This window comes from Coregonus clupeaformis, unplaced genomic scaffold (assembly GCF_020615455.1).
Source record: "Coregonus clupeaformis isolate EN_2021a unplaced genomic scaffold, ASM2061545v1 scaf2536, whole genome shotgun sequence".
NCBI lineage: Eukaryota > Metazoa > Chordata > Actinopteri > Salmoniformes > Salmonidae > Coregonus > Coregonus clupeaformis.
Window position 1 is genome coordinate 1 of NW_025535990.1, and position 72,089 is coordinate 72,089.

Consider the following 72,089-nt stretch of genomic DNA (forward strand, 5'->3'; position numbering starts at 1 on the left):
ATAGGAACACTACATACCACAGGTAAACTGTTACCTTATAGGAACACTACATACCACAGGTAAACTGTTACCTTATAGGAACACTACATACCACAGGTAAACTGTTACCTTATAGGAACACTACATACCACAGGTAAACGGTTACCTTATAGGAACACTACATACCACAGGTAAACTGTTACCTTATAGGAACACTACATACCACAGGTAAACTGTTACCTTATAGGAACACTACATACCACAGGTAAACTGTTACCTTATAGGAACACTACATACCACAGGTAAACTGTTACCTTATAGGAACACTACATACCACAGGTAAACTGTTACCTTATAGGAACACTACATACCACAGGTAAACTGTTACCTTATAGGAACACTACATACCACAGGTAAACTGTTACCTTATAGGAACACTACATACCACAGGTAAACTGTTACCTTATAGGAACACTACATACCACAGGTAAACTGTTACCTTATAGGAACACTACATACCACAGGTAAACTGTTACCTTATAGGAACACTACATACCACAGGTAAACTGTTACCTTATAGGAACACTACATACCACAGGTAAACTGTTACCTTATAGGAACACTACATACCACAGGTAAACTGTTACCTTATAGGAACACTACATACCACAGGTAAACTGTTACCTTATAGGAACACTACATACCACAGGTAAACTGTTACCTTATAGGAACACTACATACCACAGGTAAACTGTTACCTTATAGGAACACTACATACCACAGGTAAACGGTTACCTTATAGGAACACTACATACCACAGGTAAACTGTTACCTTATAGGAACACTACATACCACAGGTAAACTGTTACCTTATAGGAACACTACATACCACAGGTAAACAGATCCACAGATGACGCAATCTCTATCGCACTCCACACTGCCCTCTCCCACCTGGACAAGAGGAACACCTATGTAAGAATGCTATTCATTGACTACAGCTCAGCGTTCAACACCATAGTGCCCTCCAAGCTCATCACTAAACTAAGGATCCTGGGACTAAACACCTCCCTCTGCAACTGGATCCTAGACTTCCTGACGGTCCGCCCCCAGGTGGTGCGGGTAGGCAACAACACATCCGCCACACTGACCCTCAACACGGGGGCCCCTCAGAGGTGCGTGCTCAGTCCCCTCATGTACTTCCTGTTCACCCACGACTGCGTGGCCGCGCACGACTCCAAGACCATCATTAAGTTTGCTGACGACACAACGGTGGTTGGCCTGATCACCGATGACGTCAACAAGACAAAGGAGCTGATAATGGACTACAGGAAACGGAACGCCGAGCACGCCCCCATCCACATCGACGGGGTTGTAGTGGAGCTGGTCGAAAGCTTCAAGTTCCTCAGTGTCCACATCACTAAGTAATTATCATGGTCCACACACACCAACACAGTCATGAAGAGGGCACGACAACTCCTCTTCCCCCTCAGGAGGCTGAAAATATTTAGCATGGGCCCTCAGATCCTCAAAGAGCTGTACAGCATTGAGAGCATTGTGACTTGCAGCATCATCACTTGGTATGGAAACTGCTTGGCATCTGACCCCAAGGAACTACAGAGGGTAGTGCATACGGCCCAGTACATCACTGGGGTAGAGCTCCCTGCCATCCAGGACCTCTATACCAGGCGTTTTTTAGAGGAAGGCCCTAAAAATTATCAAAGACTCCAGCCACCCTAGTCATAGACTGTTCTCTCTGCTACCTCACGGCAAGCAGTACCGATGCACCAAGTCTGGAACAAACAGGACCCTGAACAGCTTCTACCCCCAAGCCATAAGACTGCTAGTTAGTTAAATAGTTAACCAAATAGCTAAAGGGACTATCTGCATTGACCCTTTTTGCACTAACTCTTTTGACTCATCACACACTGCTGTTACTGTCTATTATCTATCTCGTTGCCTAGTGTCACTTTATCCCTACTTACAGTTAAAGTCGGAAGTTTACATACACCTTAGCCAAATTCATTTAAACTCAATTTTTCACAATTCCGGACATTTAATCCTAGTAAAAATTCCCTGTCTTAGGTCAGTTAGGATCACCACTTTATTTTAAGAATGTGAAATGTCAGAATAATAGTAGCGAGAATTATTTATTTCAGCTTTTATTTCTTTCATCACATTCCCAGTGGGTCAGAAGTTTACATACACTCAATTAGTATTTGGTAGCATTGCCTTTAAATTGTTTAACTTGGGTCAAACGTTTTGGGTAGCCTTCCACAAGCTTCCCACAATAAATTGGGTGAATTTTGGCCCATTCCTCCTGACAGAGCTGGTGTAACTGAGTCAGGTTTGTAGGCCTCCTTGCTCGCACACGCTTTTTCAGTTCTGCCCACAAATTTCTATAGGATTGAGGTCAGGGCTTTGTGATGGCCACTCCAATACCTTTACTTTGTTGTCCTTAAGCCATTCCTTAAGCCACAACTTTGGAAGTATGCTTGGGGTAATTGTACATTTGGAAGAACCATTTGCGACCAAGCTTTAACTTCCTGACTGATGTCTTGAGATGTTGCTTCCACATAATTTTCTTCCTCATGATGCCATCTATTTTGGGAAGTGCACCAGTCCCTCCTGCAGCAAAGCACCCCCACAGCATGATGCTGCCACCCACGTGCTTCATGGTTGGGATGGTGTTGTTCGACTTGCAAGCAACCCCCTTTTTCCTCCGAACATAACGATGGTCATTAAGGCCAAACAGTTCTATTTTTGTTTCATCAGGCCAGAGGACATTTCTCCAAAAAGTACGATCTTTGTCCCGATGTGCAATTGCAAACTGTAGTCTGGCTTTTTTATGGCAGTTTTGGAGCAGTGGCTTCTTCCTTGCTGAGCAGCCTTTCGGGTTATGTCGATATAGGACTCGTTTTACTGTGGATATAGATACTTTTGTACCTGTTTCCTCCAGCATCTTCACAAGGTCCTTTGCTGTTGTTCTGGGATTGATTTGCACTTTTCGCACCAAAGTACGTTCATCTCTAGGAGACAGCTGACAGCTGCGTGGTCCCATGGTGTTTATACTTGCGTACTATTGTTTGTACAGATGAACGTGGTACCTTCAGGCATTTGGAAATTGCTCCCAAGGATGAACCAGACTTGTGGAGGTCTACAATGTTTTTTCTGAGGTCTTGGCTGATTTCTTTTGATTTTCCCATGATGTCAAGCAAAGAGGCACTGAGTTTGAAGGTAGGCCTTGAAATACATCCACAGGTACACCTCCAATTGACTCAAATGATGTCAATTAGCCTATCAGAAGCTTCTAAAGCCATGACATCATTTTCTGGAATTTTCCAAGCTGTTTAAAGGCACAGTCAACTTAGTGTATGTAAACTTCTGACCCACTGGAATTGTGATACAGTGAATTATAAGTGAAATAATCTGTCTGTAAACAATTGTTGGAAAAATTACTTGTGTCATGCACAAAGTAGATGTCCTAACCGACTTGACAAAACTATAGTTTGTTAACAAGAAATTTGTGGAGTAGTTGAAAAACAAGTTTTAATGACTCCAACCTAAGTGTATGTAATCTTCTGACTTCAACTGTATATGTGCATATCTACCTCAATTACCTCGTACCCCTGCACATCGACTTGGTACTGGTACCCCGTGTATATAGCCAAGTTACCGTTACTCATTGTGTATTTATTCCTTGTGTTATTATTTCTAAATGTTTCTCTCTGCGTTGTTGGGAAGGGCCCGTATGTAAGTATTTCACTGTTAGGCTACACCTGTTGTTTCCGAAGCATGTGACACAAATAAAATTTGATTTGATTTGACACGTGCACAAATGCACCTCAGTTCCAAATCGACTCCTAACCTTTAGGCGCTATCTCAGTGTATCGGCATGTGACTATAATTACCATGACAACATGATGATATGTTAACATAGAGTACTGGAGCACAACCCACAATTTGTGTTTGTCTCTAAAACATTTTCTTGTCTATTTTCATTTTACATTTGTATAGAAAACCTTTAGTGTTTTTTGTCTTTCTCACCTTTGTATTGTGTTATTTGTTAAGCACTTTGAAATGTATCCTCTGCATCGTCTGTAAGAAATGTGCTATATAAATAAAGTTTGATTTGATATCAACACAACACATACCGTGACATAACATTGTGTTCCTTTAGGACCTGGCGTTGTACAACGAGTTTACCATCAGTGACACCCTGACGTTCTTCGGACGGATCCACGGCCTGTCATCTAAGGACACTCAGGCACGCATTAACTTCCTGGTGGACTTCCTGGACCTACCTCAGAAGAGCAAACTGGTCCGAAATCTCAGGTAACACAACCGTACACAGGGGTGTCTAGCATATGGCCCGCAAATTAATTTTATTGTTAATTTAATTTTTTTTTATTAGGGGGAAAACAATCTCAATAGACATTTTAAATAACAAAAACTAACTATGTAGAAATGATAATGGACCTACATTTACAGTCTCTTCACTCTGTCCAGCTTGATAACAGTCATCTATAGTCTCTTCACTCTGTCCAGCGTGATAACAGTCATTTATAGTCTCTTCACTCTATCCAGCGTGATAACAGTCATTTATAGTCTCTTCACTCTGTCCAGCTTGATAACAGTCATCTATAGTCTCTTCACTCTATCCAGCGTGATAACAGTCATTTATAGTCTCTTCACTCTGTCCAGCTTGATAACAGTCATTTATAGTCTCTTCACTCTGTCCAGCGTGATAACAGTCATTTATAGTCTCTTCACTCTGTCCAGCGTGATAACAGTCATCTATAGTCTCTTCACTCTGTCCAGCTTGATAACAGTCATCTATAGTCTCTTCACTCTGTCCAGCTTGATAACAGTCATCTATAGTCTCTTCACTCTGTCCAGCTTGATAACAGTCATCTATAGTCTCTTCACTCTGTCCAGCTTGATAACAGTCATCTATAGTCTCTTCACTCTGTCCAGCGTGATAACAGTCATCTATAGTCTCTTCACTCTGTCCAGCGTGATAACAGTAATCTATAGTCTCTTCACTCTGTCCAGCTTGATAACAGTCATTTATAGTCTCTTCACTCTGTCCAGCGTGATAACAGTCATTTATAGTCTCTTCACTCTGTCCAGCTTGATAACAGTCATTTATAGTCTCTTCACTCTGTCCAGCTTGATAACAGTCATCTATAGTCTCTTCACTCTGTCCAGCTTGATAACAGTAATCTATAGTCTCTTCACTCTGTCCAGCTTGATAACAGTCATCTATAGTCTCTTCACTCTGTCCAGCTTGATAACAGTCATCTATAGTCTCTTCACTCTGTCCAGCTTGATAACAGTCATTTATAGTCTCTTCACTCTGTCCAGCTTGATAACAGTCATCTATAGTCTCTTCACTCTGTCCAGCTTGATAACAGTCATCTATAGTCTCTTCACTCTGTCCAGCTTGATAACAGTAATCTATAGTCTCTTCACTCTGTCCAGCTTGATAACAGTCATCTATAGTCTCTTCACTCTGTCCAGCTTGATAACAGTCATCTATAGTCTCTTCACTCTGTCCAGCTTGATAACAGTCATCTATAGTCTCTTCACTCTGTCCAGCGTGATAACAGTCATCTATAGTCTCTTCACTCTGTCCAGCGTGATAACAGTCATTTATAGTCTCTTCACTCTGTCCAGCTTGATAACAGTCATCTATAGTCTCTTCACTCTATCCAGCGTGATAACAGTCATTTATAGTCTCTTCACTCTGTCCAGCTTGATAACAGTCATTTATAGTCTCTTCACTCTGTCCAGCGTGATAACAGTCATTTATAGTCTCTTCACTAAGTCCAGCTTGATAACAGACATCTATAGTCTCTTTACTCTGTCCAGCTTGATAACAGTCATCTATAGTCTCTTTACTCTGTCCAGCTTGATAACAGTCATCTATAGTCTCTTTACTCTGTCCAGCTTGATAACAGTCATTTATAGTCTCTTTACTCTGTCCAGCTTGATAACAGTCATCTATAGTCTCTTTACTCTGTCCAGCTTGATAACAGTCATCTATAGTCTCTTTACTCTGTCCAGCTTGATAACAGTCATTTATAGTCTCTTCACTCTGTCCAGCTTGATAACAGTCATCTATAGTCTCTTCACTCTGTCCAGCTTGCTAACAGTTATCGAAACGGAAGCTACACAGTCAGGGTGCATAACAAATTCAAAAAGTGATGGATAAAGGACTATATATTTTTTTATGTTGACGTTAAGGAAATATAATACATTTTAAATGCATCCCTCAGGGCCTCTGTGAAGAGCGAATGCGACCTGCAAGATGTTATGGTCCACATTAATTTGCCGTGGATAGTTTCCCCTTGCCCATGACGAGGAGAGGTTAAATACAGAAGCCGTGACCCATGTACTCATTATGGAGATGGAATGGAGTCATCAGTGCTGTCCCCAGAACACACACACACCTTTGTGGGTTAATGGGTTAGTGGGTCTCAATCGCCTCCCTCTCTTCTAACTGGCATTGGTCCATTATTACATCATGTCCACAAAACCATGTGACCTGTGCCTAGAGACTATGGCTGAGTCCCCAATTGCACCCTATTCCCTATACACTATTGCACTAGTATATCCCATTTGGATCTGGGGACAACGTAGGCTACAACCAGGGCTAAGATAGATAGAAAGAGAAGGAAACTGTTTCCCTGTTACATCCCTGTTAGTGAGCATTTCTCCTTTTTCTGTTTGTGTCACGGGCTTCTGTCAAAATGCTGTGGAGTCAGCCCGCCCTGTCTGAAACGGTGGCTAATTACCATACATTTTGGTGGGGGTGCATATAACCATAGTATTACAGTGTTATTGATTTTATGTATTTAATAATCATCATAAAAATGTATTCAACTTCTATTTGACCATTTAATTAACACAATTCAACCGCACAAGGTGATACATTATATTAATGCATTTGATGTGATTCACAATGTTGCATCTTATATGGCTGTCAAATAAAGCAGAACCAACTGCTTTCAGTCCCAGTATCCTTCCCATATTGGCCCGAATGACTGTACAGAAGCAAGGCCTCCAGAGAAATGTGTCTTAACTAACTCACCAAAAATGTCATAGTGTAATTGGCCCTTGAACCTGTGTGAAAACACTGGTGTGGCCTCCGGCTCTCGGCATCCCCCCTTGTACCTCACAAGGACCCAGTGCTGCCCTGTAGTAGAATAAACACTAAGGCTGAGTCTCAAATGGCACCCTGTTCCCTATAATATAGTGCACTACTTTTGACCAGAGCCCTCTGGGCCAAGTTCAAAACTAGTGTGCTATCTAGGAAATTTGAGACGCATACTAAACATTCAAGTTACCTCAGTCGAAGCTCACCAGACTTCCAAGCAACAGAAACGATTTACCTTTCAGTTTCAGAAAGTGGAAAATAGGCTAGGTATGATGAGCTCTCTACCTGCCCTGTTTCTGTCTCTCTCTCGCTCTCTGTCTGTGCCCTGTTTCTGTTCAACTCTCTCTCTCTGTCTCTCTCTCTCTCTCTATCTGCCCTGTTTGTCTGTCCACCTCTCTCTCTCTCTCTCTCTCCCTCTCTCTACATGCCCTGTTTGTTTGTCCACCTCTCTCCCTCTCTCCCTCATATTATGTCTATATACAGTGTTGTAACGATGTGCAAATAGTTAAAGTACAAAAGGGGAAATAAATAAATATGGATTGTATTTACAATGGTGTTTGTTCTTCACTGGTTGCCCTTTTCTTGTGGCAACAGGTCACAAATCTTGCTGCTGTGATGGCACACTGTGGTTTTTCACCCAGTAGATATGGGAGTTTATCAAAATTGGGTTTGTTTTTTAATTCTTTGTGGATATGTGTAATCTGCGGGAAATATGTCTCTAATATGGTCATACATTTGGCAGGAAGTTAGGAAGTGCAGCTCAGTTTCCACCTCATTTTGTGGGCAGTGTGCACATAGCCTGTCTTCTCTTGAGAGCAGGTCTGCCTACAGCGGCCTTTCTCAATAGCAAGGCTATGCTCACTGAGTCTGTACATAGTCAGGTATTATGCCTCTGTGTACTCTCTGTTTAGGACCAGATAGCATTCTAGTTTGCTCAGTTTATTTTGTTAATTCTTTGTGTGTCAAGTAATCATCTTTTTGTTTTCTCATGATTTGGTTGGGTCTAATTTTGTTGCTATCCTGGGGCTCGGTGGAGTCTGTTTGTGTTTGTGAACAGAGCCCAAGGACCAGCTTGCTTAGGGGACTCTTCTCCAGGTACATCTCTCTGTAGGGGATGGCTTTGTTATGGAAGGTTTGGGAATCGCTTCCTTTTAGGTGGTTGTAGAATTTAACGGCTCTTTTCTGGATTTTGAGAATTAGCGGGTATCGGCCTAATTCTGCTCTGCATTCATTATTTGGTGTTTTACGTTGTACACAAATAATATTTTTGCAGAATTCTGCATGCAGAGTTTCAATTTGGTGTTTGTCCCATTTTGTGAATTCTTGGTTGGTGAGTTGTCTACTTGAACAGATTTACTGTCAGGGCCCATGTCTGACAGAACTGGGCAGAAGATCTAGGTGCTGCTGTAGGCCCTCCTTGGTTGGGGACAGAAGCACCAGATCATCAGCAAACAGTAGACATTTGACTTCTGATTCTAGTAGGGTGAGGCCGGGTGCTGCAGACTGTTCTAGTGCCCTCGCCAATTTGTTTATATATTTGTTGAAGAGGGTGGGGCTTAAGCTGCATCCCTGTCTCACCCCACGGCCCTGTGGAACGAAATGAGTGTGTTTTTTGCCAATATTTTACGCACACTTGTTGTTTGTGTACATGGATTTTATAATGTCGTATGTTTTTCCCCCAACACCACTTTCCATCAATTTGTATAGCAGACCCTCATGCCAAATTGAGTCAAAAGCTTTTTTGAAATCAACAAAGTATGAGAAGACTTTGCCTTTGTTTTGTTTTGTTTGTTTGTCAATTAGGGTGTGCAGGGTGAATACGCGGTATTGTCACGATCGTTCATGAACGAGAAGGACCAAGGCGCAGCGTGATATGCATTCATATTTATTTCACGAATAAACGCACAACCAAAACAACAAACGAAACGTGACGTCCAAGGTAGACAAATAACATACCTCAAACTGAACAAGATCCCACAACTGACTGGTGCCAAAAGGCTGCCTAAGTATGGTCCCCAATCAGAGACAACGAGCTACAGCTGCCTCTGATTGGGAACCAACCTGGCCAGTTTTCCTGCCTGTGTTGTGGGATTTTGTTGTGTTCCTGTTTAGGCTTGTGTGTTAGCCCTTTGGACCGTCACGGTTAAGTTTGTTATTTTGGTGACTGTGTCGTGTGTTTATTATTTAAATAAACATGTACGCCTTTCATGCTGCACCTTGGTCCGACCCGTTTCTTAAATTTATCATTGTTGTTAATTTTGTTTGGTTTTCTGTTTGACATTTTTAGATTTAATAGGGAAGCTGAGAGGTTAAATATACTGTTTAGGTTTTCTACTGCCAAGTTTACACCTTCACTATTACAGTGAAACGTTTTGTCCAGGAAGTTGTCTACAAGGGATTGAATTTGTTGTTGCCTAATTGTTTTTTGGTAGGTTTCCACACTACTTTCCTTCCATCTATAGCATATCTTAATATTATTCAGTTCCTTTGGCTTTGATGCCTCATGATTGAGTATTCAAGTAGACTGTGATTTTGCTGTGATCTGATAGGGGTGTCAGTGGGCTGACTGTGAACGCTCTGAGAGACTCTGGGTTGAGGTCAGTGATAAAGTAGTCTACAGTACCTCTGCCAAGAGATGAGCTATAGGTGTACCTACCATAGGAGTCCCCTTAAAGCCTACCATTGACTATGTAAATACCCAGCTTGCGACAGAGCTGCAGGAGTTGTGACCCGTTTTTGTTGGTTATGTTTTCATAGTTGTGCCTAGTGGGGCGTATAGGGGAGTGAATGCTGTCACCTCCATGTATGTGTTTGTCCCCCTTTGTGCTGAGGGTGTCAGGTTCTTGTCCAGTTCTGGCATTTAGGTCACAACAGACTAGTACATGTCCCTGGGTCTGGAAATGATTGATTTCCCCCTCCAGGGTGGAGAAGCTGTCTTCATTAAAGTATGGGGATTCTAGTGGGAGGATATAGATAGCACACAGGAGGACATTTTTCTCTGTTGATATCATATCCTTTTGAATTTCTAGCCAAATGTATAATGTTCCTGTTTTGATTAATTTAATAGAGTGAGTTAGGTCTGCTCTATACCAAATTAGCATACCCCCTGAGTCGCTTACCTGTTTCACACCTGGTAGTTTGGTGGATGGAACTACCAGCTCTCTGTAATCTAGAGGGCAACCAGTGGGTCCATCTCCTCTATATCATGTTTCTTGTAGGATGACAGTGTCTGTATTTCTGGTGGACCTGGTCCTAAAGGCTGTTCAAGTCCAGGGTGGAGTGGTGGGCCAGGTAAACATTTGGTTTTGAGGCACAGTCACAGGAAATACTTGCATTTACCCGCTGTATGGAAGCAGGGTGGAAGTCTTGTCGTGGTAGCAGGGTGGAGATAACCACTTGTGTGTTGGGGAAAGTAGAAGAAGCTTTTTCAATCACTCCCTTGAGTGCTGTGGCCACCCTTTCCTGCTGTGCTCTCAGGTCATTTGTGCCTGTGTGTATTATTATGTGGCTGGGTGATCCTAGTCGGTCCTTAGACAGAAGGTCTAGGGCGCGCTGGGTGTTTGGACACCAGAGTTTAGACACTGTATTTGGGGGGGTGCTCAGAGGGGGTGGTATCCCCTGGGCTTGGGGTTCTTCATTTGTTTGTCCAGCTGTGATGTCGAGGCTATGGTCAGGGTCTAGGGTGGACTGTTCTGCTGCGGTGTCGAGACTTTGGCCAGGATCTGAGGTGGGCTGTTCTGCTGGCTTCTCTGCGGGGGGTGGCCAGCTCTCTAATGGGTTGTTCTCTGTCACCCGTCATCGTTCTCACCTTCTCCTCCAGCACTCTGATCCTCTCCTCTAGTGCTCTGTTCTTCTCCTGCTCTTTCTCCTGTTGATGTTGTCTCACCACAGTCCAGAGTGCAGACATGTCTCTCTACACCTCCACCTCTCTGGGTCTGGTTGAGGGGGTGTTGTTGAGCTGGACAATTTTTTTGTGCTGACTGGAGTGTGTTCACCTGCTGTTCCAGCTCCACCTGCCTTACCTCCAGCTGGGTGAATCTATCCTTCATTTCGATGAGGGAGTAGTCCTCTGTGCTGGGAGGTTGACTTTCCGCTTGGGGTTGCTCGTCTGTGGGGTTGTATAATGAAGAGGTCTGGTCTGACACGCTTGTGGTGGGGTTATCTTTCTCAAGAGAGAGCTTATCCCATTCTCTCATCGGAACAGGCAGGTTAGTCTTGAAGGGTTTCTCTGCCTTGCCAGCCCAGCTAACACACACACTGCATTACACTGAGAGGCAAACCAGTGAGGGTGATGCAAGTCAAACAATGGCAGCTCGATGGAGCAGATAAATAACAGAGTATATCAGGTGTTTTATGTAACGTGTGTGTGTGTGTGTGTGTGTGTGTGTGTTTACAGCGGAGGGCAGAAACGGAGGGTTTCTCTAGGAGCAGCCTTACTTCAAAACCCCCAGTTATTGATTCTGGATGAACCCACAGTCGGGGTGGACCCTGTGCTGAGAGCCAAGTATGTATTGACCACACACACACACACACACACACACACACACACACACACACACACACACACACACACACACACACACACACACACACACACACACACACATACACACACACACACACACACACACACCCTTCTACAACAATTCACCTGCTTCACATTTCCCCCATTTACATCCAATATAATGAATCTCATAGACAATCTTAAGATAACATAGCAGTTTATGAACAACACTCTCGCTCAAACACTCTTAACCTGTCAAATACAACTCTCTGCCCCCCATTACAGAAACCATATTGTCTCTCATTCAGAATGAGTGTATACGTCCTGTTGGAAGTATCTGGGTGTGTAATCTAATTGTGTAATAGTACCAGTGCTCTGTTACAAAGCCCAGCCAAATCAGAGTCTAGCCAGGGTAATCCCAGGCAGGTCATAAGATTAAAGGTGTGTCCCAAATAGCACCCTTCATAGTGCACTACCAGGGCCCATATCAGCACATTGTTAGGTTATTCTTTGTGTGACAGGTGGTTCGCCCAAACCGCACTCGTGTGATGAGTAACCTTGATTAGGACCTTGAGACTTGTGTTAGCTCCCCGAGCTAATGCCTAGGCTTTAGCTCAGTGGGATACACACAGTGTTGTTGTGCACTAGATGATCACATTTGCACACTTTCTCTTTGTATCTCGACTACTCCAGGTATGGTAGCGCCATGTCCCAAATCGCACATTACCTATATAGTGCAATACGTTTTATTTTAATGATTTTATTGGGTTTTATCACACAAGAATGTCATAGGTTCTTATCACAGGGTTGCATCAGTACTGTACTTTGGAATATAATCAATAAGAAACATGAAAAATCCAATCATACGTTCAGTAATCACACCACAGTACAATACTATAATGCATTTAAAATATCCATACTGTAAACAACATTATCCTATAATATCAAACCCATTCTGTATCCCATCTGGTGATAAATGGCTGGTCTGGACACATCAGCCTTATAGTGCAATACTTAAGTAGTGCACTTTATAGGGAATAGGGTGCCATTTGGGACGCCCAATAGGATGTTGCCCTTAAACTGAGTTGTGTCATGTCCCTGTAGGATCTGGCAGCATCTAGTAGATATTGTGAAAACTGGAAAAGTGTCGGTCGTCATCACCACTCACTACATAGAGGAGGCCAGGCAAGCCAATGTGGTAAGACACACACACACACACACACACACACACACACACACTGTCCTTTTGTTAAATGCTCCTCTGTGAACGATGTGCCTTGTTTATCTGTTGACAAGAGGAAAAGGGGAAACACAGCCCAACTGACCGTCACTCCATAAATACTTTATGAGCAGGCATTAATGAGGTCCCCTCCACTGAGAAACAATGGGTCCTTTGATAGTTCCTCTAGTTCTTCTGTGTGTCACCTTTTTAGAAAGGGGGGGGAAGAGGTGGACTATGGGTCTGCGTGTGTGTATCACAGCGTCAATGGTCTGGTTGGCTTGTCTTCAATCAGAACACACTTCCAGTTATATGGCCCCATGTACTCCATCAGACTGGCAGTATTCACTCCCTATCCTGGCTGGTTCAAAGTCTAACGCCTAGGGAGCTACTGCTCTGTAAATCTACAGATTAGGTTACTGTAAAACCTTTTTTCCCCGTTTTCCTCTGAGATGATGTTTGCTTCTGAACAGCCTTTTTTTCCTCAGTGAGGAAATTAAATGTGAAAGAGCGGTGAAGGGAACAAACATGAAGGATGCAGCACTGAGTGGATGTGTTGGTCCTGTACCACACGGACAATTAACTACTGTCTTTACATGCCATATGTTTTCATGTCTTCTTAGAGCTTCATTTGAGCAAACATTGGTTGTTTGAGATCCATATGTGTGCTCGTAATATACTCCTAACAGATTCATGAGCCGATTCATGAGCAGGTCAAAATAAACATACAGTAAGAATATACAGTAGATTGTCTGTAAAGAAGTGTTAAGATGTGAAAATGTACAGAAAACCAAAGGACGAAGTCTTTTACAGTATATCTGGTTAAGTGCCACTATGCGCCCTGGTCAAAAGTAGTGCACTAAATAGGGAATTGGGTGCCATTTGGGATGCACAATAGATATAGATGACCTTTACCCCACATAGAACTGTATCAATAGGCAATTTTTACATTTACATCTTAATCATTTAGCAGATGCTCTTAACCAGAGCGACGGATCAGATCTCACTTCTCTGTTGTTGCCAGTTCCAACATCATGCTTGGCCACTAAGGCAGAAGTGAAAGTAGTGTGAAGTGGATAGTACTGAATTCTCCTTTTAGCTTCTCACACTCAAAAAATATCTTTATTCGAAACACACTGATAAGACTCTCTCTACGTTCCAAATGGCACCATATTATTGTTATAGTGCACTACTTTTGACCAGGACCCATAGGGCTCTCGTCAAAAGTAGTGCACTATGTAGGGAATAGGGTGCCATTTGGAAGACAGGTTCCTTGTACCACATGTGTAATGTATTCTAAATGCATTTAGAGCACCATCTATCACCACACAGTGTGTTATAGTCTACAGTACTACCTCTGTGTTATATACATCCATAAGGACTCATGACTTCATAATAAACACCTTATTGATCATCAGTTTGTCAATGGCTGTCAGCGTCTGGGTGAAGTGGTGAAACGGAATCAGGCGCAGGACACAGAACTGAGCAAAGTATGGCTTTACTAAACACAAAGTAAACAATAGCAAACCCTCCACGCAGGGAAGAGCAAAAACAACAGCTCAACAGACGACGTAACAAAGAACAATCACGCACAAACCCAGGAGGGAAAACAGAGGTAATATAGGGAAACCAATAAGACTAATGAGTAACAGGTGTGAATAATAAAGACAGGACTAGTGAGAGACAGAAACATAGATCGGTGGCAGCTAGTACTCCGGTGACGACGAACGCCGAAGCCTGCCAGAGCAAGGAGGAGGGGCAGCTTTGGCTGTGTCCGTGACAATGGCCCAATGCAGATAACAAAATGAGCAAATACTTAATTAGACCTAATATTTTCGATATAAACCGGCGAGAAGCTTACAATTTAAATAATTGTGACATAATAACAACAATGCTCACTAATTAAAAAAGAAAAGTATACTAAGACAATTACATGTAAGACAAAGAGAAAGAATAACCCACCTTGGTTAAATGACACCCTGTGGTAAAATCAGGGTCCAATAAAAAGAAAGAGAGACAGAGAGAAAGAAAGCACTAAACTGGACTACATGTTGACAGACTGCTGTTCAGAGGGCTGAGTAAAAACTGGACTACATGTTGACAGACTCCTGTTCAGAGGGCTGAGTAAAAACTGGACTACATGTTGACAGACTGCTGTTCAGAGGGCTGAGTAAAAACTGGACTACATGTTGACAGACTGCTGTTCAGAGGGCTGAGTAAAAACTGGACTACATGTTGACAGACTGCTGTTCAGAGGGCTGAGTAAAAACTGGACTACATGTTGACAGGCTGCTGTTCAGAGGGCTGAGTAAAAACTGGACTACATGTTGACAGACTGCTGTTCAGAGGGCTGAGTAAAAACTGGACTACATGTTGACAGACTGCTGTTCAGAGGGCTGAGTAAAAACTGGACTACATGTTGACAGACTGCTGTTCAGAGGGCTGAGTAAAAACTGGACTACATGTTGACAGACTGCTGTTCAGAGGTCTGAGTAAAAACTGGACTACATGTTGACAGACTGCTGTTCAGAGGGCTGAGTAAAAACTGGACTACATGTTGACAGACTGCTGTTCAGAGGGCTGAGTAAAAACTGGACTACATGTTGACAGACTGCTGTTCAGAGGGCTGAGAAACAAGGTAATCTCCCAGCTAAGAAAATCAAAAGCCAACTTCATAAATGAGGCGAAGGGTGATTGTAAACACATTTGGAAAAACAGACAGTTTAACAGGAAAGACACATTTAAGGGAGATATACAACTGAAAGGTGATGGTAGATTGATGGAGGATAGCGACTCTATAGCCACTATTTTAACAATGTCTTTATTCAGTCTGTACTAGATCTGGGGTAAAGGTTTACAGTGAGTGAGTTGTGTATCACCCAATGTGATGACTTTTTGACAATGTTTGATATGATTCCAACTACTGAGGTGGCAAAATACTTAACTAGGCCCCTGTCTCAGTAGCTACATGGCTGCAGTGGTCACAGAGAGAGAAAACATACCAGGACAAAGGTGACATGATGACTGGCCCTGTGCCAAGCCTTCACCACAGGACGTTAATGATATAATTATACCGTGAGCCAGAGATCTCTGTCACACTAAAACCCATCCTCACCTGTCACACTAAAACCTGTCCTACAGGCACATTTATAACTAAGGCTATTTCTTAATTAATCTTTCCTTGATTCCTCGCATCCTCTCTCCTTGCCTCCTTCCTCAAAACTCCAGAATGACTCTGCTGTTTCCTATCTCTCCAGGTGGGTCTGATGAGGAATGGCCGACTGTTGGCCGAGGGACTTCCAGAAGCCATGATGAAACAGCACAATGCACCGGTGAGTACCCTACAACGGAGTTGACAGCCAACAGAGTTGAGGTCGACCATTGCTGTTGGCTAATAGTGTGGTCAGCTGTTTGAAATGGTAACGATGGTGACTACTAACAATGTTGACCACTGACCGCTTTAACCTTGGACTGTGTTTGACTGTAACTGTGTAGATGACTGACCATTTTAACCCTGGTCTGTGATGTCTTTGTGTACAGTTGACTTTTCTGCCTGTTAACAGTATCCCTTTATCACCACTAGACAACAGTCCTGTTAACAGTAGCCCTTTATCACCACTAGACAACAGTCCTGTTAACAGTAGCCCTTTATCACCGCTAGACAACAGGCCTGTTAACAGTAGCCCTTTATCACCGCTAGACAACAGTCCTGTTAACAGTAGCCCTTTATCACCGCTAGACAACAGTCCTGTTAACAGTAGCCCTTTATCACCACTAGACAACAGTCCTGTTAACAGTAGCCCTTTATCACCACTAGACAACAGTCCTGTTAACAGTAGCTCTTTATCACCACTAGACAACAGTCCTGTTAACAGTAGCCGACATTGACCCTATTGCTTCGCCTACCATCCACCCACCCACTGCAGACTCTGGAGAAAGCTTTCCTACAGCTGTGTGAGATGTCCGACTGTGTTGACTGCTTTGTGTGTTGACTGCTTTCTGTGTTGACCAGTGATCATATAAACCCTTGACTGTTTTATCAGTGTGTTCAATTGACTGTGTTGTCTATTTCCCCTGCTGCCCCATCCACCCACTGCAGACCCTGGAGAAAGCCTTCCTGCAGCTGTGTGAGACCTCAGACCAGGTGAGCTCCAAACACAGCACCTCGCCTCAGGGCGGGGTCCTAGAGAGCAGCCAATCATTCGAGAGCAGCCGGGACGAGAGTCAACCAATCCTGGGAGCCGGACCGGGACCAGTAGAAGAGCTGCCCAAATATTCAGGTAAATGTAGGGTTGTATTGACACTACACTGTATATATTCAGGTAAATGTAGGGTTGTATGGACACTACACTGTATATATTCAGGTAAATGTAGGGTTGTATGGACACTACACTGTATATACTCAGGTAAATGTAGGGTTGTATGGACACTACACTGTATATACTCAGGTAAATGTAGGGTTGTATGGACACTACACTGTATATACTCAGGTAAATGTAGGGTTGTATTGACATACAGTGTATGGACACTACACTGTATATATTCAGGTAAATGTAGGGTTGTATGGACACTACACTGTATATACTGAGGTAAATGTAGGGTTGTATGGACACTACACTGTATATACTCAGGTAAATGTAGGGTTGTATGGACACTACACTGTATATACTCAGGTACATGTAGGGTTGTATGGACTCTACACTGTATATACTCAGGTAAATGTAGGGTTGTATGGACACTACACTGTATATACTCAGGTAAATGTAGGGTTGTATGGACACTACATTGTATATACTCAGGTAAATGTAGGGTTGTATGGACACTACACTGTATATACTCAGGTAAATGTAGGGTTGTATGGACACTACACTGTATATATTCAGGTAAATGTAGGGTTGTATGGACACTACACTGTATATATTCAGGTAAATGTAGGGTTGTATGAACACTACACTGTATATACTCAGGTAAATGTAGGGTTGTATGGACACAACACTGTATATACTCAGGTAAATGTAGGGTTGTATGGACACTACACTGTATATATTCAGGTAAATGTAGGGTTGTATGGACACTACACTGTATATATTCAGGTAAATGTAGGGTTGTATGGACACTACACTGTATATATTCAGGTAAATGTAGGGTTGTATGGACACTACACTGTATATACTCAGGTAAATGTAGGGTTGTATGGACACGACACTGTATATACTCAGGTAAATGTAGGGTTGTATGGACACTACACTGTATATATTCAGGTAAATGTAGGGTTGTATGAACACTACACTGTATATACTCAGGTAAATGTAGGGTTGTATGGACACAACACTGTATATACTCAGGTAAATGTAGGGTTGTATGGACACTACACTGTATATATTCAGGTAAATGTAGGGTTGTATGGACACTACACTGTATATATTCAGGTAAATGTAGGGTTGTATGGACACTACACTGTATATATTCAGGTAAATGTAGGGTTGTATGGACACTACACTGTATATACTCAGGTAAATGTAGGGTTGTATGGACACTACACTGTATATACTCAGGTAAATGTAGGGTTGTATGGACACTACACTGTATATATTCAGGTAAATGTAGGGTTGTATAGACACTACACTGTATATACTCAGGTAAATGTAGGGTTGTATGGACACTACACTGTATATATTCAGGTAAATGTAGGGTTGTATAGACACTACACTGTATATACTCAGGTAAATGTAGGGTTGTATGGACACTACACTGTATATACTCAGGTAAATGTAGGGTTGTATGGACACCACTGTATATATTCAGGTAAATGTAGGGTTGTATGGACACTACACTGTATATACTCAGGTAAATGTAGGGTTGTATGGACACTACACTGTATATATTCAGGTAAATGTAGGGTTGTATGGACACTACACTGTATATATTCAGGTAAATGTAGGGTTGTATGGACACTACACTGTATATATTCAGGTAAATGTAGGGTTGTATGGACACTACACTGTATATACTCAGGTAAATGTAGGGTTGTATGGACACTACACTGTATATATTCAGGTAAATGTAGGGTTGTATGGACACTACACTGTATATACTCAGGTAAATGTAGGGTTGTATGGACACTACACTGTATATATTCAGGTAAATGTAGGGTTGTATGGACACTACACTGTATATACTCAGGTAAATGTAGGGTTGTATGGACATGACACTGTATATACTCAGGTAAATGTAGGGTTGTATGGACACTACACTGTATATACTCAGGTAAATGTAGGGTTGTATGGACACCACTGTATATATTCAGGTAAATGTAGGGTTGTATGGACACTACACTGTATATACTCAGGTAAATGTAGGGTTGTATGGACACTACACTGTATATATTCAGGTAAATGTAGGGTTGTATGGACACTACACTGTATATATTCAGGTAAATGTAGGGTTGTATGGACACTACACTGTATATATTCAGGTAAATGTAGGGTTGTATGGACACTACACTGTATATACTCAGGTAAATGTAGGGTTGTATGGACACTACACTGTATATATTCAGGTAAATGTAGGGTTGTATGGACACTACACTGTATATAATCAGGTAAATGTAGGATTGTATGGACACTACACTGTATATATTCAGGTAAATGTAGGGTTGTATGGACACTACACTCTATATACTCAGGTAAATGTAGGGTTGTATGGACACGACACTGTATATACTCAGGTAAATGTAGGGTTGTATGGACACTACACTGTATATATTCAGGTAAATGTAGGGTTGTATGAACACTACACTGTATATACTCAGGTAAATGTAGGGTTGTATGGACACAACACTGTATATACTCAGGTAAATGTAGGGTTGTATGGACACTACACTGTATATATTCAGGTAAATGTAGGGTTGTATGGACACTACACTGTATATATTCAGGTAAATGTAGGGTTGTATGGACACTACACTGTATATATTCAGGTAAATGTAGGGTTGTATGGACACTACACTGTATATACTCAGGTAAATGTAGGGTTGTATGGACACGACACTGTATATACTCAGGTAAATGTAGGGTTGTATGGACACTACACTGTATATATTCAGGTAAATGTAGGGTTGTATGAACACTACACTGTATATACTCAGGTAAATGTAGGGTTGTATGGACACAACACTGTATATACTCAGGTAAATGTAGGGTTGTATGGACACTACACTGTATATATTCAGGTAAATGTAGGGTTGTATGGACACTACACTGTATATATTCAGGTAAATGTAGGGTTGTATGGACACTACACTGTATATATTCAGGTAAATGTAGGGTTGTATGGACACTACACTGTATATACTCAGGTAAATGTAGGGTTGTATGGACACTACACTGTATATACTCAGGTAAATGTAGGGTTGTATGGACACTACACTGTATATATTCAGGTAAATGTAGGGTTGTATAGACACTACACTGTATATACTCAGGTAAATGTAGGGTTGTATGGACACTACACTGTATATATTCAGGTAAATGTAGGGTTGTATAGACACTACACTGTATATACTCAGGTAAATGTAGGGTTGTATGGACACTACACTGTATATACTCAGGTAAATGTAGGGTTGTATGGACACCACTGTATATATTCAGGTAAATGTAGGGGTTGTATGGACACTACACTGTATATACTCAGGTAAATGTAGGGTTGTATGGACACTACACTGTATATATTCAGGTAAATGTAGGGGTTGTATGGACACTACACTGTATATATTCAGGTAAATGTAGGGTTGTATGGACACTACACTGTATATACTCAGGTAAATGTAGGGTTGTATGGACACTACACTGTATATATTCAGGTAAATGTAGGGTTGTATGGACACTACACTGTATATACTCAGGTAAATGTAGGGTTGTATGGACACTACACTGTATATATTCAGGTAAATGTAGGGTTGTATGGACACTACACTGTATATATTCAGGTAAATGTAGGGTTGTATGGACACTACACTGTATATACTCAGGTAAATGTAGGGTTGTATGGACACTACACTGTATATATTCAGGTAAATGTAGGGTTGTATGGACACTACACTGTATATACTCAGGTAAATGTAGGGTTGTATGGACACTACACTGTATATATTCAGGTAAATGTAGGGGTTGTATGGACACTACACTGTATATATTCAGGTAAATGTAGGGTTGTATGGACACTACACTGTATATATTCAGGTAAATGTAGGGTTGTATGGACACTACACTGTATATACTCAGGTAAATGTAGGGTTGTATGAACACTACACTGTATATACTCAGGTAAATGTAGGGTTGTATGGACACAACACTGTATATACTCAGGTAAATGTAGGGTTGTATGGACACTACACTGTATATATTCAGGTAAATGTAGGGTTGTATGGACACTACACTGTATATATTCAGGTAAATGTAGGGTTGTATGGACACTACACTGTATATATTCAGGTAAATGTAGGGTTGTATGGACACTACACTGTATATACTCAGGTAAATGTAGGGTTGTATGGACACTACACTGTATATACTCAGGTAAATGTAGGGTTGTATGGACACTACACTGTATATATTCAGGTAAATGTAGGGTTGTATAGACACTACACTGTATATACTCAGGTAAATGTAGGGTTGTATGGACACTACACTGTATATATTCAGGTAAATGTAGGGTTGTATAGACACTACACTGTATATACTCAGGTAAATGTAGGGTTGTATGGACACTACACTGTATATACTCAGGTAAATGTAGGGTTGTATGGACACCACTGTATATATTCAGGTAAATGTAGGGTTGTATGGACACTACACTGTATATACTCAGGTTAAATCTAGGGTTGTATGAACACTGCAAAAGTAGCTCAACGATTTGTATGTTGTGATGGCATGGAATAATTTACTGTAGACGAACATCGCTGAACATTGCTGCTAAAACTAAAACTGTGTGTGTGTGTGTGTGTGTGTGTGTGTGTGTGTGTGTGTGTGTGTGTGTGTAGTGGACTGGAAGGTACGAGTCAGGCATGTGATGCCAAAGTGGAGGAACATCGCAGCTCTGATTATCAAGACCACAGTGAGGATGAAGAGGATGCCCGGGTGAGGAGGATGATGGTGGTGGTGATGATGGAGGATGGTGATGGTGGTGGTGAGGATAGAGGGTGGTGATGGTGGTGGTGAGGATGAAGGGTGGTGGGGGTGAGGATGAAGGGTGGTGATGGTGGTGGTGAGGATGAAGGGTGGTGGTGGTGAGGATAGAGGGTCGTGATGGTGGTGGTGAGGATGAAGGGTGGTGGGGGTGAGGATGAAGGGTGGTGATGGTGGTGGTGAGGATGAAGGGTGGTGGTGGTGAGGATGAAGGGTCGTGATGGTGGTGGTGAGGATGAAGGGTGGTGGTGGTGGGGGTGAGGATGAAGGGTGGTGGTGGTGGTGGTGAGTATGATAATGATTATAATGAGGATGAAGAGGTGGGGGCAGAGGATGCTGATGAAGGGAGTAGTAGTAGAATGAAGATAGTATTTGAACCAATGTCTGGTATCTGTCCAGGTCCCTGTGTTTCCAGTTCCTGCTGCCAGTCATCCAGATCTCTCTGATGTGTCTGTGTATCGGAGGAGACCCCAAAGGAATACAGGTGGCTGTGGTCAACAATGAGACCTCCTCCAGCTCCTTCAGCCAATCCCTGCTCTCCTTCCTGGACAACTCCAGTGTGCAACAGGTACTGGACCAATCAACTGGGTGGCATTCATTAGTGCAAAGCATTTTGCAACGGAAAAGGAAAAACAGGTGTTTCTTATTGGACAAGTTCAGGTAGTCCGTTCCTGTTTCAGTCTGGAGGCAAACTAAATGTCTGTTTGTTAGTTATTAAGGGGTCAGATGGAGTTTGTTGTGGAGGGGAGGGGCACGACCTAAAAGAGGAAGTAACCAGAGTTGCACTCTACACTCCCTGTTTACCTCGAGGTGGCTGGTTTCACTTCTTCTCTGCTCTTTATTTTTCTAAGAACACGTTCATGTGCTGTGTGTCTGTTTGAAATAAGTCAAGCAAAAGCACTTTCAGAGCTAACTCCATAATTCACCTTTTGAAAGGAATTGTGTGTTTTGTTATTACAGTTCGCTGAAACAGTTTGAGTATCTACCACTGTCCTCCTGGTCAAAACCCAGTGAGCAAAATTATGTCTAAAGGACGTTGTGATGTCACGAGAGGCTACACAGCTTTCAGCGGGGTTGCTCAAGTAGTGCAAGGAGACCAGGTTCAACCAAAACAAGGATTTTATTAAAGGTCTTGGGAAACTAACGAAAGTACAACACAATTCTGTTCTCTGGTGGCTCTTTACGGGTTAACAGTTCAGGGATGTCTCTTCCACATCCAAAATCATAACTCTCCCTCGCTCAAATAACTTTTCCCCAGTCTTACTGTATTCCGTGTTGCAGCTAGTGGCCAACCCAGCAAAACGTCCTTCCAAATGTCCCACACGTATTTCCACAGGTGCATATATCCAAAGGTGAGTATTTCCCAAAGGTAAGTATCTCCAAATCCTTATATTCCTCATGGAAGTGGACGTGCAGCACTCTTGTCCTCCAGAGAGCCCAGCCTCGAGACCGTGTCTCTTCCCTTCAACAAACCTTCAGCTCATCAGCTCCTGATTGGTTTCAGCTGCGTGGGAAGATTGGCCATAGAGGGTTGGAGTTCCCGACCATACCAGCAGATGGAGCCATAGCTGTCTGGGTTTGCAGCCATCTCAGGGGGATGTAACGTCCCTCCAGGACACAGCCTCTCGTGACATCACACATCCCCCTCCTCGGGACCGACGTCCTCGTCGGGTAAAGGCAGCGAAGAAGGCATCACGCCGGGAGAGGGCGTCCGCATTGCCGTGGTGCTTGCCAGCCCTGTGGACAACAGAAAAGTTAAACGGTTGCAAGCTCAAAAACCATCTGGTTACTCTACTGTTTGATTCCTTGTTCTTGGCCATCCACTGCAGAGGGGCGTGATCAGATACCACCCTGAAACGTCGGCCCAGGAGATAGAACCGAAGGGACTCCAGGGCCCAGACTACAGCCAGACATTCTTTCTCCACCGTTGAATAGTTCTTCTCTCTTGGAAGTAACTTTCTGCTTAGGTAGAGAATGGGATGTTCTTCACCGTCATGTGCCTGGGTGAGGACAGCACCCAGACCCACCTCCGAAGCATCCGCTTGGACAATGAATTCCTTCTTGAAGTCTGGTGCCACCAGGATCGGACTGGAGCAGAGTGCTCGCTTCAGGTTGAGGAAAGCCGCCTCCGCCGCAGGGTTCCACTTCACCATTCGTGAGTGGCGTTTGGTCGTCAGCTCCGTCAACGGTGCAGCTATGGTAGCAAAATCTGCAATAAAGCGTCTATAGTAGCCAGCGAGGCCCAAAAATGACCTTACTTGCTTCTTGTTGATGGGCTGCGGCCAGTCCTGTATGGCCCGCAGTTTGGCTTCCTGTGGTTTGACCAACCCCCGCCCAATGGTGTACCCCAGGTAGTTTGTCTCACTGAAGGCCACCTTGCACTTCTTCGGGTTTGCCGTGAGCCCTGCTTCCCTGAGCGAATCCAGCACCGCTTGTACCCGGGGTAGGTGGCTGGCCCAATCCTGACTTTGTATAACAACATCATCCAAATAAGCCGCTGCGTACCTCTTGTGGGGCGCAAGGACTCGATCCATCAGGCGTTGGAACGTGGCAGGTGCCCCGTGGAGACCAAACGGAAGTCGGGTATACTGGTAGAGCCCCTCCCGGGGTGGCAAAGGCTGTCTTCTCCTTAGACGCCGGGGTCAAGGGGCACCTGCCAGTAGCCTTTTGTGAGATCAAGAGTGGTTAGGAAACGAGCATGCCCCAAGGAGTCTATTAAATCATCGACACGAGGCATTGGGTATGCATCAAATTCAGACACTTCATTCAACTTTCGATAGTCATTACAAAATCGTACTGAACCGTCTGGCTTGGGAACTAGTACGATGGGACTTGCCCAGGCACTGTGGGACTCTTCGATTACTCCCAACTCCTGCATCTTCCTTACCTCCTTCTGTATAACCACTTTACGAGCCTCTGGCACGCGGTACGGGCGCTGGTTTACCGTTCGGCCAGGCATGGTGCGGATCTCATGTTGGACCACCTCTGTGTGACCGGGAAGGGAGGAGAAGACATCCTGGTTCTGCTCCACGAGTTCCAGGGCCATCTGTCGTTGATGTGGGGACAGATTTGGACCCAGCTGAACCTCTTCTCGCGCCGGTTCCTGGGTCTCTGTGGGGGTAGAGAGCTGAACAGCGCCTCTCTGGCGTGCCACTTCTTTAAAAGGTTAACATGATAAATCTGCTCAGTTTTCCTTTTATCTGGTTGCCTCACCTTGTAGTTTACTTCTCCCATGCGTTCAATGACCTCATATGGTCCTTGCCAGGTTGCCAGGAATTTGCACTCAACGGTTGGCACCAGGACCAGCACTCTGTCCCCCGGCTTAAACTCCCTGGGTTGAGCAGATCTGTTGTAGGAGGCTTGCTGTTGCCGCTGACTGGCCTCCAGGTGTTCCCGCATCATGGGATAGATGGCCTTCATTCTCTCCCTCATAGCCCCTACATGGTCGATCAGTGTCCGCTGTTGGCATGGCTGCTCCTCCCAGGCCTCCTTGGCGATGTCGAGCAGTCCTCTGGGTCTGTAGGAAAGCAAGAGCTCAAAGGGTGAAAAACCAGTAGAAGACTGAGGTACCTCTCTCACCGCAAATAATATGTATGGTAACAGCTGATCCCAGTTGCGCCCATCTTCCCCTACCGCTTTCCGCAGCATGGATTTTAGTGTTTTGTTAAAACGTTCGACTAGGCCATCTGTCTGGGGGTGGTAGACCGAGGTTCTCAGCTGTTTGATTTTCAGTAAAGCACAGAGTTCTTTCATCACCCTGGACATGAATGGAGTCCCTTGGTCCGTCAATATCTCTTTTGGGATTCCCAGACTAGTTGAGAGACGGAACAGCTCCTTGGCGATTTGTCTGGATGTAGCCTTCCTCAGCGGAATGGCCTCCGGGTACCGGGACGCATAGTCCAGAATGACCAGAATGTATTGATGTCCCCTGGCACTTTTCGGTAAGGGCCCGACTATGTCTAATCCAATCCTCTCAAAAAGGAGTTTCGATAATGGGCAAGGGAATGAGCGGGTTTCTATATGTGGGCTTTGGCGCAACCTGCTGACACTCAGGGCAACTACGGCAGTAGTTCTCTATCTCTTTGTGTACTCCTGGCCAAAAGAAACGTTGCATGATTCTTTCCTTAGTCTTCTCTACCCCCAAGTGGGCCCCTAGCGGGTGTGTGTGGGCTAGGTTGAGTACTGTGGCCCGATAGGGCTGTGGCACGAGGAGCTGTTCATGCACTTCCTCATTTTTCTTGACTATCTGATATACTAACTCCCGGTTTACTGCGAAATGGGGGTAAGTAGGGGTTGTCTTATCACCTAACACTACACCTTCTAATACCTGCACATTTCTTAAGGCATTTGCAAGAGTAGGATCTTGTAATTGAGCCGTACCATACTGGCCTGTGAGAGGGGGAAGCTCTTGGGTGCCTGGGACGTCTTCTTCACTGGAGAACGGAGCACTTTCCTGGGCTGCGTTCTCTTCTCCCGTATCCGGACCAGTCTCGGTGTCGGTCTGGGCACCTGCCATCCCTATCAGAGCCCGGGCGGGAGTGAGTAACTCGGAGGATTGCACCGGAGCCTTCCCAGGATGAGTCTTGCCTCTCCGTTTCCGAGGTACTCGGGTTATCCTCTCCTGAGACTCTCTCCAGAGTGGGTAAAAGGCTGGGCAGTCTCGTCCAATTAGGACAGGGACGGGGAGGGAATCAACCACCCCGCCGTCGTGTGTATGGTTCCCCGTGTGCTGGTCATTGTAAGTTCAGTAATGGGGTATTCTCTGGTGTCCCCATGGACACAGGAAACTGGGAGGACTTTCCCCGGGGTCAGACACGTTGGGCCCACCAAATCCTTACGCACCAGGGTGGCCCGGCTACCAGAATCCAGTAAGGCCTCCACATCATGGTGATTCACAGTTACCGGGCAGGTGGGGGGTCGATCTGGGCCGCCATCTACGACTCCCAAGAGCGAGGCAACACGGTGTGTGGGTGCTGAGCTGGAGGACTCCGCAGTGGGCATAGGTTCATCGGCTGGTTTCCCACACTGCCAGGAGATATGTCCCATCTCCCCACACCGGTAACACTGTCGAGTTTCCCCCTCCTGGTGTACTCTTCTTGGACCCGCCTGGTTTCTGGCTCCCCCTGGAGCCGGGATAAGTCCTGACGTGGCTGGGTTCGAGACCTTGGGGTCCCTTTGGACGGGTTCTTCCCATTTGTGGTGGGGCCGCCCTCCTGGGGTCTTTTCGGGAAGCATTCAGCATCTCCGCTGTGGCCTGGTACTTTTCCACAGCTTCCACGGTCAGATCAGCCGTGGTCAAGGCCTGTTGACTGATGAACCGTTTTGCCTCATAAGGCAGGGCGCGTAGGTAACGATCCACCACAACGGCCTCCCACCACCGCCGCTGCTGTATTCCTCTGCGGATCCAGCCATTTCCTTGCGATTCGGACAAGTTCATGCATCTGCGCCCGAGGAGGTTGGTCTGGTTGGAAGGTCCAGCTGTGAAAGCGCTGGGCCATACCAAACTTTGTGAGTCCATATCTGCTGAGGATCTCAGACTTCAGGGCATCATAGTCAGTAACCTGGTCAGGGCCCAGGTCCCGGACAGCATTCAGCGATTCCCCGGTTAGAAAGGGGGCTAACAGACCAACCCACTGTTGCTTGGGCCAGGCTTCCCTAGTGGCCGTGGCCTCAAATGCATGCAGGTATGCCTCAATGTCATCGGTAGCTCCCATCTTAGATATAAAGTCACTTGCCTTTATTGGGCGGGTATTTTGGACCACCCTCTGTCTCTGCAACTGCAATTCCTCTGCCTTCAGAAGGTTGGCTTTCTTTTGCTCCTCCAAGAGAGCCACGTTTGCTTGCATCTGGGCTTGCTGGCCAGCAACAAGGGCTTTCAATATGTCCTCCATTTCAGTCGGGCGGGGAGCCTACGGCCAACTTGGAAAACTGGGTGATCAAACCTTCGGTATCCTCCTCTGACATGCACTATTAACGCTTGAGCGTGCCTGTATTCTCCACCATCTGTGATGTCACGAGAGGCTACACAGCTTTCAGCGGGGTTGCTCAAGTAGTGCAAGGAGACCAGGTTCAACCAAAACAAGGATTTTATTAAAGGTCTTGGGAAACTAACGAAAGTACAACACAATTCTGTTCTCTGGTGGCTCTTTACGGGTTAACAGTTCAGGGATGTCTCTTCCACATCCAAAATCATAACTCTCCCCTCGCTCAAATAACTTTTCCCCAGTCTTACTGTATTCCGTGTTGCAGCTAGTGGCCAACCCAGCAAAACGTCCTTCCAAATGTCCCACACGTATTTCCACAGGTGCATATATCCAAAGGTGAGTATTTCCCAAAGGTAAGTATCTCCAAATCCTTATATTCCTCATGGAAGTGGACGTGCAGCACTCTTGTCCTCCAGAGAGCCCAGCCTCGAGACCGTGTCTCTTCCCTTCAACAAACCTTCAGCTCATCAGCTCCTGATTGGTTTCAGCTGCGTGGGAAGATTGGCCATAGAGGGTTGGAGTTCCCGACCATACCAGCAGATGGAGCCATAGCTGTCTGGGTTTGCAGCCATCTCAGGGGGATGTAACGTCCCTCCAGGACACAGCCTCTCGTGACATCACAACGTATAGAGTACCACATTATGAGTCATAATACCCATAAAACCTAGCTGTCAAACAGGGAAATGGTTCCAATCGTTTTTCCACCATTCATTTTTCCCATAGGAGATTTTAGAAACACTTAGAATAAGGGCTGTGTTTCATGTAGGCTTACCCTGGCATGATGTTTTGTTAACTGTGTAAATCTCTTTAGGACAAGGTGACTCAATATTTTATATAATAATAATAATATAATATGCCATTTAGCAGACGCTTTTATCCAAAGCGACTTACAGTCATGCGTGCATACATTTTTGTGTATGTATTTTAGCCTTGCTTTTTTTCTTGCTTTGACTGTGGTATATGGCTGTTTATCTACCTTAGTTGAATGCATTGACTGAACGTCTCTGGATAAGAGCGTCTGCTAAATTACCAAAATGTAAATCTGAAAATGAACACTTGCAAAGCATGCTGGGTATAAGTCTAATGCACTCCGCCCCCCAAAAATACAAAATTTGGTTGGTCCGAACCTGACCAAATCTTAACCAATCATAGATGTCTATGTTTCCCAAGGTTGGAAAGCACAGTACAGTAGAGTACAGTGCAGTACAGTACACTTTTTTTGGGCCAAATCAAGGCTGGACAGGATGTCTGTGGACGTTGAAATTAAGGCCGGTACAGAGGTCACCAGAAAACGACGTCTGTGGTCGATGAAATCAAAGCCAGGGCGGACTGACCAAATGTCAACGTCTTTTCAACATCAATGGACATAGGCATTGGACAGTGCTCACTGGGACGTAGTGCACTAGATGGAGGAATAGGGTGTCACACTGTCCTCCTGGTCAAAAGTAGTGCACTAGATGGACCAATAGGGTGTAATTTAAGACCTAGCCATAGTCAATGAGGGTGTCCCCTGTCCCTCCCTGCCCTAGGTGAACCTGTCCCATAGTCACTGAGGGTGTCCCCTGTCCCTCCCTGCCCTAGGTGAACCTGTCCCATAGTCACTGAGGGTTTCCCCTGTCCCTCCCTGCCCTAGGTGAACCTGTCCCATAGTCACTGAGGGTGTCCCCTGTCCCTCCCTGCCCTAGGTGAACCTGTCCCATAGTCACTGAGGGTGTCCCCTGTCCCTCCCTTCCCTAGGTGAACCTGTCCCATAGTCACTGAGGGTGTCCCCTGTCCCTCCCTGCCCTAGGTGAATCTGTCCCATAGTCACTGAGGGTGTCCCCTGTCCCTCCCTGCCCTAGTTAAACCTGTCCCATAGTCACTGAGGGTGTCCCCTGTCCCTCCCTGCCCTAGGTGAACCTGTCCCATAGTCACTGAGGGTGTCCCCTGTCCCTCCCTGCCCTAGGTGAACCTGTCCCATAGTCACTGAGGGTGTCCCCTGTCCCTCCCTTCCCTAGGTGAACCTGTCCCATAGTCACTGAGGGTGTCCCCTGTCCCTCCTGCCCTAGGTGAACCTGTCCCATAGTCACTGAGGGTGTCCACTGTCCCTCCCTGCCCTAGGTGAACCTGTCCCACGCCGATGCTTTTGCAGGGGCCTATAACGGAGAGTACTGGGGCGTCATCGGGTTTGGAAAGAATTTCACCAGCTACCTGACCAAGAGGTGAGCCCTACCTCTGGACCTGTCTCTTGTCTTGTCTCATCTTCTCCCCTTGTTCTTCTGTTCTGTTATCCTCTCCTCTGTTCTCCTCTCTTCTGTTCTCCTCTCTTCTGTTAAGTTCTCCTCTCTTCTGTTCTCCTCTGTTCTGTTACGTTATGTTCTGTTCTGTTCTCCTCTCTTCTGTTCTCCTCTCTTCTGTTCTGTTCTGTTCTCCTCTCTTCTCTTCTGTTCTGTTCTGTTCTCCTCTCTTCTGTTCTCTTCTCCCCTTGTTTTTCTCCCATTGTTCTTCTCTCTTCTCTTCTCTTCTCTTCTCTTCTCTTCTCTTCTCTTCTCTTCTCTTCTCTTCTCTTCTCTTCTCTTCTGTTCTCCTCTCTTCTGTTCTCTTCTCCCCTTGTTCTTCTCTTCTCTTCTCTTCTCTTCTCTTCTCTTCTCTTCTCTTCTCTTCTCTTCTCTTCTCTTCTCTTCTCTTCTCTTCTCTTCTCTTCTCTTCTCTTCTCTTCTCTTCTCTTCTCTTCTCTTCTCTTCTCTTCTCTTCTCTTCTCTTCTCTTCTCTTCTCTTCTGTTCTCTTCTCTTCTGTTCTCCTCTCTTCTGTTCTCCTCTCCTCTGTTCTCCTCTCTTCTGTTCTCTTCTCTTCTCTTCTCTTCTCCTCTCCTCTCCTCTTCTCTTTTAAACACTGTCAATAACCAGGTTTCCATCCACAGTTTTTATGTGAGTAAAAGTCATACCGTATATTTTTTTAAATTAAAGAATGTATCATGACGGTTGTGATGGAAACAGTTAGTTCCGGTACAATTCTATAAATGCTGACAGATCATTTGTTCATTCGACATGGTGGGACCTTTTTGTGTCGGTAAAATGCGCAAATATTGATATAATAACCATCAATAAGAAGTCAACTTGGAGCCACGGGATGACATGTTGTGTGGTCCTCCCACTACGACTCAGGAAGCCATGCAGTTTATTAGGCTAGAGATGAAAATATGTTATGATGAACTTCACAGGGTGGTGAAAGTGCATGGTGATGAGCTTGATGGTCCTTTCCAATAAATATCTAGGGTCTTATTCTGGTGACATGATGATCGATGCTTAACTGCCGTTTGACAAATACAAATATTCTTGCTCTTATCCATAATAATGTCATAATGTAGACTAGCCTACCTACACATCCTACCCACTCTGTATCTGGGAGCTGTTGGCTAGAGCGCACGTGCCAACACCAGAGGAGGCACATTTGCGATTTAACGCAACAGTTTTTGTGACAAAACTATCGGTAAAGTTGAAAATTCGATGGAAACACATTGAACTTTTAGATTAATTTTCAGTACATGAAAACTACGTAATCATGGACTGACTTTTATCCACAACAAGTCAGTTTGGTGGAATCACACCACTCGTGGGAAATATTATTTTCTTTATGCGGATAAAGACGCTCCTCGGATGTGGCAGGGCTTGAAAACTATTACAGACTACAAAGGGAAGCACAGCCACGAGCTGCCCAGTGACACAAGCCTACCAGACGAGCTAAATCACTTCTATGCTGGCTTCGAGGCAAGCAACACTGAAGCATGCATGAGAGCACCAGCTGTTCCGGATGACTATGTGATCACGCTCTCCGTAGCCGATGTGAGTAAGACTTTTAAGCAGGTCAACATTCACAAGGCCGCAGGGCCAGACGGATTACCAGGACGTGTACTCCGAGCATGTGCTGACCAACTGGCAAGTGTCTTCACTGACATTTTCAACATGTCCCTGACTGAGTCTGTAATACCAACATGTTTCAAGCAGACCACCATAGTCCCTGTGCCCAAGGACACTAAGATAACCTGCCTAAATGACTACCGACCCCGTAGCACTCACGTCTGTAGCCATGAAGTGCTTTGAAAGGCTGGTCATGGCTCACATCAACACCATTATCCCAGAAACCCTAGACCCACAACATTTGCATACCGCCCCAACAGATCCACAGATGATGCAATCTCTATTGCACTCCACACTACCCTTTCCCGCCTGGACAAGAGGAACACCTACGTGAGAATGCTATTAATTGACTGCAGCTCAGCGTTCAACACCATAGTGCCCTCAAAGCTCATAACTAAGCTAAGGATCCTGGACTTCCTGACGGGCTGCCCCCAGGTGGTAAGGGTAGGTAACAACACATCTGCCACGCTGATCCTCAACACGGGGGCCCCTCAGGGGTGCGTGCTCAGTCCCCTCCTGTACTCCCTGTTCACCCATGACTGCATGGCCGCGCACGACTCCAACACCATCATTAAGTTTGCTGACAACACAACAGTGGTAGGCCTGATCACCAACAACGATGAGACAGCCTATAGAGAGGAGGTCAGAGACCTGGCCGTGTGGTGCCAGGATAACAACCTCTCCCTCAACGTGATCAAGACAAAGGAGAGGATTGTGGACTACAGGAGAAAAAAAAGAGGACTGAGCACGCCCCCATTCTCATCGACGGGGCTGTAGTGGAACAGGTTGAGAGCTTCAAGTTCCTTGGTGTCCACATCACCAACAAACTATCATGGTCCAAACACACCAAGACAGTCGTGAAGAGGGCACGACAAAGCCTATTCCCCCTCAGGAGACTGAAAAGATTTGGCATGGGTCCTCAGATCCTCAAAAAGTTATACAGCTGCACCATCGAGAGCATCCTGACTGGTTGCATCACCGCCTGGTATGGCAACTGCTTGGCCTCCGACCGCAAGGCACTACAGAGGGTAGTGCGTACGGCCCAGTACATCACTGGGGCCAAGCTTCCTGCCATCCAGGACCTCTATACCAGGCGGTGTCAGTGGAAGGCCCTCAAAATTGTCAAAGACTCCAGCCACCATAGTCATAGACTGTTCTCTCTGCTACCGCACGGCAAGCGGTACTGGAGCGCCAAGTCTAGGTCCAAAAGGCTCCTTAACAGCTTCTACCCCCAAGCCTTAAGACTCCTGAACAGCTAATCATGGCTACCCGGACTATTTGCACTGCCACCCCACCCCATCCTTTTTACGCTGCTGCTACTCTGTTAATTATTTATGCATAGTCACTTTAACTCTACCCACATGTACATATTACCTCAATTACCTCGACTAGCCGGTGCCCCCGCACATTGACTCTGCACCGGTACCCCCCATTGTTGGTTAAGGGCTTGTAAGTAAGCATTTCACTGTAATGTCTACACCTGTTGTATTCGGCGCATGTGGCAAATAAAATTTGATTTGATTTTAGGATATTCGCATGAAGATCTGTCGCCAGTTGGATGGAAACCTAGCTATTGACTTGCAATGCTGTTGGTTAAGGCCACCATTGTAAAACCAAGGTCATTGTCTAGATTCATCCCTAGAGCAATGGAGACCTATGTACCTTCAAGTGGCCAATGTGACTGACAGAAAGCGTTCCATTATCTAACAGAGAGACACATGCACACATACAAACACACACATATTCACACACACTCACATTGAATCACAAATCACAGGGATGTCATCAACATGCGACGATGACTATCTGTGGTGAGGAAGGGTACAGTAATATATCTTCAGGAGCCAATCACAGCACTACAGTCACCAGTATGTCTGTCTGTGTCAGTGTGTATCTGTGTACTAATTATATGTCACTGAATGACACACACACACACACACACACACACACACACACACACACACACACACACACACACACACACACACACACACACACACACACACACACACACACACAGGCTTAATGGTTTAGGATGCGTCCCATAGCGATGGTCAAAAGTAGTGGTCTATATAGGGAATAGGATGCCATTTGGGATTCAGACTTAGCTTTGTTCTGTCACACGCAACCCCAGACATGTATCATTTGAAACCTTCGTGACTGTCTGGAGTTCAAGTTGTTTTCTTACACTGAACCAAAATAAATGCAACATGTAAAGTGTTGGTCCCATGTTTCATTAGCAGAAATAAAAGATCCCAGAAATGTTCCATATGCACAAAAAGCTTATTTCTTTCAGATTTGTTGCACAAATTTGTTTACATCTCTGTTAGTGAGCATTTCTCCTTTGCCAAGATAATCCATCCACCTGACAGGTGTGGCATATCAAGAAGCTGATTAACCAACATGATCATTACACCTTGTGCTGGGGACAATAAAATGTGCAGTTTTGAAACACAACACAATGCCACAGATGTCTCAAGTTTTGAGGGAGCGTACAATTGGCATGCTGACTGTAGGAATGTCCACCAGAGCTGTTGCCAGATAATTAAATGTTAATTTCTCTACCTTAAGCCGCCTCCAGTGTTGTTTTAGAGAATTTGGCAGTACGTCCAACCGGCCTCACAACCGCAGACCACATGTATGGCGTCATGTGAGTGAGTGGTTTGCTGATGTCAACGTTGTGAACAGAGTGCCCCATGGTGGCAGTGGGGTTATGGTATAGGCAGGCATAACCTACAAACAACAAACACAATTGCATTTTATCGATGGCAATTTGAATGCACAGAGATACCGTAACGAGATCCTGAGGCCCATTGTCGTGCCATTCATCCACCGCCACATCACTTAATGTTTCAGTATCATAATGCACGGCCCCATGTCGCAATAATCTGTCCCAGTTCATCCATGGCCTGCATACTCACCAGACATGTCACCCGTTGAGCATGTTTGGGATGCTCTGGATCAACGTGTACGACAGTGTGTTCCAGTTCCTGCCAATATCCAACAACTTTGCACAGCCATTGAAGAGGAGTGGGACAACATTCCACAGGCCACAATCAACAGCCTGATCAACTCTATGCGAACGAGATGTGTCGCGCTGCATGAGGCAAATGGTGGTCACACTTTTTTAAAAGTTATCTGACCAACAGATGCATCTCTGTATTCCCAGTCATGTGAAATCCATAGATTAGGGCCTAATTAATTATTTTAATTGACTGATTTCCTTATATGAACTGTAACTCAGTAAAATCTTTGAAATGTAGCATGTTGCATTTATATTTTTGTTGAGTATACATTATACACCAATATGTTATTCGACTGTGTGGGCCGGTTTCTCAGACAGACACAGATTAAGCGTAGTCCTGGACCCAAAATATGTGAATGCCAGGGAAACCATCATTGTGTGCAAGGAAAATGGAACCAAATACTTAACTTTTGACTACTTTAATACACTATGAGTACATTTGTCCAAATACTTATGACTTCTTCACATCGGGGGACTAGATACATAAAGTGCTTTCATTTCTAAACGGTAAAAACAGATATGTATGAGAATACCCTAAAATAAAAGGTGACTTTCTGTACTGTCGCCTCGTATGAAACATTTGTTGGAGTATAGAGCCAAATGTACAATTGTAACTTCACTGTCCAAATACATATGGAGGGGAGGGTATGTTGAATATCAGTGGACTGTGTCTTGTGATGTATGCCTGTAATGTTACCAAGCAATAAAGTACTCATGTCTGTTCTGCAGTGTGTGTTGTATTGTACAGGATCCTTACTGTTTCATGTCTCTGTTACATTTACATCCAGAGTGACTTACAGGAGCAATTAGGGTAAAGTGCCTTGCTCAAGGGCACATCGACAGATTTTTCAGCTAGTCGGCTCAGGGATTAGAACCAGCGACCTTTTGGTTACGCTCTTAACCACTAAGCTACCTGCCGCCCCATGACAGGATCCTTACTGTATCATGTCTGTTCTGTTCTGTGGTGTGTTGTATTGTACAGGATCCTTACTGTATCATGTCTCTGTTCTGTGGTGTGTTGTATTGTACAGGATCCTTACTGTATCATGTCTCTGTGGTGTGTTGTATTGTACAGGATCCTTACTGTATCATGTCTCTGTTCTGTGGTGTGTGTTGTATTGTACAGGATCCTTACTGTATCATGTCTGTTCTGTTCTGTGGTGTTGTTGTATTGTGCAGGATGATCCAGCGCCAGGTCTCTAAGGAGGTAGTGGATGGAGGGTCGGCACACGTCTGGCTGGACCTGACCAGTAAGCTCTCACTCCACAGTCTGTTGGCATGTGACAATGTGTGAGAGAATTCACCCTCAGAGAGGCTAGAATAGAATTAGAATAGAATAGCTAATGGTAGAACAGAATACAATACAATAGAGACGTTGGCTATGAAATTGACCATTAGGTGGTAGTGTAACTGTGTGGGTCTTCTGAATGATGGAGATTGGAAAAGGGCATTTTAATGATTTTTAAAAGATGTTGATTAAACTTGAGAGGTTTTTATTACACACAAAGGTTTATTAAATTGATCAATCAAATGCGTTTTTCAGTCGATAATAGACTTGATAATGATGACATTGTTTTCACCTTTCACCTAGTGTGTTTTGTCATCAGATCAACAGATCGCCATGATGCTTCAGAAGAAACTAGCAGACGCCTTTGAGGTACACCAGAGTTCCCTGTTCTTTCTTTAGTGCAGATCTACATGCTCTTTACTTCAATGTGAAGTTTGCTTTATTGTTTATGGCGCCGTCTGGCTTTCAAAATCTTACTTATACAGATGATATCTTTATTTCATATAATTTAATCCAATACACACTGACTGTATGGCAGCAGGGTATTTCTCCCTCATCTGGACTGATCTAAAAAACACCATGGATGAAAGTAACATGGCAAAATCAATGCCTACTGGGAATTAGCTTTCAACTGTCTAGTTTTTTTTTTTACATCAGTGCAGATTAAGGAAATGTGACAAGGTGAGGAAGTCACCTGTTTAGACTATTGAGATGCACCCCAGCTGTTGAAGTAGCTTGTTTAGACTATTGAGATGCACCCCAGCTGTTGATCAAGACTACATCCAGTAGTGGACTGAAACAGACTGTCTGTTCCCTCCTCAGGATTTCGTCCAGTATAAGATGGGGAACATGTCTTACCTGGCCTCTTTTCCTGTCAAGGTATGACAAGAATAACCCCTTAAAAACCTGTCTGAATCCCAAATGGCACCCTATTCCCAAGGCCCATAGGGCTCTGGTAAAAAGTAGTGCACTATGTAGGGAATATGGTGCCATTTGGGATGCACAGCCTGTGTTGATAGTATTCTGCCATCCACATCCACTAGCCTCGATGCTAACCTAGCTTCTTTATGCTATAGCGACATGTTGTCTTGCCAAGACCATTGATTCTGATGAAGGCCAGAGAGTCACACATATTCCTTCTAAAAGACTGTGATGTAGCCTGCATTATTGAATGTATAACCATGGTCCATTCCATTGGTCCCTGATGAATACACAGATGCACGGTGCACTGGGGGTAAAATATTCAACTCACTATTTCTCTTTGGCACGTTTCTCTTTCCAGTTTGAGGAGCCCATCTATGGCAGCCTGAACTCAGACTTCACCACGTTTGTGACACCAGGAGCCGTTCTGAGGTAGAGATTCAGTCCACGTCTGAACCTAGTCAGCATTACTGAGACGAAGCTGTAGTATTACTTTTTATCCTGTCTTTCTCCTGTCTTTATTCTTTCTTTTCCCCCTTTCTCTCCTTTCCTTGTCTCTCCTATTTCTCCATCCCCTTCAATCTCTCCCCTCTCCCCTCTCTCCCTCCTTCTCTCTCCCCTCTCTCCCTCCTTCTCTCTCTCTCCCCTTTTTCCTTCTCTCTCTCTCCCCTCCCTCCTTCTCTCTCTCTCCCCCTCCTCCTCTCTCCCCTCCCCCCCTCCCTTCTTCTCTCTCCCTCTCCCTTCTTCTCTCTATCTCCCCTCCCTTCTTCTCTCTCTCTCCCCCTCCCTTCTTCTCTCTCTCTTCCCCTCCCTTCTTCTCTCTCTCTCTCTTCCCCTCCCTTCTCTCTCTCTCTCCTCCCTCCCTTCTTCTCTCTCTCTCTCCCCCTCCAATCTTCTCTCTCTCCCCCCTCCCTTCTTCTCTCTCTCTTCCCCTCCCTTCTTCTCTCTCTCCCCCTCCCTTCTTCTCTCTCTCTCTTCCCCTCCCTTCTTCTCTCTCTCCCCCTCCCTTCTTCTCTCTCTCTTCCCCTCCCTTCTTATCTCTCTCCCCCTCCCTTCTCTCTCTACACAGCATCACTTTCTACCTGGCAGTGGGCTTGACGGCTCTCTCCTTCGTGATAGAGAGGAAAGAGGGACTAATGGACAGGTGCTGGGTTGCAGGTAAGAGGTCAAAGTTCATTAAGTGGATAGCAATCTTTGTCCCAAATGGCACCCTATACCCTATTTAGTGTACTACTTTTGACAAGGGCCCAAGTGTCCCCAATGCCACCCTATTCTCTATATAGCGCACCACTATGCGCCCTGGTCAAAAGTAGTGCACTATATAGGGCAGGGGTATTCAACTCTTACCCTACGAGGTCCGGAGTACTGCTGGTTTTCTGTTCTACCTGATAATGAATTGCACCCAGCTGGTGTCCCAGGTCTAAATCAGTCCCCAGTGGAACTGGCTTCAAGGTCCAGAGTTGAGTTTGAAGGATATAGGGAATAGGGTTCCATTTGAGATGGATATAGGGAATAGGGTTCCATTTGTGAGGGATATAGGGAATAGGGTTCCATTTGTGATGGATATAGGGAATAGGGTTCCATTTGTGATGTATATAGGGAATAGGGTTCCATTTGTGATGGATATAGGGAATAGGGTTCCATTTGTGATGGATATAGGGAATAGGGTTCCATTTGTGATGTATATAGGGAATAGGGTTCCATTTGTGATGGATATAGGGAATAGGGTTCCATTTGTGATGGATATAGGGAATAGGGTTCCATTTGTGATGGATATAGGGAATAGGGTTCCATTTGTGAGGGATATAGGGAATAGGGTTCAATTTGAGATGGATATAGGGAATAGGGTTCCATTTGTGATGGATATAGGGTTCCATTTGTGATGTATATAGGGAATAGGGTTCCATTTGTGAGGGATATAGGGAATACGGTTCCATTTGTGAGGGATATAGGGAATAGGGTTCCATTTGTGAGGGATATAGGGAATAGGGTTCAATTTGTGAGGGATATAGGGAATAGGGTTCCATTTGTGAGGGATATAGGGAATAGGGTTCCATTTGTGAGGGATATAGGGAATAGGGTTCCATTTGTGAGGGATATAGGGAATAGGGTTCCATTTGTGAGGGATATAGGGAATAGGGTTCCATTTGTGAGGGATTTGGGAATAGGGTTCCATTTGTGAGGGATATAGGGAATAGGGTTCCATTTGAGATGCATTGACAGTTTCTGGTCATTATCGATGTACTGACCAGTACAGACCAGAGCAGGAGATCTGGTTAAATCCCCATGGGCCAGTTTTTCAGATTTCTTTTTTATTTTTATTCTCCCCACCTTTACTCTTCCTTTTCTCCTGTCCCACTATTCTCTCCCTACTCCCTCTTTCTCCTGTCTCTGTCTCTGTCTCTCTCTGTCTCTCTCTCTCTCTCTGTCTCTGTCTCTGTCTCTGTCTCTCTCTGTCTCTCTCTCTCTCTCTGTCTCTGTCTCTGTCTCTGTCTCTCTCTGTCTCTGTCTCTCTCTCTCTGTCTCTCTCTCTCTCTCTCTCTCTCTCTCTCTCTCTCTGTCTCTGTCTCTCTGTCTCTGTCTCTCTCTGTCTCTGTCTCTCTCTCTCTGTCTCTCTCTCTCTCTCTCTCTCTCTCTGTCTCTGTCTCTGTCTCTGTCTCTCTCTGTCTCTGTCTCTCTCTCTCTGTCTCTCTCTCTCTCTCTCTCTCTCTCTCTCTCTCTCTCTCTGTCTCTGTCTCTGTCTCTGTCTCTCTCTCTCTCCAGGTGTTAGTTCGTTGGAGACCGTGCTGGCCCATCTCATCTCCCAGCTGTTTGTCATCAGCATCCAGGTCATTCTACTACTGCTCTTAATGCTGCTTGTCTTCAAGGTAACACACACACACACACACACACACACAGACACACAGACACACACACACACACACACAGACACACACACACACACACACACACAGACACACACACAGACACACACACACACACACGTACACACACACAGACACACAGACACACACACACACAGACACACACACACACACACACACACACACACACACACACACGTACACACATACAAACACACACACACGTTGACACCATCCGTCTTCATCAGCAAGGCTTATCATGACTCCTGAATGATTGAAGGTCCCTGCCTCGTGTTCACATCCCTGTTCCACTGGTGTCGTGTACACACACTGAGCAGCAAGGTGTGACTGTGGAGATGTATATTCTGGAGTGTTAAGTAATATGGGTGATAGTCTGTATGTCAGGGTCCTCCTGTATAGCTTGAAAGGAACTTTTTTTTTTTTTTTAAATGCGAGCTGCATAATTTTTTATAGCTTTCAAATAGACATTATTTTCTCCTCTGCCCTGGAATAAAATAATAATAATTACCATAAACCTCAATATAATATGGCAGCGGAATTACATTAGAAACTTTTCTTCAACAATGTGTTAGAAAAATGAAAGTAAAAGTATGAACCCAGGTCTGGATAGGTCAACCTGAGGACAATGGATGAATATAAACTTTAGACTCAATTGATTGTCAATAGGAACGTGGATGGAACTGTTGTTGGTGGGTGGCATTTAGCCTTAACTGCTTGGGATGGTGTGTGTGTGTGTGTGTGTGTGTGTGTGTGTGTGTGTGTGTGTGTGTGTTTTTAATGACTGTGACAGTCCGAAGAGGTGACTGGAGTATAAATCTCTTCCTCTGTCTATTTTTACACGTTGTCAGTGGAGCCAGATAGACGGACACCCACCCCCAGGTCTCTGTACTATGACAATAGAAAGACTCAGGACCTTATGCAACACACACTATATCATTGTATACCATGACATGCTCTTTCACCTTTACTTCCTCTTTTTTACCATGCCTCCTTTTCTGTCTTTCTTTCTCTCACTTTTTACTGTCTTTCTCCTCCCACATATTCTCTCTCTCTCCCCTCTCCCTCCCCTTCCACCTCTCCCTCCCTCCTCTTCCGCCTCCCTCCCTCACCTCTCCCTCCCTCCCCTTCCACCTCTCCCTCCCTCCTCCTCCTCCTCCCTCCCTCCCTCCCCCACCTCCCCTCTCCCTCTCCTCCACCTCTCCCTCCCTCCACCTCTCCCTCCCTCCCCTTTCCCTCCCTCCACCACCTCTCCCTCCTCTCCTCCCTCCCTCCCTCCCGCTCCTCCACCTCTCCCTCCCTCCCCTCTCCACCTCTCCCTCCCTTCCTCCACCACCTCTCCCTCCTCTCCTCCACCTCTCCCTCCCTCCCTCTCTCCCTCCCTCCTCCCTCCTCCTCCACCTCCCTCCCTCCCTCCCTCCTCCACCTCTCCCTCCCTCCTCCACCTCCCTCCCTCCCCTCTCCCTCCCTCCTCCCTCCCCTCTCCCTCCCTCCTCCACCTCTCTCCAGATTCCTAACGAGGGGAACCTGGTGTTGGTGATTGCTCTGATCGTGCTGCAGGGTGTAACAGGCATTTCCTTTGGTCTGGTCATCTCATCCTCCATCGATGATGAACAGAACGCCAACCAGGCTGCCCTGGGTATCTTCTACCCCAATCTCATCGTCAGTGGTACGTCACACACGCTAGCACGCACACATACCAAACCTGGGTTCAAATACATGTGTATTTGTTATTTAAATACTTATTTTCTGTGTATTTAATCATGTTGCCTAAATCAATTTCTATTGACAGTATTTTAAAGTATTTTCAAACGATTTCCTATTAATAGCCTACTATTTGAAAGTTCTTTCATAAATTTTTCAAATATTATTTTCAAATGCCTCTGTTAAATGCCTCGGTTAAATGCCTCTGTTAAATGCCTCGGTTAAATGCCTCGGTTAAATGCCTCGGTTAAATGCACGGGAGTGTTTGAGTATATGTATATGTAAATACTTCTAAATGTCTTAAAGTAATTAAAATACCCTAAATAGTATTTGAACCCAGGTCTTACACACACAAGGACACACGCTAGCATGCACACACACACACACACACACACACACACACACACACACACACACACACACACACACACACACACACACACACACACACACACACACACACACACACACACACACACACACACACACACACACACACACACACACACACACACACACACACATACACATACACATACACACACACATACACATACACATACACATACACATACACATACACAAACCTCAGTGGTCTTTTTTGGGGGGTTGGTCACTATGTCAATCTACAATATTATCTCTTACATGTTCTCACAATGAAGTGTAAATACATTTTATTCAGTTCAGTTAAATTCCAGTTCAGTTCTTACAACTCTTTCTCTTTCTCTAAGACTCTCTCTCTTTCTCTAAGACTCTCTCTCTTTCTCTAAGACTCTCTCTTTCTCTAAGACTCTTTCTCTAAGACTCTCTCTCTTTCTCTAAGACTCTCTCTTTATCTAAGACTCTCTCTTTCTCTAAGACACTCTCTTTCTCTAAGACTCTCTTTCTCTAAGACGCTCTCTCTTTCTCTAAGACTTTCTCTTTCTCTAACTCTCTCTTTCTCTAAGACTCTCTATCTTTCTCTAAGACTCTCTCTCTTTTTCTTATACTCTCTTTTTCTCTCTCTCTTTCTCTAAGATGCTCTCTCTTTCTCTAAGACTCTCTCTTTCTCTAAAACGCTCTCTCTTTCTCTAAGACTCTCTCTTTCTCTAAGACTCTCTCTCTTTCTCTAAGACTCTCTCTCTTTCTCTAAGACGCTCTCTCTTTCTCTAAGACGCTCTCTCTTTCTCTAAGACTCTCTCTTTCTCTAAGACTCTCTCTTTCTCTAAGACTGTCTTTCTCTAAGACGCTCTCTCTTTCTCTAAGACTCTTTCTCTAAGACGCTCTCTCTTTCTCTAAGACTCTCTCTTTCTCTAAGACTCTCTTTTTCTCTAAGACTGTGTTTCTCTAAGACCCTCTGTTTCCTCCTCTCCCTACAGGTATAATCTGGCCTGTGGAGTGCATTCCCTATCCACTACGTTACATCAGTCTGGCCCTGCCCCAGACCTACGCTTCTGAAGCCCTACGATGCATCATGTACAGAGGTAACACACACTCACACAACACACACACACGTTATCCAATAGCAATTAGTTACACAACACTGTACATTGAAGCTTATATCCTGTCTGCACCGAGTTGTGACATCAGGCCCTACGTGTCAACCTAAACACACACACACACACACACACACACACACACACACACACACACACACACACACACACACACACACACGTGTTACTTGATACTTTAGACACCTGATTCATCCGGGATCAGCAGCAAAGTGTTCTAAATGATTCACAATGCCAGTAGTCACACACACACACACACACGTGACTTAGTCATGGGCTTCCAGTGGAGGAGCGCGATCCTGCTCTCTCTGTCTGTCTCTGTCTGTCTCTGTCTGTCTCTGTCTCCTCTTCCCATCACAGTAGGGCCTGAGCCTCCATGTCAAACTGATACACACACACACACACACACACTCTCTCTCTCTCTCTCTCTCTCTCTCTCTCTCTCTCTCCCTCTCTCGCTCTCTCGCTCTCTCGCTCTCCCTCTCTCCCTCTCCCTCTCCCTCTCTCTCTCTCTCTGTCTCTCTCTCTGTCTCTATCTCTCTCTCTCTCTCTCTCTCTCTCTCTCTCTCTCTCTCTCTCTCTCTCTCTCGCTCTCTCGCTCTCTCGCTCTCTCGCTCTCCCTCTCTCCCTCTCCCTCTCCCTCTCTCTCTCTCTCTGTCTCTCTCTCTGTCTCTATCTCTCTCTCTCTCTCTCTCTCTCTCTCTCTCTCTCTCTCTCTCTCTCTCTCTCTCTCTCTCTCTCTCTCTCTCTCTCTCTCTCTCTCTCTCTCTCTCTCGTCTCTCCCTCAGGCTGGGGTCTCTCCAGGATGATGGTGTGGCGAGGCTTCGCTGTCACCCTGGGCTGGAACACTTTCTTCCTCATCCTGGCCACCGTCATCCTCAAGCTGAGGACCTGAGACGTCTACCCAGGGAACATGCCTCGAATGGTGGGAGAGCTACCAGGCGAGGCCCAGGCCCCTTCCTAGTCTCTGGATGTCTGTGTCGGGGGACACTGTGCTTTAAGGGAGAAAGTGCTGGTATACCAGAGTTCCTCTCGCAGACAGACACCCACACACACACCCTCCTCTCCCCTCCTGCTTGCCAACTCAAAGTGGCTAACCCTGAGAACCAGAGTCTATGGGTGAAGGACTACTAGGTGGGGCGAATCATTCCAAATCTTGCAGGTAGAAATCTACTTTATAGAAAGGATAGCGTTCACTATTCCATTAGAGAGTTGTCTGCTCTTTTATGTTGTCGTATTTCGAGCTGCAATGCTTTGAATGTTTCAACCGCCTGAATATGCCCTGCAGCAATGTTTCTCAACCCAGTTGTTTAACATATCCTATTTTATTACATACAGCCCAGCTAGCACATTTGGTTCCTTGGAAGTTGTGGGAACTTATGTTTTTGGTTTCACATTGGTTGTGGGAAGGAAGCCATACTTTCCTGTCCGGTAAAACTGAAAGTTCTTCAAACGTTCTGAGAAGAGAAGTGACAATTTTGCCTGTTCTTAGAACGTTTGTTTTTAGGTTGCAGGGAAATTCTGAGAACGTCTTACTTCTCTGAACTATTTTAGAACATTCCCAATGTCAAACCAGTTGGAGAACGTTTTTTAGAACATTACCAAAATTGAAATTAAATGTAGCCGTATTTGAACTTTTATGAAACGTTGAAATAGCCCAAAAATGTTTTGGGTCAAGTTCATTAAATGTGCTGAGAATTTTCCAAAGCCAAGCAACTATCCTGCACCATTCCCAGGAAGTTGTGGTAAGGTTGTACGCAAAATAACCATAGGACAACCACGCTCTCACCAAGTTCTAAATAACATATGGTTCTCAGAACGTTATGTGGTAGCTGGGAGTATTGTCTGATTAACACTACAGGACCAAGCCAAGCTAGTCTGGTTACGCATCCACAGAGAGTGAAAGCGCTGATCTAGGACCAGTTTTGCAATTCAGATCACAATGAATAAGATTACATAGACAGGGGGGACCTGATCCCAGATCAGCACTCCTACTCTGAGGTTCTTTGTGAATATGAGCTCTGGTCTCTTATCTGTATTTTGTTTTGCTTCCTGTTTCCTGTTTTGACAGGAAGTGGTGACCTTGTCTCTATTGGTTACCAGGTGCTCTAACCTCACTGTATTGGCTTGCTGCTGAAGTAGCCTTGGCTTCCGGTTGTTGGTGGTATTCTGTATTGCTGGGGTCTGTTTTGTGCCTGTGCTTGCAGCATACCCCCTATAAAAAAGGACAGGTTGATTGATTGTCCTGATGGTGATTGCATGGGGCTTTTCCCGGCGTGGTTGACTGTTCTGTCAGTGATCGTGTTTATTTTGATCTCCATTTAGGTTTTGCAGAGGCTCTTCCTGGGGTCCACAAAACGCACAACATGACAAGTAACAAAACACTGATACACTGATAGACAAGGACAGTCACACACATTTAACATACAACCATAGACAAACAATACAACAACAAACAGTATGTCTGTGTGTGTGTGTTACCTGAGAAGGTCATCAGCTTCCCATCACCCTTCTGCTGGACAGAGTGGTGGCTGCTGGATAGAAAGCTTGGACATGTACCGTATTGAAGAGTATACAGTCAGTTTAGTTTGAATGAATACACATCAATACAGGGACATCTCTCCAGCAGTCCAATGTCCATTCATTGCGTTGTATTACTGTTGTTGTTATAACGTATTATTCCATATGTGAAATCAAAGTGTCCATCAACAACAGATATTGAGGTCTCTTAACTTCCCTGAGCGGGATCAATCAATTGCTCTGATCCAATGGGAGCTCTCTATATATTTCAGAGAGTTTCTATTGGGTTTGGGGATGATTGACAGCAGCCCATGGTATTCTGGGGGTTCTGAGATTTCTTATTATGTATTTCTAGTGTCCATCCTTCAAGTCGTGCCATTGACCACTATTACTGAATGAGAAATATGTTTACATGCATTGAACCGACAAAGTGCTGAGGACTTGAACCGACAAAGGCTGAAAACAGCTCATGGCAGAAGGAGCTAGTTCACTTCACTCTGTTTGTTTATTGTTTATAAATACTATAATAGAGATGTTACCATGTTACATTATGAAGATAAGGCATCTATACCAGCATGTGTGTTACTGTATGAATTGGAATTGATTGATGTTTTCTGCAGAATTGTGAATTTTAGACAGTAAGGCAACTTTTCAAGGTGACTGTGGAAGTAACATTTAGTGTGCTTCCCAAATGGCACCCTATTACCTACATAGTGCACTATTTCTGACCAAACCCGTATGGGCCCTGGTCAAAAGTAGTGCACTATATAGGGAATAGGGTGCCATTTAGAGTGCATTCTTAAACGTTCTTGTTTAACGTGGCATATTTTAGAAAAGTCAAGTTTGTATTATAGTGAGATAGTGTTATACAAATCAAGTTTCAATTGAGGAAAGTGTCATAAATATTTATATGTACCGTATTGGGGTCAAGAGAGCAAGGACCATCACGGCTGAACCTTTTGAGTTTATTTAATGTTAATTAATGTGGAACTCCAGATCTATTGTGTTTCCTGCATTGCTCACGGTCTGTTGCCTTCTATGTGTTTGCTTGTGCTGCTATTTCCCACATCTTAAGGGACACATCCACATCCATCTGGAATGTATGTGTCTTACAAATGACATAACAGGTGTTATGAACACTTATGACTGCAGATGTTATCTTATGACGACTGACATAACACTGTCTTGACACAAATTGGAACTGGGGTTGGGAATCCCTCAAACCCTTCATCATAAGATCGTAACACTGTCATAACAGACATAACAGGTTATATATATTATGTCAGCTTATGACAACTGACTTAACACTGTCATGACACCAAATTGTTATTTAGGCCAGCTAGTTACCACTAGCCAACTAGTTTATAGATAATATTAAGACTATTCATATCATTTGTTATGCCATTGTTATGTCAATGATATGTAGGCCTTATGCCAGGGCGTAGGGTTCAGGTAACGTGTTAGCTGCCATAATGTATAGTTTGCGTCCCAAATTGGCACCCTATTCCCTACATAGTGCACTCATTTTGACCAGACGCCAATGGGCCTTGGCCAAAAGTAGTGCACTATGAAAGCAATAGGGTGCCATTTGGGACGCAGCCATAGTGTCAGCTCTGTGACTCCACACTTCTACCTCCTCTATATTCCCCCCAAAGGGCCTGTATATATGTATCCATTCCAGACCTGGGTTCAAATACTATTTGGAATCTTTCAAATACTTTGATCCTTTGCTTTAGCCTGTTTGGAATGCGAGATGGGCGTGGTTTGCAGTTTTGCAACTATTCTATTGGTTCCATTGTGCCAGGCAAGCTCGATCAAGCGCCGCTAAAGTATTTTAAGTTACTGTATTTCAAATATACTGAACAGAAATATAAATGCAACATGTAAAGTGTTTCATGAGCTGAAATAAAAGATCCCAGAAATGTTCCATATGCACAAAAAGCTGATTTCTCTCAAATTTTGTGCACAAATTTGTTTACATCCCTGTTGGCATTTCTCCTTTTCCAAGATAATCCATCCACCTGACAGGTGTGGCATATCAAGAAGCTGATTAAACAGCATGATCATTACACAGGTGCACCTTGTGCTGGAGACAATAAAACGCCACTCTAAAATGTGCAGTTTTGCCACAGATATCTCAAGTTTTGAGGGAGCGTTCAATTGGCATGCTGACTGCAGGAACGTCCACCAGAGCTGTTGCCAGAGAATTGAATGTTCATTTCTCTACCATAAGCCGCCTCCAGTGTCATTTTAGAGAATTTTGCATTACGTCCAACCGGCCTCACAACCGCAGACCACGTGTAACCACGCCAGCCCACGACCTCCACAACTGGCTTCTTCACCTGCGGGATCGTCTGAGACCAGCCACCTGGACAGCTGATGAAACTATGGGTTTGCACAACCGAATAATTTCTGCACAAACTGTCTGAAACCGTCTCAGGGAAGCTCATCTGCATGCTCGTCGTCCTCACCAGGGTCTTGACCTGACTGCAGTTTGGCGTTGTAACCGACTTCAGTGGGCAAATGCTCACCTTTGATGGCCACTGGCACACTGGAAAAGTGTGCTCTTCACAGATGTGTCCCAGTTTCAACTGTACTGGGCAGATGGCAGACAGCGTGTATGGCGTTGTGTGGGCAAGCGGTGTGCTGATGTCAACGTTGTGAACAGAGTGCCCCATAGTGGCGGTGGGGTTATGGTATGGGAAGGCATTACCTACGGACAACAAACACAATTGCATTTTATTGATGGCAATTTGAATGCACAGAGATACCGTGATGAGATCCTGAGGCCCATTGTCGTGCCATTCATCCACAGCCATCACCTCATGTTTTAGCATGATAATGCACGGCCGCATGCCGCAAGGATCTGTACACAGTTCCTGGAAGCTAAAAATGTTCCAGTTCTTCCATGGCCTGCATACTCACCAGCCATGTCTCCACCCATTGAGCATGTTTGGGATGCTCTGGATCGACGTGTACGACAGCGTGTTCCAGTTCCCGCTCCTACTTTTTTTTAAAGGTATTTGTGACCAACAGATGCAAATCTGTATTCCCAGTCATGTGAAATCCATAGATTCTTATATGAACTGTAACTCAGTAAAATCTTTGAAACTGTTGCATGTTTATATTTTTGTTCAGTGTAGTATTTGAACCCAGGTATGATCCATACTCCTCTGTGACATCAGGTATATGCTGTGACAGCAAACATGCTCCGAAATACTCTTCATGTCTCTGAAACAATAAAACTTTCATGAGTAACGTGTCTTTGGTTGGGTCGTTTTTTCTGCTGATGGTGGTCTACTGACTCATGTTGCATGGTTTATACCTGGGGGCGTTTCTCAGTCAGGTGTGGTCACATGCATGGTTTATACCTGGGGGCGTTTCTCAGTCAGGTGTGGTCACATGCATGGTTTATACCTGGGGGCGTTTCTCAGTCAGGTGTAGTCACATGCATGGTTTATACCTGGGGGCGTTTCTCTGTCAGGTGTGGTCACATGCATGGTTTATACCTGGGGGCGTTTCTCAGTCAGGTGTAGTCACATGCATGGTTTATACCTGGGGGCGTTTCTCAGTCAGGTGTAGTCACATGCATGGTTTATACCTGGGGGCGTTTCTCAGTCAGGTGTGGTCACATGCATGGTTTATACCTGGGGGCGTTTCTCAGTCAGGTGTAGTCACATGCATGGTTTATACCTGGGGGTGTTTCTCAGTCAGGTGTAGTCACATGCATGGTTTATACCTGGGGGCGTTTCTCAGTCAGGTGTAGTCACATGCATGGTTTATACCTGGGGGCGTTTCTCAGTCAGGTGTAGTCACATGCATAGTTTATACCTGGGGGCGTTTCTCAGTCAGGTGTAGTCACATGCATGGTTTATACCTGAGGGCGTTTCTCAGACAGGTGTAGTCACATGCATGGTTTTTAACTGGGGGCGTTTCTCCGACAGGTGTAGTCACATGCATGGTTTATATCTGGGGGCGTTTCTCAGACAGGTGTAGTCACATGCATGGTTTATACCTGGGGGCTTTTCTCAGACAGGTGTGGTCACATGCATGGTTTATACCTGAGGGCGTTTCTCAGACAGGTGTAGTCACATGCATGGTTTTTAACTGGGGGCGTTTCTCCGACAGGTGTAGTCACATGCATGGTTTATATCTGGGGGCGTTTCTCAGACAGGTGTAGTCACATGCATGGTTTATACCTGGGGGCTTTTCTCAGACAGGTGTGGTCACATGCATGGTTTATACCTGGGGGCGTTTCTCAGACAGGTGTAGTCACATGCATGGTTTATACCTGGGGGCGTTTCTCAGTCAGGTGTAGTCACATGCATGGTTTATACCTGGGGGCGTTTCTCAGACAGGTGTAGTCACATGCATGGTTTATACCTGGGGGCGTTTCTCCGACAGGTGTGGTCACATGCATGGTTTATACCTGGGGGCATTTCTCAGTCAGGTGTAGTCACATGCATGGTTTATACCTGGGGGCGTTTCTCAGTCAGGTGTAGTCACATGCATAGTTTATACCTGGGGGCGTTTCTCAGTCAGGTGTAGTCACATGCATGGTTTATACCTGAGGGCATTTCTCAGACAGGTGTAGTCACATGCATGGTTTTTAACTGGGGGCGTTTCTCCGACAGGTGTAGTCACATGCATGGTTTATACCTGGGGGCGTTTCTCAGACAGGTGTAGTCACATGCATGGTTTATACCTGGGGGCTTTTTCTCAGACAGGTGTGGTCACATGCATGGTTTATACCTGGGGGCGTTTCTCAGTCAGGTGTAGTCACATGCATGGTTTATACCTGGGGGCGTTTCTCAGTCAGGTGTAGTCACATGCATGGTTTATACCTGGGGGCGTTTCTCAGTCAGGTGTAGTCACATGCATGGTTTATACCTGGGGTGTTTCTCAGTCAGGTGTAGTCACATGCATGGTTTATACCTGGGTGTGTTTCTCAGACAGGTGTAGTCACATGCATGGTTTATACCTGGGGCGTTTCTCAGACAAGTGTAGTCACATGCATGGTTTATACCTGGGGGCGTTTCTCCGACAGGTTTGGTCACATGCATGGTTTATATCTGGGGGCGTTTCTCAGACAGGTGTAGTCACATGCATGGTTTATACCTGGGGGCGTTTCTCAGACAGGTGTAGTCACATGCATGGTTTATACCTGGGGGCGTTTCTCAGACAGGTGTAGTCACATGCATGGTTTGTACCTGGGGGCGTTTCTCAGACAGGTGTGGTCACATGCATGGTTTATACCTGGGGGTGTTTCTCAGACAGGTGTAGTCACATGCATGGTTTATACCTGGGGCGTTTCTCAGACAGGTGTAGTCACATGCATAGTTTATACCTGGGGGCGTTTCTCAGTCAGGTGTAGTCACATGCATGGTTTATACCTGAGGGCGTTTCTCAGACAGGTGTAGTCACATGCATGGTTTTTAACTGGGGGCGTTTCTCCGACAGGTGTAGTCACATGCATGGTTTATATCTGGGGGCGTTTCTCAGACAGGTGTAGTCACATGCATGGTTTATATCTGGGGGCGTTTCTCAGACAGGTGTAGTCACATGCATGGTTTATACCTGGGGGCGTTTCTCAGACAGGTGTAGTCACATGCATGGTTTGTACCTGGGGGCGTTTCTCAGACAGGTGTGGTCACATGCATGGTTTATACCTGGGGGTGTTTCTCAGACAGGTGTAGTCACATGCATGGTTTATACCTGGGGGCGTTTCTCAGACAGGTGTAGTCACATGCATGGTTTATACCTGGGGGCGTTTCTCAGACAGGTGTAGTCACATGCATGGTTTATACCTGGGGGCGTTTCTCAGTCAGGTGTAGTTACATGCATGGTTTATACCTGGGGGTGTTTCTCAGTCAGGTGTAGTCACATGCATGGTTTATACCTGGGGGCGTTTCTCAGTCAGGTGTAGTCACATGCATGGTTTATACCTGGGGGCGTTTCTCAGACAGGTGTAGTCACATGCATGGTTTATACCTGGGGGCGTTTCTCCGACAGGTGTAGTCACATGCATGGTTTATACCTGGGGGCATTTCTCAGTCAGGTGTAGTCACATGCATGGTTTATACCTGGGGGCGTTTCTCAGTCAGGTGTAGTCACATGCATAGTTTATACCTGGGGGCGTTTCTCAGTCAGGTGTAGTCACATGCATGGTTTATACCTGAGGGCGTTTCTCAGACAGGTGTAGTCACATGCATGGTTTTTAACTGGGGGCGTTTCTCCGACAGGTGTAGTCACATGCATGGTTTATACCTGGGGGCGTTTCTCAGACAGGTGTAGTCACATGCATGGTTTATACCTGGGGGCTTTTCTCAGACAGGTGTGGTCACATGCATGGTTTATACCTGGGGGCGTTTCTCAGTCAGGTGTAGTCACATGCATGGTTTATACCTGGGGGCGTTTCTCAGTCAGGTGTAGTCACATGCATGGTTTATACCTGGGGGCGTTTCTCAGTCAGGTGTAGTCACATGCATGGTTTATACCTGGGGGTGTTTCTCAGTCAGGTGTAGTCACATGCATGGTTTATACCTGGGTGTGTTTCTCAGACAGGTGTAGTCACATGCATGGTTTATACCTGGGGGCGTTTCTCAGACAAGTGTAGTCACATGCATGGTTTATACCTGGGGGCGTTTCTCCGACAGGCTTGGTCACATGCATGGTTTATATCTGGGGGCGTTTCTCAGACAGGTGTAGTCACATGCATGGTTTATACCTGGGGGCGTTTCTCAGACAGGTGTAGTCACATGCATGGTTTATACCTGGGGGCGTTTCTCAGACAGGTGTAGTCACATGCATGGTTTATACCTGGGGGCTTTTCTCAGACAGGTGTGGTCACATGCATGGTTTATACCTGGGGGCGTTTCTCAGTCAGGTGTAGTCACATGCATGGTTTATACCTGGGGGCGTTTCTCAGTCAGGTGTAGTCACATGCATGGTTTATACCTGGGGGTGTTTCTCAGTCAGGTGTAGTCACATGCATGGTTTATACCTGGGTGTGTTTCTCAGACAGGTGTAGTCACATGCATGGTTTATACCTGGGGGGCGTTTCTCAGACAAGTGTAGTCACATGCATGGTTTATACCTGGGGGCGTTTCTCCGACAGGCTTGGTCACATGCATGGTTTATATCTGGGGGCGTTTCTCAGACAGGTGTAGTCACATGCATGGTTTATACCTGGGGGCGTTTCTCAGACAGGTGTAGTCACATGCATGGTTTATACCTGGGGGCGTTTCTCAGACAGGTGTAGTCACATGCATGGTTTATACCTGGGGGCTTTTCTCAGACAGGTGTGGTCACATGCATGGTTTATACCTGGGGGTGTTTCTCAGACAGGTGTAGTCACATGCATGGTTTATACCTGGGGGCGTTTCTCAGACAGGTATAGTCACATGCATGGTTTATACCTGGGGGCGTTTCTCAGACAGGTGTAGTCACATGCATGGTTTATACCTGGGGACGTTTCTCAGTCAGGTGTAGTCACATGCATAGTTTATACCTGGGGGCGTTTCTCAGTAAGGTGTAGTCACATGCATGGTTTATACCTGAGGGCGTTTCTCAGACAGGTGTAGTCACATGCATGGTTTATACCTGGGGGCGTTTCTCCGACAGGTGTGGTCACATGCATGGTTTATACCTGGGGACGTTTCTCAGTCAGGTGTAGTCACATGCATGGTTTATACCTGGGGGCGTTTCTCAGTCAGGTGTAGTCATATGCATGGTTTATACCTGGGGGCGTTTCTCAGTCAGGTGTAGTCACATGCATGGTTTATACCTGGGGGTGTTTCTCAGTCAGGTGTAGTCACATGCATGGTTTATACCTGGGTGTGTTTCTCAGACAGGTGTAGTCACATGCATGGTTTATACCTGGGGGCGTTTCTCAGACAAGTGTAGTCACATGCATGGTTTATACCTGGGGGCGTTTCTCCGACAGGTTTGGTCACATGCATGGTTTATATCTGGGGGCGTTTCTCAGACAGGTGTAGTCACATGCATGGTTTATACCTGGGGGCGTTTCTCAGACAGGTGTAGTCACATGCATGGTTTATACCTGGGGGCGTTTCTCAGACAGGTGTAGTCACATGCATGGTTTGTACCTGGGGGCGTTTCTCAGACAGGTGTGGTCACATGCATGGTTTATACCTGGGGGTGTTTCTCAGACAGGTGTAGTCACATGCATGGTTTATACCTGGGGGCGTTTCTCAGACAGGTGTAGTCACATGCATAGTTTATACCTGGGGGCGTTTCTCAGTCAGGTGTAGTCACATGCATGGTTTATACCTGAGGGCGTTTCTCAGACAGGTGTAGTCACATGCATGGTTTTTAACTGGGGGCGTTTCTCCGACAGGTGTAGTCACATGCATGGTTTATATCTGGGGGCGTTTCTCAGACAGGTGTAGTCACATGCATGGTTTATATCTGGGGGCGTTTCTCAGACAGGTGTAGTCACATGCATGGTTTATACCTGGGGGCGTTTCTCAGACAGGTGTAGTCACATGCATGGTTTGTACCTGGGGGCGTTTCTCAGACAGGTGTGGTCACATGCATGGTTTATACCTGGGGGTGTTTCTCAGACAGGTGTAGTCACATGCATGGTTTATACCTGGGGGCGTTTCTCAGACAGGTGTAGTCACATGCATAGTTTATACCTGGGGGCGTTTCTCAGACAGGTGTAGTCACATGCATGGTTTGTACCTGGGGCGTTTCTCAGACAGGTGTGGTCACATGCATGGTTTATACCTGGGGGTGTTTCTCAGACAGGTGTAGTCACATGCATGGTTTATACCTGGGGGCGTTTCTCAGACAGGTGTAGTCACATGCATGGTTTATACCTGGGGGCGTTTCTCAGTCAGGTGTAGTCACATGCATGGTTTATACCTGGGGGCGTTTCTCAGTCAGGTGTAGTCACATGCATGGTTTATACCTGGGGGCGTTTCTCAGTCAGGTGTAGTCACATGCATAGTTTATACCTGGGGGCGTTTCTCAGACAGGTGTGGTCACATGCATAGTTTATACCTGGGGGCGTTTCTCAGTCAGGTGTAGTCACATGCATGGTTTATACCTGAGGGCGTTTCTCAGACAGGTGTAGTCACATGCATGGTTTTTAACTGGGGGCGTTTCTCCGAAAGGTGTAGTCACATGCATGGTTTATACCTGGGGGCGTTTCTTAGACAGGTGTAGTCACATGCATGGTTCATACCTGGGGGCTTTTCTCAGACAGGTGTGGTCACATGCATGGTTTATACCTGGGGGTGTTTCTCAGACAGGTGTAGTCACATGCATGGTTTATACCTGGGGGCGTTTCTCAGACAGGTGTAGTCACATGCATGGTTTATACCTGGGGGCGTTTCTCAGTCAGGTGTAGTCACATGCATAGTTTATACCTGGGGGCGTTTCTCAGTCAGGTGTAGTCATATGCATGGTTTATACCTGAGGGCGTTTCTCAGACAGGTGTAGTCACATGCATGGTTTATACCTGGGGGCGTTTCTCCGACAGGTGTAGTCACATGCATGGTTTATACCTGGGGGCGTTTCTCAGACAGGTGTAGTCACATGCATGGTTTATACCTGGGGGCTTTTCTCAGACAGGTGTGGTCACATGCATGGTTTATACCTGGGGGCTTTTCACAGACAGGTGTGGTCACATGCATGGTTTATACCTGGGGGCGTTTCTCAGACAGGTGTAGTCACATGCATGGTTTATACCTGGGGGCGTTTCTCCGACAGGTGTAGTCACATGCATGGTTTATACCTGGGGGCGTTTCTCAGACAGGTGTAGTCACATGCATGGTTTATACCTGGGGGCTTTTCTCAGACAGGTGTGGTCACATGCATGGTTTATACCTGGGGGCTTTTCACAGACAGGTGTGGTCACATGCATGGTTTATACCTGGGGGCGTTTCTCAGACAGGTGTAGTCACATGCATGGTTTATACCTGGGGGCTTTTCTCAGACAGGTGTGGTCACATGCATGGTTTTTACCTGGGGGCGTTTCTCAGACAGGTGTGGTCACATGCATGGTTTATACCTGGGGGCGTTTCTCAGACAGGTGTAGTCACATGCATTGTTTATACCTGGGGGCGTTTTTCCGACAGGTGTAGTCACATGCATGGTTTATACCTGGGGGCTTTTTATTGAGCTCTATGGGGGTTAGGCATTCCCTTATTGAGCTCTATGGGGGTTAGGCCTGCCCTTATTGAGCTCTATGGGGGTTAGGCCTGCCCTTATTGAGCGCAATGGGGGTTAGGCCTGCCCTTATTGAGCTCTATGGGGGTTAGGCCTGCCCTTATTGAGCTCTATGGGGGTTAGGCCTTCCCTTATTGAGCTCTATGGGGGTTAGGCCTTCCCTTATTGACCTCTATTGGGGTTAGTATGAAAAATGTATGCACTCACTAACTGTAAGTCGCTCTGGATAAGAGCGTCTGCTAAATGACTAAAATGTAAATGTTAGGCCTGCCCTTATTGAACTCTATTGGGGTTAGGCCTGCCCTTATTGAGCTCTATGGGGGTTAGGCCTTCCCTTAAAGACCTGCTGAGTGAATGAACAGTGTGTTGTGGCTCAGATTTGTGTTAATGCATATGTTTATGCAAAGGTGTGTGTGTGTGCTTAAAGAGCATGGGGGCTTTCACATCCTGATCCCCTGCAGATGTTAGAGCCTGGTGAACACAAACATACAGATCTCCCTAAAACACCTCTTAATCTACATTTTAGTCATTTAGCAGACACTCTTATCCAGAGCGACTTACAGGAGCAATTAGGGATCGGGGATTAGAACCAGCAACCTTTCGGTTACTGGCACAACGCTCTTAACCACTAAGCTACCTGCCGCCCCATCTCTCTCCTCCCTTAGCTCTCCTCCACATCTCCCCGTCTCTCGTCCTCCTCCATCTCCCGTCCTCCTCCCCATCCTCCTCCCCCTGTCCTCCTCCCCATCTCCCCGTCCATTGTCCTCCTCCCCATCTCCCCATCCTCCTCCCCATCTTCCCGTCCTCCTCCCCATCTCCCGTCCTCCTCCCCATCTCCCCGTCCTCCTCCCCTTCTCCCCGTCCTCCACCCCTTCTCCCCGTCCTCCTCCCCATCTCCCCGTCCTCCACCCCATCTCCCCGTCCTCCTCCCCATCTCCCCGTCCTCCTCCCCATCTCCCCGTCCTCCTCCCCGTCCTCCACCCCTTCTCCCCGTCCTCCTCCCCATCTCCCCGTCCTCCTCCCCATCTCCCCGTCCTCCTCCCCATCTCCCCTTCCACCGTCCTCCTCCCCACCTATCGTCCTCCTCCCCATCTCCCCGTCCTCCTCCCCATCTCCCCGTCCTCCTCCCCATCTCCCCGTCCTCCTCCCCATCTCCCCGTCCTCCACCCCTTCTCCCCGTCCTCCTCCCCATCTTCACGTCCTCCTCCCCATCTCCCCGTCCTCCTCCCCATCTCCCCTTCCACCGTCCTCCTCCCCACCTATCGTCCTCCTCCCCATCTCCCCGTCCTCCTCCCCATCTCCACGTCCATCGTCCTCCTCCCCATCTCCCCGTCCTCCTCTCATCTCCCTGTCCCTCTCATCTCACCTCCATTACAGCTGCTATTAGCATTTCAAACAGGGGGCTCAGAGAGGGAGCATGGCTTCTAATCAGCTCTGTTTACTTAAAGCACCTCACCTCTCTCAAAACACCAGGGTCGTATTCATTAGGGCCCACCGTAGCAAAACGTTACAAAATGTTGTGCAACAGAAAACTAAAATGAGGGTTTCTTATTGGACAATTTCAGGTAGTCCCTGTCTGTGTCAGTTGACTTTTGGCACCTTTGGTGCCTAATGAGTCTTTTAAATGTTATTTCGAAACTCATTTTGACCTGGTTTGATCTGATTCAAATCTAGATGTTGATCTGTTGTTTCTGTTGATGTCTGAGGGTATTGGCCCTTGTTCTAAAGTCAAGGACACTTTATTTAAATAGGATGTCTTATTTAGAGCATGGGCTTTTCCTATTGGTGTGTATCCCTTGGTGACGTGACCTACAGACGCCAACATTAACACTTGAACTTCTACTAATAGCTTCTCTCTCTCTCTCACCAAACTGTGTCACACAAACACAGGTAGATCACATATGTGACTCTGCCCAGTCACCCACATGCTCCCTGTAAATTCCCTGCAATATGCTAAACATTCTGAAAACATGTGTACATGGTTACTGTCTCCATGGTAGCCTGACAACAGCGCACGAGCCTGCCCCTAAACACCAGAGCCTGTGATAATCCTGTGACACCATCGCAGGCTTCTCTCCACACACACACACACACACACTTTAGGCTCCCTTTACGCTGCTGAACGCAATCCAGTTGTTGCTATGTTTTGGTGCTTTAGCCCTGACAACAACAACAACAACATAACCCTGAAATGCACTCTTGGTAAGAGCAAATCAAATCAAATCAAATTTTATTTTTCACATGCGCCAAATACAACAGGTGTAGACCTTACAGTGAAATGCTTACTTACAAGCCCTTAACCAACAATGCAGTTTTAAGAAAAAATACCCCAAAAATCACACAAAAAAATACAAAATAAAAGTAACAAGAGCAGCAGTAAAAATAACAATAGCGAGGCTATATACAAGGGGTACCGGTACCGGGTCAATGTGCGGGGGCACCGGTTAGTCCAGGTCTCTGTGCAATGCCAAAGCCATGCACTGTACTCTTATAACATCACATGGGTGGGTAGGACAGGCAGACATCCCTCTTTTCATAATCAAGACTTGTGGATCAGACAACCTCACAACACCAAATCCATAAAACCTATGAAAGGTGTGTATTGTTTGTGGTAACAAACTTGGTAATAAACTTGTGTGGGCAACTGTCTCTGTCTACTTTGCACACTGTTTGTTTGAATTGAGCCCCTTCAGAATGTAACTCTGTGAGTTACAATTTGATGTTTAACGAGTCCTCATACAGAGGTGTATTCACTTCAGTGGCCTTTTGGAAAAGATAACTATTAGCCAAACATCCATCAGACCTGAAGCAGCCTATGTGCTTTTGCATGTGGAGTCAAAGGAAGGTGTGTCCCTGTGTGCCTGAGTCAGACCTGCTGTGTTCAAATAAAATGTGCAACCTTTTAAATACTTTTAGCATTTGCCCTAGCCTGCCTGGCATGCCAGATGGGTGAAGTTTTGCATTTTGCAACTATTCTATTGGTCGATTGCGCCAGGCAAGCTCAATCAAGGACCAGCTAAAGTATTTAAAACGATTTCGAATAGTATTTGAACCCAGGTCTTGACTCTAGAGGTGCTCTGTCCCAATGTTTGGAATGTTAAAGGGAGGTGTTGTGTTGGTGTTGTAGCTATGGCAACATAAACAGGAGTAGCAGGTCGTTTGCAAACAGAGATTAGAACATGATGGGCCTATGTACTGTATGTTCCCGTGTAGCTCAGTTGGTAGAGCATGGCGCTTGCAACGCCAGGGCTGTGGATTTGATTCCCACGGGGGACCAGTATGAAAATGTATGCACTCACTACTGTAAGTTGCAGAGTGTCTGCTAAATGACAAAAATGTTATTTTTTAAAAGTAAATGTCTTAGGTAAAGGCTAAGAGAGAGAGAGCGTGTGTAGTCCCTGCTGTGGTCCCATGTCCCACCCTATTCCCTATATAGTGCCCAGAGCCCTGGTCAAAAATAGTGCACTACATAGGGAATAGGGTGCCGTTTTGGCCGTAGCTGTGTGTTTTACAGCCCTCTGACAGTGAGAGGGGTGAGGAAGCGTGTGTTTTTGATTACCTTGACGACGGTCTAGTTTAATGAGTATTTAATCTGTCTTTGGCCCCAGTAGAATTTTTCCACTTACTGCATCCAGGGGATCATCTTGAATTCCATGTATGTTGTTTTGCTTTGTGACCCACGAATTGAGGTGTCTTTTGAGCCGCAACCCACCATAAGGGTTGAGCAGTGAAAAAACATACACAAAAACATATCTTGGCAGCTGAGAGAAAATGTTGCAGTTTCAAAGCTATTCTCCTGCAATTCCACGCATCCTGGCATGGAGCTGAAAGAAAATGTTGCAATTTGAAAGCCAATTTCCTGAAATTCTATACACTTTTCCATTGAGCTGAGAGAAACATTTGCAGTTTTTAAGCTAATTTCCTACAATTCTATGCATTTTGACATGGCTAATGTTGTGTTCCTATGCTCAAATATTCTAAGAAAATCAATGGGGGCCTGATTGTCTAGATTGTATTTTGTTGTTTGTAAATTCTCAAAGATTATAGGCTGTTATTGACAAATGTATAGATCCATTGTCTTTTCTACATACTTTCTATTTGGTTTTAGTCGTTTAAGTTTACACTGAAAGCATTATTCTATCCCGAAAATATATTTCTAAAAAAACTTTTTTGGGGTGGGGGGCAATGTCATCCCGCGACCCACAAGTGGGTTCCGACCCACCGTTTAGGAACCACTGGTGTAGAAGACAGGTACGTATGTACATACGCAGGGTAAGTTACTTTCTATAGTTATAGTTACTAGTTAGCTGTCCAAAATTGTAATCACTAATGTAACTTTTGGATTACCCAAACTCAGTAAAGTAATCTGATTACTTTCAGTTACTGTTGGATGACTTTCCCTTTAAGAGGCATTAGAAGAAGACAAAAAGGATCCATCAAACACATTTGGTGTGTCATCATAGTGGTCTCTGATTGGTGGTCATCATTTGGTGTGTCATCATAGTGGTCTCTGATTGGTGGTCATCATTTGGTGTGTCATCATAGTGGTCTCTGATTGGTGGTCATCATTTGGTGTGTCATCATAGTGGTCTCTGATTGGTGGTCATCATTTGGTGTGTCATCATAGTGGTCTCTGATTGGTGGTCATCATTTGGTGTGTCATCATAGTGGTCTCTGATTGGTGGTCATCATTTGATATGTCATCATAGTGGTCTCTGATTGGTGGTCATCATTTGCTGTGTCATCATAGTGGTCTCTGATTGGTGGTCATCATTTGGTGTGTCATCATAGTGGTCTCTGATTGGTGGTCATCATTTGGTGTGTCATCATAGTGGTCTCTGATTGGTGGTCATCATTTGATGTGTCATCATAGTGGTCTCTGACTTGTGGTCAGACTCTCTCAGGTGGAACAAACTTAAACTTGCACCTTTTTTCAATGCTGAATTTAATGTCATTGACAAAACAGAAAGGTGTCATAATGTTGTTGTTTTTCGCAAACCTCCTTTCTGAATTTAAAAGTAATCCAAGAAGTAATCATCTAGTTTTTCAAAAGTATCTGTAATCTGATTACAATATTTTTTCTGGTAACAAAACTGATTACATATTTGTTGTAATCAGATGATATGTAACTGATGATATGTAATGAGTTACTCCCCAACCCTGCACATACATAGGCATGCAGACAGACAAACACAGGCACGGACGCACGCACACCATCTCTCTCTCTCTCTCTCTCTCTCTCTCTCTCTCTCTCTCTCTCTCTCTCTCTTCTCTCTCTCTCTCTCTCTCTCTCTCTCTCTCTCTCTCTCTCTCTCAAACACGCTTGTATGAGCCAGGGGAATGAGTAAGAGACATGACATAATGAGGTAAACAAGGTAGTGATCAAAGGGATGATGGTGCATTCGTTCCCTTCACACACACATTTTTCAAACACACACTTTCATTTTCTCCTTCATTTTACAGCTTGTACATTTATTTGTATTTATTTATTTATAGGGGACAATGCACATGAATCAACATCAATATTACAATAATGCAACATCCATGTAAATGTGCCGGGGTTAGCCAAAAGCTAATTTACACCCGTAGTCCCAGGGCAGGTAAGGGCAATTACACAGCCACAATACAAATACACACTAAAACAATACAAATACACACTCAAACAATACAAATACACACTAAAACAATACAAAATACAAATACATTACATACAATAATATATCATTCTAACAACAACAACTTATTCGTAATAAAAACAGTCATCTTACATGTGAGGAACCACAGATAACTCATTCTCCCGAGTGGCGCAGTGGTCTAAGGCACTGCATCGCAGTGCTAGCTGTGCCACTAGAGATCCTGCTTTGAATCCAGGCTCTGTCATAGCTGGCCACGACCGGGATACCCATGGGGTGGTGCACAATTGGCCCAGCGTCGTCCAGGGTAGGGGAGGGAATGGCCGGCAGGGATGTAGCTCAGTTGGTAGAGCATGGCGTTTGCAATGCCAGGGTTGTGGGTTCAATTCCCACGGGGGGCCAGTATGAAAAATACAAAAATGATGTATGCACTCACTAATATACTTTAAATTTAAAAGTACAATAAGCAGTGCAGCTTCTCAAGTCCATGGGCATTATATTGTAGCTCTAATGCTTTTTGTCTTTGTGTAAAGGAACCAAGAATGGCAGTGCATGGAAAAATGCACTCAAAAAGTCACAGGACAATGGAAGGAAAAAGTTACATACACAGAAAAATGCAAGGAAAAAGGCAAAACACACAGACAAGCACACACAAACACACAGACAAGCACACACAAACACACAGACAAGCACACACAAACACACATAGACCTATGTGATGACTTGGGACTCCATTCAATTTCTCCCTTCCATTGACATCTATAGTGCTGGCATCTATAGAATAGGTTCACCCGGGTGACATATTTGTCACACACGATGAGTGTCCACCATCGGCTGTGAGGGCAGTAGACCGTGAGCCCCATGCACCCAGGCTTCGGAGGCTTGCTACAGCCTCTCTCAAACTCCTCTGTGGGAGAGAGAGAGTCCCTAATGAAATTGGCAGCCTATTATTCCCTATATAGTATACTGTTTTGAGGGAATTTGCCATGTATACAAAGATTCATCTGTGTGGCATGAAGGTCTGGAGTATAGCGAGACTATATCTCGGCTGGGATCTATCGAGCCCAAGATCTACTCTTAAGCAATAAGGCAGGCAGTGCTGAATCATGAATACAGTAACAGGTCAAATCAAATCAAATTATATTTGTCACATGCGCCGAATACAACAGGTGTAGACCTTACAGTGAAATGCTTACTTACAAGCCCTTAACCAACTATGCAGTTTTAAGAAAAAACAAGTGTTAAGAAAGTATTTACTAAATAAATTGAAGTAAACAATAAATAAATTAAAATGAAAAGAATAAGCAAATAGAAAAATAACAAATAATTAAAGAGCAACAATAAAATAACAGTAAAAAAGGCTATATACAGGGGTTACCGGTACAGAGTCAATGTGCAGGTAGATGGCTTTGTTCAGACCGGCGCGATAGCGGAGGGCCAGTCAACCCATAAAGTCCTTTTACTTTTGCATAAGGACCTTATCTTTCATATCAGCAATAACAAATGTAAATAAAATAAAAGGTTAAATTGATACACACCCTCGTAGGGTTAGGGTTAGGGTTTCCATACAGCCATATCTCCATGTTACAGTGCGTGTTGATGGAAAACAGACGGAAGACAGAGGCGACCACCTGTGCTAAATTAGCTATCTAGCGTGCTCCGAACACCTGTGTGAAGCGTAGCTCGGGAAGTGTTGCGGAAGTGTAGTTTTGGTGGATAGAGGCACCCATATATGTATGGATCTGTGCTAACCTGTTACAGTAAGTATCTTTTTAATTTGAAAGATTATTTCCTCGCTGATGAAAGTGCCATATGTTTTGAAAGCAGTATCGCAAGCGATGACTATTGACATGCTGCCTAGTTTGAGAGTTAGGATCTATCAACAGACCCAGAAACATAATATTCATTTCTTTAAAAAAATTAATACATTTTAGTCATTTAGCAGACGCTCTTATCCAGAGTGACTTACAGTTAGTGAGTGCATATATTTTTCATACTGGCCCCCCGTGGGAAACGAACCCACAACCCTGGCGTTGCAAGCGCCATGCTCTACCAACTGAGCTACAGGGTAGAGCATGGCCTACAGCTTGCTACGAACAAGCACTGACAAATAAACATAACATCTCAGATCACAGGACCACACCCCACAGCATAAATGTACATAGCAACCATTCAGCACAGACCACACATGACCTTAAGGGAACAAAAACTCTAATCTGGACAAGTTTATGAGGTGTGGTTTAATACCATTTTAAATGCTCCCCAGTAATTAGGGTCCCCTGGGAAACACTGACCAACACTTTGGTTCCTGCCTTGCCACACAGTCCCATGTAGCTCAGTTGGTAGAGCATGGCGTTTGCAACGCCAAGGTTGTGGGTTCGATTCCCACGGGGGGCCAGTATGAAAATGTATGCACTCACTAAAAAAACTGTAAATCGCTCTGGATAAGAGTGTCAGCTAAAATGTAAAATAAGGGCAGTAAATTACACTAGGTTCACCTGAATGAGCCATATTATATTGCCCTTTTCTGCTGTCTTGTTCTTTTGACGGACTGCGTGGTTTTACTCAATTTCATTACATTAGATGTAGGCTACAACATGAATGAATAATATATAAACAATTTGCACTTCACATTCCAAAACAAGTACTTGCATGGTGGCTTCAAAGACAGGTTTAGATACTATGTGGTGGCTCGTTAGGTCGAGAGCTCAACTACGATATCCACAATCCCTTTCGCATCATACGCAGCAGGTTTTTTCTCCGATCAGAGTACGATACAACTCAAAGCGAGACGTCTCTGTTTATGTCCAACATATTACTCTGCTGTCGTGTCCGCACCGAGAGCGAAGCATTAAAAAAAATTTTTTTACCTTTTGGGGAATTTCACTTTGTACAGGAAGAAAGCCACCACGAAACGTTGTAGGATTGGCCATTCTGACTCGTTTTTGTCTCAAACGTTGAGAGATTTGTTGACAAATTGCCTTTGTTAGTTAGCAAGCGAGCTAGCCAAACGAAGTTGGGCTGAAGCGGCTGGTGGTAGATTGCTGTCACTGAGCGGTGAGGAGGAGAGAATCGACGGGAACAACCACACCATCGACTCCGCTGTAAGTAGAACTAGCTAAGGCTAGCCTTCCTCCCATTTACAGAAGATCGCTGACCATATTAGCTTGCCAACCAGTTGACAAACTCTTGTTTTCCTTTGTGAACCCGCTAGATAGCTAGCTAACGTTAATATGATTGCTTGCTAGCTGGTGGAGAGATGTACCAGGTAGCTAGTGATTCCTCTCAAAAACCTAGCTAACTAATAATGGTCATAATTTAGGCTATAACCCAATATTCTCTTAACGTTAGTCATAACTATTTATTTTTGGGTCATTGTAATATATTATAATAATATTTTATCCAAAGCTATTTAGTAACAAATGCATATATTTTTACGCATGGGTGGTCCCAGGAATCGAACGCACTATTCCGGCTTTGTCTACCAACTGAGCTACTAGCTAAAAAACTAGGTTTTGAATGCAAGTTGGAATGGGACGTCAGCCCCTTGTTCAAGCCTCTGGTCTGCTGGCTAGCCCTGTTTCTGCCTTTGTTGGTCCGGTCTGGCGATGACTTGGATCAGCCTTTTTGACATCCATGTCCTGTTATCGTATCAATCGTTCGGTTCTCCCTTTCCAATTATCTTATCTCTTATTTTATTGCGGATCAATAGCTCGAATGGTGATTTGACTTGCCAGTCAGCTATTGTTGTTTAGCTACAAACGTTGCCATCATTGCATTGCCAAAGGTCAACATGTTGTTTACAAACGGATTTTTGGCCAGAATATCTTTTGTTTGTGAACTTGAGATTGTACACACACACACACAATATGTTTTACTATCCTTGTGGGTACCTACAATTGATTTCCATTCAAAATCCTATTTAACCTAACCTAACCTTAACCCCTAACTCCTAAATGTAACCATAACACTCAACCTAACCCCTAAGATTAAAATAGCCTTTGTCCTCATGGGGGATGTGGGAAATGTCCCCACAAGGGAGAATTTTCCTTGTTTTACTATCCTTGTGGAGACTTCTGGGGATTTCCGGTACCCACCAGGACAGTAACACACACACACCCCTTTCCACTCCAGAGGGTCTGAGGGGGTCTGTCATCTATTGAATCTGTCTCTAAATCAGGTCTTCAGATAAAACCCAGCTTGTGGTCAGTCAGAGGATGACTGCCTGATGTAGGTATCAGCTTACATTTGCATCAGTTTTAGCTGTGTAAGACACACACACACGCAGGCACTGTGCATGTCCGTTTCAGTCAGGAAACCGGAGTTAAATCCTGATGGGATCAGACAGACGGGAACGGAGAGGTCTGATGTCTTAATAGATGAAACGGCACCGTGTATCCGTAGTAACCCCTGCCTATCCAGCGTATCCGTAGGAACCCCTGTCTATCCAGCGTGTCCGTAGGAACCCTGCCTATCCAGCGTATCCGAGGAACCCCTGGCTATCCAGCGTGTCCGTAGGAACCCCTGCCTATCCAGCGTGTCCGTAGGAACCCCTGTCTATCCAGCGTGTCCGTAGGAACCCCTGCCTATCCAGCGTATCCGTAGGGAACCCCTGGCTATCCAGCGTGTCCGTGAGGAACCCCTGTCTATCCAGCGTGTCCGTAGGAACCCCTGCCTATCCAGCGTGTCCGTAGGGAACCCCTGTCTATCCAGCGTGTCCGTAGGAACCCCCTGTCTATCCAGCGTGTCCACAGGAACCCCTGTCTATCTAGCGTGTCCGTAGGAACCCTGTCTATCTAGCGTGTCCGTAGGAACCCCTGTCTATCCAGCGTGTCCGCAGGAACCCCTGTCTATCTAGCGTGTCCGTAGGAACCCCTGTCTATCCAGCGTGTCCGTAGGGAACCCCTGTCTATCCAGCGTGTCCGTAGGAACCCCCTGTCTATCCAGCGTGTCCGCAGGAACCCCTGTCTATCCAGCGTGTCCACAGGGAACCCCTGTCTATCCAGCGTAACACAGGAATCAAGTACACTGAAGAAACCACTGAAAGAAACGAGAGAAAACCAACAACTGAAAGAATGGTGAGGAATTTAAACCGACTGTAATCAGGTGAGAAATGCAAGAACATAAGAGAACGCAAAGAACACCTTCCGTATCGAAAACGAAATGTAATACATCGGGTAAAATCAAGCAAACAGAGAACGAACAAAGTAACGTGAATGCAATTTCTGAAAAATGAAATGCAAGCAACTAAGCAGAAAACTGAGAAGTCTGCCAACAGAGTGTAACAATACAACAACCCAAAAAAACGAGGGTTTAGAAACTGAGGCAACAAGGAACTGTGAATGCAACTAAATGAACAAACTGAATCAAAAGGAACAAAATCAGTAACGAATATCAAACTGAACAAAAACGAATGCAAACGCAACAAAAAGGGCAAGAACCAAGACGATGGTAATGTCACAAAATGAAAACAACATTAAGCTAACAAAGAATAAGAAATATAAATAAAACTTTTGTCACACTGGGGCCTGCAAAATGGCTTGTATGCTTACTGTAAAGCTGGCCTGTGTGGCTTTGGCCTCAGTGGCTTCAATGTAAAAAGCTGAGTTTGTGGAATAAATTGTGTGCACACTGTATGAGTCTCTGGCATCACTTGAATGGCTGGGTATGGCTTGAAGGCTGCAACTGGGTGGCAAAGGGGGAGGGTTTGGGGACATCTGATGTTGTTGAGCGAGGCTGTGGCTACACTCTGCAGCAGATGGGGCACACCGTTTCACTGCAGCTTTGGTCTAAATTGCATTCAGTAAAGCGAAGTGGGTGTAGGCATGATGAGGATTGACAAAGGTTTGTAGGAGGCGGGTTGACAGTGAGCATGAGCGCACGCCGCGCCAGTTAGTGGTGTAGAGCACAGGTTGAAAATATCACTTCGTGAATCTCAAATCAGGACACTTGGTGGTAAGTTTTTTGCACTGACTGGAGAAACGATTTTCGACGTAAAACCTTAATAATAAAACCTGTCTGTCTTTGTCTGTTTGGGTATCTCAATGCTTAGTATAGAACATTTATAACACAAACTGTGAGTAAAGTTCTGGGTCTCTGTAGCTGGAAGCAGATACTTCTGCGCTGGTAATGCCAGTGGTGTCTACCTGTGACCACCTGACAAAAACAAACATTTATGGCTACAGATGATCGGGGGCTGCTGGATAAAGGTATAATGTAGTTATTTTTATTATTACAAATTCAGGCTTGCTTTCCCCTAATCTCAACTAAACTATGTGAGGGAGTGGTGGGAGGTGGGGAAAACTGACCCAGATCAGGAGTTTAGGAGGACTCAATTACTCACAAGGTTAGTTTACTAAATAAGTAGTTGTTGTAAACACATTATATGCATGTTACTTTTCACTACATTTATGATTGGAAAAAGTAAAAAACAGCATGATGGGCAGTGCAGCAAAGGCTGAGAGGAGCACAGGTGGTGAATAGTTGTGAGAGGAGCGCTGCAGGAGAGTAAAGCAGTTGCAGGAGGAGTGTGGCAGCAGCGAAATAAGAGGAGTGCTGCAGGAAGGGAGAATAGTTGAGAGAGAGTGCAAGAAGTAGTAGTTGGAGAGATAGAGCTGGGCAGGCAGGGAATAGGCTTGAGAGAGATGCTGGCAGAGGAAACAGGCTGAGGAGGAGTGCTGCAGGCAGCCAGGCTGGGAGGAGGAGGTGGCAGGCAGTAGCAGGCGAGAGAGGATGCTGGTGGCAGGTTGAGGTGGTTAGAGGAGGCCATAGCGCAGGCAGTTATGTTAGAGAGGAAAGGCAGGTAGTAATAGGTTGAGAGGGAGTGCTGGTAGCAGCAGCTTGTGCTAGAGAGCATGGTAGCAATGCAAGGAGAGGAGCACAGCAAAGGTAGAGTAGAGTGCTATAGTGGCAGCTTGAGGCTAGAGAGGAGTGCTGGAGGCAGCAGAGTGGAAGGAAAGGTAGAGGAGGAGTGCTGGGTAGTGAGTGAGCAGGCTGAGAGGAGTGCCAGTAGCAGTTAGGCTGCGAGAGGAGCACTGGTGTGGTGTGAGGAGCAGCTGAGAGGAGTGCTGCAGTAGCAGCCAGGCTAGGGAGGAGTGCTGGCAGGCAGCACAGTTAGGAGAGGAGTGCTGGTGGCAGGGAAGTAGGGAAGTTGAGAGAGGAGGCGGGCAGTTAGGTGGGGAGGAGGCTGGCAGCAGCAGGCTGTGCTGGGGGAGGAGTGCTGGCATGAGCAGTTAGGTGTCAGGAGAGGAGTGCTGGTGGCAGCAGCTAGAGGTTAGAGAGGAGGCTAGTGGCAGCAGTTAGCTTAGAGAGAGGAGGCTGGGGTGGAAGTTAGTTGGGAGAGGAGTGCTGGCAGTTGAAGGAGAGGGAGTGTGGCACAGGTAGGAGTAGGTTGTGGAGAGGAGAGTGCTGGGTAGTAGTGAGCCAGGTTGAGAGGGCTGGGTGGCAGTGGTGGCTAGGCTAGCCAGAGAGGAGCGCTGGTGAAGAGGCTGAGAGAGGCGCGGGTGGAGAAAGGTAGGGTTGGGAGGAGGAGCATGGTGCAGTGGAAGAGGGGTAGAGGAGGGCTGGTGGTGGCAGTGCAGGCTGTGGTTGGAGAGGAGCATGGAGGTAGTAGTGAAGAAAGGCAGAGAGAGAGGAGTGCTGGCAGGGAAGAATGGGTGAGAGCATTGAAAGAGAGATAGAGGATGGTAGTAGCAGCATGAGAGAAACAGGCAGGCATAGGTGCCAGGTTGGGAGAGGAGTGCCAGACAGAGAGGAAATGGTGGTAGCAGTTAAAGTGAGAGAAAAGCAGAAATGGGAGAGGTGAGTGCATAGGCAGCAAAGTAGGGTTGTAGAGGAGCATGTAGGATAAACAAGAGAGGAAGTGCTATGGTGGTGGGATAAGTTGGAAGGAGCGCAGGTGGCCAGGCTTGGGAGAGGAGTGCTGGGGTGCAGTGCAGCAGAGCAGAGAGGAGCGCCAGGCAAAGGCATCAGAGATATGCTGCAGCAGGGAAGTTAGGGCCAGGAGAGGAGGGGGTGGAAGCTGGAAGCCAGAGAGAGTGCTGCAGCGAGGGAGGAGGCTGGCAGCAGTGGAAGCAGCTGTAAGGAGTGGCTGGTGCAGGCAGTAGCTGGTGTTTGTGAGAGAGCACATGAAAGAGGGAAGGGAGAGGAGTGCTGCAGTAGACAGGTAGAGGGGGTATGTAGGAGAGGGAGGCTACAGAAACAGCGAAAGGCCAGGAGAGAGTGCTGTGCTGAGTTAGGGTAATGCTGCAGCAGTGGACAGCTAGGGAGGAGCGCTGGGGGTGGAGCAGTGAGCAGTTGGTGAGGAGCGCTGGGCAGGCAAAGGCAGTTGAGGCATGCCTGTGGCAGCAGCCAGGCCGCCAGAGGAGGAGTGCTGGTGGCAGGGTGGAAGCAGGGCTGGGAGAGTGGCGCTGGGTGGGGGTGGAAGTGAGCTTGCAGAGGAGGCCAGGTGGCAGGCATGCAGGAGAGCGCTGTGGTAGCAGCAGCGAGAGAGAGTGCCAGGTAGCAATGAGCTAGGAGGAGGCAGGTGGGAACAGGCAGGAGGAGCGCTGGCAGTGGTGAGCGAGGGTGCTTTTAGAGAGGGAGGCTGGGCAGCAGTGAAGTGCTAGGAGGAGCGCCAGCGAGGAGGAGGAGTGCCAGCAGGCAGCCAGGTTATGGAAATGAGGAACAGGTGTAGTAGTTGAAGCAGAGAGAGGGGTAGTAGTAGCTAGGTTAGAGATATACAAATAAGCTAGAGAGGAAAAGTTGGTAGTTAGGTTAGAGAGGAGGTTGCAGTAGTAAAAGAAATGAAAGGAGTGCTGGTAGTAGTAGCTAGGTTAGAGAGGAGTGCTGGTAGTAGTAGCTAGGGTTAGGAGAGGAAGGGCATATAGTAGTAGGGTTAGAGAGGAGGTTGGTAGATTAGGTTAGAGAGGAGTGCTGGTAGTAGTAGCTAGGGTTAGGAGGGAGGAGTGGTAGTAGTAGCTAGGGTTAGAGAGGAGTGCTGGTAGTGGTAGCTAGGGTTAAGTGCTGGTAGTATAGGTTAGAGGGAGTGCTGGTAGTAGTAGCTAGGTTAGAGAGGAGTGCTGGTAGTAGTAGTTAGGGTTAGAGAGGAGTGCGGTAGTAGGGGTGAGGGAGGAGGTGGTAGTAGTAGCTTAGGTTAGAGAGGTGTGCTGGTAGTAGTAGCTAGGGTTAGAGAGGAGGCCGGTAGTGCATTGTGAGAGGAGGTGGAGTTGTGCTGAGATGAGTACAGATAGTAGTTAGGGTTAGAGAGGAGTAGCTAGTAGTAGTAGCTAGAAGTTAGAGAGGAGGCTGGTAGTAGTAGTTAGGGTTAGAGAGGAGTGTTGGTAGTAGTAGCTAGGGGAGAGTGCTGGTAGAGTAGTTAGGGTTAGAGAGGAGTTGCAAGCTAGGGTTAGAGAGGAGGTAGTAGTAGGGTTGGGGAGAGGAGTGTTGGTAGTAGTAGTTAGGTTAGAGAGGAGGTTGTAGTAGTAGCTAGGTTGAGAGGGGTAGTAGTAGCTAGGGTTAGGAGAGGAGTGCTGGTAGTAGTAGTTAGGTTAGAGAGAGGCTGGTAGTTAGGTTAGAGAGGAGTGCTGGGGTAGTAGCTAGGTTAGAGGAGGAGGTTGGTAGTAGTATAGGGTTAGAGAGAGGCTTGTGGTAGTAGCTAGGGTTAGAGAGGAGTGTTTGGTAGTTAGGTTAGGAGAGGAGGCTGGTGGTAGTAGTTAGGTTAGAGAGGAATGCTGGTAGTAGTAGTTAGGTTAGAGAGGAGTGCTGGTAGTAGTAGTTAGGGGTGAGAGGAATGGTAGTAGAAATTAGGTTAGGAGAGAGGAGGTTGGTAGTTAGGGATAGAGGGGTAGAAGAAATAGAGAGGAGTGCTAGGGCAGAAGTTAGTAGAGAGGATGAGAGTAGTAGTTAGGTTAGAGAGGAGGCCAGTAGCTAGGGTTAGAGAGGAAGTTATAGTAGGAAGAGGTTAGAGAGGAGTGCTGGTAGTAGTAGCTATGAGAGGAAAGAGGTAGTAGTTAGGGTTAGAGAGGAGGCTGGTAGTTAGGTTAGAGAGGAGTGCTGGGTAGTAGCAGGGTTAGAGAGAGGCTGGTAGAGAAGAGGGAAGTTAGAGAGAGTGCTGGTAGTAGTAGCTAGGGTTAGAGAGGAGTGCTGGTAGTAGTAGTAGGTTAGAGAGGAGTGCTGTAGCTAGGGTAGGAGAGGAAAGTTAGGGTTAGAGAGGGCAAGGTAGTAGCTAGGGTTAGAGAGGAGGCTGGTAGTAGTTAGGTTGGGGAGGAGGAGTGCTGGTAGTAGTAGTTAGGTTAGAGAGGAGTGCTGGTAGTAGTAGGTTAGGTTAGAGAGCAGTGCTGGTAGTAGTAGTTAGGGCTAGAGAAGGGTATAGTACCATATCCCCCAGTGTCCTCCTCCTCCCTCCTCCCCATATCCCCCAGTTTCCCCCCCCCCCCCCCCCCTCCTCCTCCCATATCCTGAAGCCCCCCCCCCCCCCCTCCTCCCCAATCCCCCAAAGCTCCCCCCCCCCCCCTCCCCAT

At 45.5% G+C, this 72,089-nt stretch overlaps 1 protein-coding gene across 1 annotated transcript; it reads left to right on the forward strand.

The window, feature by feature from the left end:
• Nucleotides 1-4,156: 4,156 nt before the first annotated feature.
• On the forward strand, nt 4,157-45,651 carry LOC121552335 (ABC transporter G family member 20; the record flags this gene model as incomplete). The annotated part of the gene is made up of 17 exons (XM_045219613.1): nt 4,157-4,311; nt 11,535-11,642; nt 12,747-12,840; nt 16,119-16,193; nt 16,961-17,141; nt 21,902-21,998; nt 22,446-22,614; nt 30,131-30,231; nt 36,132-36,202; nt 36,560-36,609; nt 37,063-37,119; nt 37,523-37,593; nt 38,231-38,319; nt 39,925-40,028; nt 41,553-41,712; nt 43,106-43,210; nt 44,029-45,651. Coding segments are annotated over 17 exons (1,794 nt in total), but the record flags the coding sequence as incomplete, so codon positions are not given.
• Between the last annotated feature and the right edge of the window lie 26,438 nt (nt 45,652-72,089).